Source organism: Nelumbo nucifera, chromosome 1 (genome assembly GCF_055504915.1).
Source record: "Nelumbo nucifera cultivar China Antique chromosome 1, China Antique-T2T, whole genome shotgun sequence".
In the NCBI taxonomy this organism is placed as follows: Eukaryota; Viridiplantae; Streptophyta; class Magnoliopsida; order Proteales; family Nelumbonaceae; genus Nelumbo; species Nelumbo nucifera.
In genome coordinates this window covers 52,025,132-52,097,220 of record NC_142649.1, presented here as the reverse complement: position 1 = coordinate 52,097,220, position 72,089 = coordinate 52,025,132, and the positions used below count along the sequence as shown (strand labels likewise).

General features: G+C 37.9%; 1 protein-coding gene and 1 pseudogene across 8 annotated transcripts; both read left to right on the top strand.

Annotated features, from left to right (window-relative positions):
* Positions 1-12,788: 12,788 nt before the first annotated feature.
* Positions 12,789-25,704, top strand: LOC104586979 (uncharacterized; annotated as a pseudogene).
* A 2,171-nt stretch (positions 25,705-27,875) lies between these two features.
* On the top strand, positions 27,876-66,978 carry LOC148803264 (ubiquitin C-terminal hydrolase 12-like). Of its 8 annotated transcripts, XM_088896741.1 has the most exons (14): positions 27,878-28,233; positions 28,356-28,529; positions 28,676-28,917; positions 29,020-30,119; positions 30,215-30,330; positions 35,685-35,794; positions 35,972-36,046; positions 38,173-38,248; positions 38,391-38,536; positions 38,631-38,711; positions 38,794-38,913; positions 48,911-49,033; positions 62,000-62,086; positions 66,807-66,978. In XM_088896741.1, the coding sequence occupies exons 4-9, from the start codon at positions 30,059-30,061 to the stop codon at positions 38,493-38,495; spliced, it is 543 nt and encodes a 180-aa protein (XP_088752867.1). In that variant the 5' UTR covers positions 27,878-28,233; positions 28,356-28,529; positions 28,676-28,917; positions 29,020-30,058; the 3' UTR covers positions 38,496-38,536; positions 38,631-38,711; positions 38,794-38,913; positions 48,911-49,033; positions 62,000-62,086; positions 66,807-66,978. The 8 variants fall into 8 exon arrangements, with proteins under 8 accessions (XP_088752872.1, XP_088752871.1, XP_088752867.1 ...); XM_088896742.1 differs by lacking the exon at positions 62,000-62,086 and having other exon boundaries at positions 66,807-66,974; XM_088896740.1 differs by lacking the exons at positions 62,000-62,086; positions 66,807-66,978 and adding an exon at positions 50,144-50,980.
* The last annotated feature ends 5,111 nt before the right edge of the window (positions 66,979-72,089 follow it).

Sequence of the window (72,089 nt, the reverse complement as noted above, 5' to 3'; positions counted from 1 at the left end):
AACACTGACATTCAGCTTATTCATATTGTAGTTCATGATGAACGGATTGAACGAAGGAGGTAAAGATTTTAAGATGGCGTCTATCTTGGTCACATGGTGCAGCCCGGATCCAAGAGCCTCAAGTTCGTTGATGTAACCCATCATCCGAAGTCAATGGTCATGAACTTGCTGCACCTTGGACATCTGTAAGGTCATGAACTACTTCAAGACCTTCTGGCGAGTAGAACGGTTCTGCTCTTCATACATTGTCTTTAAACTATCCAATATGTCCTTGGCAAGCTCGATTTGATCGAACTGCCTCTCTATCGGATTGTCCAGTGAGGCAATGACGTAACACCGGGCAAGGGAGTTTTTCTCCTCCCATTCTTGATAGTCCCTTCTTCAGGCCTTAGAAGCCCTTTCACCCGGATGCTCCGGAGCAGGATTTTTAGCCACTTTGTCTAACTTCTCAAAAGTCAGGACCAACATAAGGTTTCGATACCAGTCAGCATAGTTTGGGCCCTTAAGTTTGTTGTCCTCCAACATCTTTGCAAATTGTCTATTTGCCATTTCTGATAAAAAGAAAACATTAGTCTACAACCTAATTTGATTCATGTTCATTACATAGATATGGCTTTTAATCTATGTTCCATTCCCGTTTATTCATCTTTGAGATTTTCCTCCTATCTCAATGACGGAGAGAGCGACTTATGTCTCTGGAAATGTGGGAAATAACATAGAGTGCATGGAGCCAACTATTTCAGCTGCATAACCCCACCACCTTTCTATGAATAATCATATCCACTCATCATATGAGATTTTCCTTTAGCCTCTGTTAAACAAGGTTCATTGCCATTTTAGGTTAAACCTTTCTGTCCAGTGAGTGCTCACCCATCATATTCGTGAACGCCAAGGTACCGTGAGAGAGTCTTCCATTTTCTGGTAAGCCCCTCACACGTCGGTCTATGACGCCTCTATCATCTTATGAAACATTCCAATAGATTTAGCAGCAAATGGATAACCCAATTTTATGGTGTGTTTCCTCATTACTGAAGGACCCAACTTCATGCTAATGATGGAAGGCCTTTAGAGAGTTCATCATATGAATCTCCATATCACATGCACTCATATTGCAGGAGGGAACAAAGTTACGCCCTAGTTTAATTAAGGTCAAACCAGAGTGGCTCCCACTGACTTTCATAAAGCCAGATTTTGGTGGGCCCTAATCGGCTAGGGTTTCGTACGGATCCTCTTCAGGAGGTGTGGGGCCCACCACTGAGGGAGATCATCCAATGATCTTTAGGGACACCATGGCAATGATGTCCCAATAAAGGTATTCACGCCCAAAGAAAATCACCAAAGACTACTCCCATTGAACATGACACAGTGTAGGGTGGAGGCTTTAGCAAGAATTCGATGGAGGCTATGAGCATGACTTCAGATCAGTCTTTCTCCAAAGACTGATATCAAGAACTATTCTTGATCGCTCCTACTTGAGTAGAGCTCGAGCTAGCAGCTGGCAGCAATAGGAAGAGAACGCAGGGAGAGAAGGCGCGGTCACACTGTTGTTGTCTTCTCTCTGGGTGATCTAGGATCTAATGTTTGAGATGTTGGGATTTTGGATATTTTGGGATGAACTGAATGGTTCACCCCCTCCTTTTTTTTATAGACTTAAAGAGATCAACTCTTAATCCCACTAGGAGTTTCCTGATTCAAATCCTTATTTGAATCTGGACTCTCATGAAGTGATAAGGATAAACCCTTATCTTATCTACAGATTAGATCAGCTCTCTCCTAATCTCATTAGGAGGTTTCTAGATCCAAATCTCTATTTGGATCTGGACTCTCTGAGTGGATAGGGATAAGACCCAATCCTATCTGCTAATCCAAATCTCAGATCCGCCCTTATTTAATTAGTCTTACTAAACCAGTTCGAAATGGGCTTTAGGCCCAATAAGTCTTATGTGCTCAGTAGCCTTCCAAACTACTGCCCAGTTGGGCTTCTTTGATTGGCGTGGGACCCAAACATTGATCTACACATCAGCCACATGGGTTCAGCCCAGCCTCTATTACAAGGCCTGGCTGAATACATTGTTATGGATAGTGAACCCCCTGAGCCCATCACAAGGGCTCCTAATGGGCCCAACACATACACTAAGTGGTCCTTGGGCCAAGCCACCTTATAAAAACTCAGGGACTATGGGCAGATGCGAGATTTGCCCATCGGGTATTACCCTCAATGGTCTTACACTTAACCTCTCAGCCCATAATGATCAAACACTGCCTGATAAGAGAGGACCTCTCCCTCGGCTGTAAGGAACAATGTTGCACTCTCTACTCACATGGATCCCGGGAATTAAAGCCTTTTGCAAACATTTTAAAACCATAAAATATATATGTATCTTTGTATATATATATATATATATTTGCAAAAAAAAATTCAACGATTGAAATCGGTTGCCGACAGTCTTGGTTTCCATCAGAGAGAGTGCATCCCCGATCATTACCTTTGTCCGACAAAGGGGCTGATCCTATCACTATGATCACCCACTGAGATGAATTCTCAGACTGTCCCAACATACCCAGGTTTTGACCCCCTCTAAAGATCTCACTGATTGGCATATCAAAGACAACCCAATCTGACACCTAGTGCAATATCATAATCGAATCTAGGGGTCAGGTGTAACTTTTCAGTTTTGCCCAACAATCTCCAAGGTCCAAGGAAATACTGGAAATGTGGTCCAGTTCAAGGTTTCAAGTAAACCTGCTTGTGCCTTGGGTCTCACCCTGGCAGCTGAGACAAGCCGTCCCAACTGACTTGGCGGCACATTAGTGTCAGCCATGGCTGGATAAATCTCCCCAGACATATCCAACGGCTATGAAGATTCTAAACTAACACGAGTCTCATATGTGTCCAGTTTAAGGGTATTACACAGAAATACACCACAAGAACATGAATCAAATATGTACTTTATTCATTTACAATAAATGTCATAATGTACATCATTCAGATTGGAGGTAAGGGCATACATTGTCTAACACTATCGTGAGCAAAGGACCCCCGGATGCCTTCAAATTTGCTTACATGCTCTTGCAGTCTCCCCTTCTGCTCATCATATTGCGACCAATGCTGTGGAGGGACATCCATCTGGGTAAGGCTTATATTGTTAGACAGTTTTGTATGCCCTTAGCTTCAATCAGAATGATGTACTTTATGAGTTTATTGTAAATGAATAAAAGTGCATGTTTGATTCATGTTCCCTTGTTATGTTTCTGTGTAATACGCTTAAACTGGACACTTAATGAGACTAGTGTTAGTTTAGAATGTTCACAGCCAGTGGATCGGTCTGGGGAGACCTGACAAGGCTGACACTATGGTGCCACCAAGTCGGTTGGGGTGGACTGTCTCAGCTGCCAGGGTGATACCCTAGTCACATACAGTGTAGGATTAATTGAATCTATGAACTGGACCAGATCTCCAGTATTGCCCAGGACCTTGGAGATTGATGGGCAAAACTGGAAAGTTACACCCAACCCCTAGACTCGATTATGGTACTGCGCTAGGTATCGGATTGGGCTGTCCATGATGTACCAATCAGTGAGATCCTTAGCAGGGGTCAAAACCTGGGTATGCTGGGACATTCCGAGAATTCATTTGAGTGGGTGATCATAATGACAGGATCAGCCCCTTTGTCGGACAAAGGTAATGATCAGGGATGCACTCTCACTGATGGAAACCAAGACTGCCAACAGCCGATTTCAACCGTTAAGATTTGTTTTGCAAAGTATATTTTATATGAGATATAAAAGTATATATATTATGGTTTCTAAAATGTTTGCAAGAAGGTTTTAATTCCCGAGATCCATATAAGCAGAGAGTGCAACATTGTTCCTAGTAGCCGAGGGAGAGGTCCTCTCTTGTCGGGCAGTGTATGATCATTATGGGCTGAGAGGTTAAGTGTAAGACCATTGAGGATAATACCTAATGGGTTAATCTTGCATCTGACCACAGTCCCTATGTGTTACAAGGTGGCTTGGCCCAGGGTCCACTTAGGGTAAGTGTTGGGCCCATAGAGCCCATTTGATGGGTTTCAGGGGTGCACTGTCCTTAACAGTGTATTCAGCCAGGCCTTGTAACAAAGGCTGGGCCGAACCCATGTGGCTGATGTGTAGATCAATGCTTGGGTCCCACGCCATACAAGGAAGCCCAACTGGGCAGCAGTTAGGAAGGTTAACCGAGCACATAAGCTTAATGGGCCTAAAGCCCATTTCAATTTGGGCTATTTAATTAGTTGATTATGGGGCGAATTCTGAGATGGATTAGCAGATAAGATAGGGTCTTGACCCTATCCACTCAGAGAGTCCAGATCTGAATGTGATTCAGATCTAGAAACCTCCTAATGAGATTAGGAGAAAGCTAATCTAATTTGCAGATAAGATAAGGGTTTATCCTTATCACCTAAAGAGAGGGCTGATCCAAATATGTTTTGGATAAGCAGCTCCTAATTGGATTAGGAGCTGATCTTTTAGGTTAACAAAAGAATGAGGGGGCGGCAGCCTTTAGATTAATGAAATATTCACATCCTCTTGAGTGTTGAAATCACAGAAGAAAGAATTAAGCATCCCTGCAGAATTCTTTCTTGCCGCCTCCCTGTTCTTGCCGCCCCTGTTTGCCAGTTCAATCTCCAGTTGTGGGAGAAGTCAAGATTCGATCTTGACATCAGTTCTTTCAGAAAGAATTGATAGAAAGTTGTGCTCACGTGCCATCTTGCTGATTCTTGTGAAGGACAGAGTTCTTGGAGAAGAACACTGCTGATTCTGCTCTATCCTACACTGCGCCATTTTCATTAGGAGCAGTCTTTGGATCCTTCCTTGGGCGTGAACACCTTCGTTGGGGGATACTATTTCTCCGTATCAGGTATAATCCTCTCCTACTCTTTTTGGTTTAGATCTGGTTCAATTTTTGGTTCAAGAATGATCATTGAAAATATGATTTTCTAAATAGGGAATGCGATTCCCAGTTGAAGGGAGAGAAACATTTTTGAAATTCGCCCCTTATTCCGCAATCTTTGTGCGTCCATGGGATGGATCTCTCATCCCCTTTAGTGGTAACAGAGCCAGGTTCAAATCTTGAACCAATTTGTTTCAGATCTGAACCTACGCAAATGGGCAGAAGGTGTTCTACCCGATTTGCGCAGATATGGGTTTTGGGAAAATTGTTCCCAAAATTAATGGGCGAATAATCTGAAATTAGTTTTGCATAAATCTGATTACTATTTAAAACTGTTCTTTATGATTTTCTTGATTTATGGGCTGTTCGTACAAAAGGAGATCGAAATCTTGATTTGCATAGGGAACCTGCGATTTTGCAGTTCTTGAATTATTTTTGGTCTGTAAATAATTTTTTTTTTTATTTTCTAGACTCAATGTATAGGTATTCGATCTGATGTAATTATTAATAGAAATAGGATTTCTATTTATTTTATTTTGGATCGAAGATGGCAGCGCAGAAAAGGAGATTTCGTAGAGAAGGAGATTTCGCAGATGGGAGAATCGCTATCTGCGATTTGCAGTTTGTGAAACTGCATTCTGTGATCTAACCTCTGTTTTGCAGGATGGATTGTGCGAACAGCCCTGATTGACTGATTCTTGATTTTCTTTTATCAGTATTTAATTTCAGATAATTTTCTTGAATTAAGAATTTAATTAAAGATCAAACCCTAGACCCATTCGAACCAAGATTGGTTCAAATTGTACCTTTCGCCAGCTCTAGAGGTGCGTGGACAGGACAGCGCGAACCATCAAGAACACCTCTCTATACAATAAAAACGAGGCATATGCAGTTGACATAAAGCCTAGAAACAATGGAGGAGCCAAATAGGGGCCATACCAGCGCAATAACACCCAAGGAAGAAGGAGTTCCTCTCCCCTCTCCCCTCTCCCCTACACATGGGAAGAAGTTATAATGATATTAAACAAGTCAGTTGAAGACAGGGCCATCAGCTTGCTGCCACCACCACTAGGAGTGGACCCAGAAGAGTACACAGGTGACGCCCTATTCTTTGGTGTATGGTCAAGAAGCAGTACACCCAGCAGAGATATGAGCTGTATCCACCAAAGTAGCTTTTGCGATGGGCAAGAAAATCAGGCCAAAGGAAATGGAGCAGTTACTTGCAAACAAGCTTGAGGTAAACGATGAGGTCAGAAACATAGTCTCATGAAAACAGAGCAAGTATAAACAGGCCTTAGCTACAAACTTCAATAGACACCTGAGACCAAGAAGCTTCAAAGAGGGAGATAAAGTACTAAAGACAGTGCTCAATGTTAGGCAAGGCAAGTTTATAGGAAAATTCTCCCCAACAAGGGAGGGGTCATACCTGATAAAAGAAGCCCATACTTTGGGCTATTATGTATTAAAAACTATAGACATAGAAGAAGAGGATGAAACAATCAATAGTTACTGGTTGAAACCCTACTTCGAGTAACTCTTTATTTCTATAATTCCACCATCACATATACACATTCTATAAATAAATGTGCAATGTTTCAGTATAGTTGCTCCTTTATTAAACTCTACTACTAATGGATGTATCAATAATCCGCATATTTGCAATAAAGTTTATTTCCTTTCATACGCTTCTGATTGTGATGAAGTTTCTTTTCGTTCACATGTTTTGATTAAGATAAAGTCCACGTGCATAAATATATACTATGATATTAATCACATGAGCAGCATACTATAATTTTTTTAAATATGCTCTCCATACTTGTTCTCACCCCAGGCAAGCCCTGGCAGTCCCAGGCAATTTCAAAGCCCTGGCAGCCCCGAACACTCTCAAAGCCCTGACAGTCCCAAGCACTCACAAAGCCTTGGCAGTCCCATACACTTTCAAAGCCCTGGCAGCCCCAGGCACTCTCAAAGCCCTGGTAGTCCCAGGCACTCAGCAGTACTAAGCACTCTCAAGGCCCTGGCAGTCCCAGGCACTCACAAGGCCCTAGCACTCCCAAGCATTATCAAAGCCTTGGTAGTCCTAGGCACTTTCAAAGTCCCAGCCACCCTGGGCACTCTCAAAGCCCTGGCAGCCCTGGGCACTCACGAAGCCCTGGCAGACCTAGGCACTCTCAAAGCCCTATCAGTCCCAAGCACTTTCAAAGCCCTGGCAGCCCCGGGCACTCTCAAATCCCTAGTAGTCCCAGGCACTCACAAAGCCATGGTAGTCCTAGGCACTTTCAAAGCCCTGGCGGTCCCAGGAACTATCAAAGCCCCAGCGGCCTCGGGCACTCTCAAAGCCCTGGCAATCCCAGGCACTCACAAAGCCTTCATAGTCCCAAGTACTCTCAAAGCCCTAGCAGCCCCAGGCATAGTCAAAGCCCTAGCAGCCCCATATACAGCTGAAGCCCTGGCTGTCCCAAGCATTCTCATGCTATGGCTAGTTTCACGATGCCGCAACCACACCTCCATGTAACCACTGGGGGCTTCACCGACAACAAATATGATCTCTATCAAATTTGTAATGACAGACACCCTGCATAATCCATGAATACATTGCTCGAAAGGGAGTAATAGCACCCTACATAATTCTACATGACCCAACAACACTTCAGCACATCGTAATAGCACAACTCAATTTCTCTTATGAACTGCGATAAAGCTGACCACAACTGCTGATACTTGACTGCAATAAAGGTGAACAAGCCCATCCACCAAAAATAGTCTGACAATACCGTCCGTAAAATGTTCCCTATAATATGCATGCAACATTGCGCAACTTTTAAAACCGTCTCACCTTGCGACATCCAACACACTCACACAAGCAGCCCGACATTATGGGATACACGCAATTCTCTTCTATTTGACCCCACCTATGATGTTACTAAATTGTGATTAATTGCAGAAGGAATAATGATAAGTTTTTTTCTCTTTTCAAAGCACTATACACCACAAGATTTAAAATCCATATTAGACTCAAATTATTTTTGCGAAAAACCAACCTGCCTTCGCAGCAAAAAGAGACTCTGCTACAAATGAAAATGAATAAACAAGGAATTGAACTGACAATTACATCAAAACTAAAGTTGCAACATCAGAATAGTCATACATTCACATTCTAAAGTTGCAACATCAGAATAAAAGGCCCTCATTGGGTTGAGCTTCATCGCAATCCACCCACTTCAAAATAAAAGACAGATTAACAATTAGTCCTCATAATATGTGATGAGAACGAAAAATATCATATTTTTCTCACTTAATATTTAATCTTTTATATTTATTTTATGTCCAAATGCACTCATTATTCTCATATTTTGGTTTAAGGCACGGAAGGAGGCGTTAGGTGAGAAACAAGGCTAATCGGGTCATTTTACACAGTTTCGGTGCTGTGTGTTAGATTGAGCATAACTCTTTCATCCGGTCTTCGATTGCAATGATTCAAGATGCGTTGGAAAGATAAGGAAACGTTCTACAATTTTTATGTTTTGAGTTTTGATAGATTCGAACTGAATCAAGGTAAAAAGCGGGCCCTAATTCTCTGTGACTGCACTGATGACATGTTGAAGACAATCCTTAGCCTTGAAGCTTTCATCCGCAATTTCATCACTATTCCACTCACACAAGAATATTGTTTTATCTTAGTTTTGAGTCTTTTCTGGATAAGGGAGACTTGTAGATTGACCTAGAGAAATTTTAGGAGATTGAGGTAGGCTTCTTTTGGGGGGGAAGTAGATAAGAGGAAAAAACCCTAAAGAGAAGGGGAGGAGATTGGCGGAAAGAAAATCAAGAAAAGCAATCAGACTTGGGGGCCAAACCTCACTTCTTCCTCTCTCTTCTCCTCTCTTCTCCATTATCAGATTTTCTTGGAGTTTAAACCATGACTATGCGTGGCTAAGCTCTTGTACTTGGTCGAAGGAAGTAGAAACCTCAGGATTCACCAAACTGTGAGATCTAATTTAGTTTTTATTGTTTAATTCATGCTTTGGGTATCAAATGTTCTATGTTTATATCTATGGTTGTTTCGTTTGATTGCTAGGAAGGCCTACTAGCTTATTATTCGTTACAATCTATTGCTAGATTAGATATCAAATCCATAATTGTTTGATCCCTCTAATCTACGAAGCAACTAGGGTTTAATGATTTGTTGCGTCAGAAATTGTTAGATCCTAGGAAGAACAGTCGACTAAATTAAATGCAACCGCTTGTGCTTGTGTTGTTTAGATTCATCGATCTCTAATGCTTAATGTTATTGCTGGATTAAATCCTTAACGCTTGTTTAGGGGTTGTTCAGTAGTAAGGGTTAAGAGGATCGTTTGTTTTCCGATTAACTAATAGTAGAAAGATGCAGGAAAATAATTCCTACGATGAATATTCAAAGTCTGAATTGATTTATCATTGCATCGATGAGCAGTAGTGTAATTCTGATGGTAGATGTTATCCTAGACCAAGATTCGTTTCTTGATTTCTCATTTAAATTTCGTTCTCTTTTAATTCTGATTTTCCTTATTATAAATCTGATTTTTGTTACATACACCCCCCCTCCATCTTTGATTCACGTAACACATAATTAAGGTTAGATACTCTCTGTGGGAACGATCCCTACTCGCACTACTACATTTCATTTTTACGAGTAGAGGTTTATTTTTGGGTGCCTACGACAGCATGCCAAATTTTAGCACCATTGCTGGGGAGTATTCTAATCAGTTTTTGTGCTTCTCGTGAACATTGTTTAATTCTTGAAATTTTTGAAAAAAAAAAATTTAGTATTGTTTGTGTTTTAGCGTAGATTGTTTTCTGTTTTGTTTATTTATTTGTTTCTATTCATCATTCTAGGTTTTCTTTTATTATTTTTTTTATTATTATTATTTTTTTATGGTATGTCGTTTATGGTTTATTAGGGTTTCCCTTAATTTATAGTTGTAACTCGATTATCTAAACAAGGTGAATTGCAGTATGATCCAGAAATAGAGTGGACTTTGCACAGGTTAAGGAAGGAAGCTCGGAGTCATTCCGAGGAGAATGATCCAGCCTTTGATTCTCTATCTGTTAGCAGATCTGATTTGAGAGAAGAGGACATCATGGCCGGAAACCGAACCTTGAAAGAGCTTGCTGCACCGGATTTAAATCAGCAACCCTTGCAGGTGAGGATCCTCACAAGCACTTGAAGGAGCTGCATGTGGTATGAATGAGTATGAAATCCATGGGGGTAACTGAAGAGCAAATCAAATTGAGAGCCTTCCCATTTTCTCTAAAGGATTCGGCTAAGGATTGGCCCTATTATCTACCCTCCTAGAGTATTACCACATGGAACGAGATGAAGAGGCTATTCCTAGAAAAGTACTTCTTAGCTTCAATCAAGACAAAGTGAAATTAAAGACACCAACGTTGAAATTAGATGCAGACAATTTTTGAGGACTCACTTTCAAACCAACCGATACAGATACAAATGGAACCAATTCAACATAGAGAAACCCATCTGGTAAACATCGATTGTTGCTAAGGTTAATCAAACCATTCAACGAAATCCCCCAAAACTAAGTATGGCCAAACCTAATAGATCCAATTAAACTTTATCGAAAACTAACCAAGCCCTCGCCAACCACTAATCATCAAACAACTCTATACCCCCTAACAATCCTTATTAGAACATGAAACTCCCTTTACTAACTTAACTGAATCCAACATACCTTGATAAAATAGCAAAAAAACTCAATCCTTTTGAAAATGAAACCCAGACCCACTCAAACAAACCAGTAAATAATGGAGATCGAGGGGCTGGCCAAATGGCTCAAGCTAATATTCCCAAATATTCTCAAGACCCTTTACAAGGAATCGGTGGTCCAATGACTAGGGCAAGGACAAAGAGGATGAAAGAGGCTTTACAAGGCTTAATCCGGGAAGTGCATGACAAAGGGCCTGTTCTAGAAGATTTTAAGACTGTTCTAGAGGTGTCCAAAGCTTCACCATGGATAATCACCTATCTTTATGTGCAAGACAATGAGAAAGGCTTGGATCTTGAAGAACAAAGGTTGGAATCCGTGACATAAGATATATTGATGGGCTTGGCGCATGGACATGATAAGAAAATGCCCAATTCGTATGCTAAGATGTATTGATGGGCTTGATGGGCTTGTTGGGCTTGTTTTGTCTTGTTTTGGTTTACTTTGAATTTTCTATGCTTAGTTGTCATTAGTTGTAGCCTTTTAGAAGGATTTCTATTTCAAAGAAGTTTTGTTTACCTAAATGAAAGGGATCTTCATTAGTTAAGAGTTTTCTTATAAGATTAGGAGTTTCTTTATAAGCTAATGATGTTTACTTGCCTATATAAAGGCCACAACTATGTAACACGAAAATCAATCAATAATATAGAGGTATTTTCAGCAAGTTTAGCTTTGCCTTCTTGTGTTCTTAGTAGAATACAATATCTTGACTTATCAAGGGAGTGATCAACCTTTGTGGCGTCTTCAAGATTGGGGTCTTTAAGGACTTGGTTTACTTAAGGTTCTAATCTGATCAACTACAGTTTGTTTTCTAGCTTCTGGGTGTGCATAACAACTTGATTCAAGAGTTCCTAGAGCAGGTCGTCTAGTGGGTTCTTATCATTTGGTATCAGAGCCTTGGTTCTAGAAACAGGTTACTTATCTTTTGCTTATCCTTGTTTTGTATTTTTCTTTGATCTTTGTGCGTTTCTTGTGTTGTCCCTGCATAGTTTCTTTGAATTATTCCATTCGACTTTTTTGTGTTTTTGAATAGAGTCAATTCTATTTTGTGTGTGTTTAGTTTGACAAAAAAAAAGAGACAAAAAAGAACATCCAATTCGAAAAAAAAGAAAAGAATAAGAGAAGAAAAAAAGAAAGAAAAAAAAAAGAAAAGAACATCCAATTCGAAAAAAAAAAAGGAAGGAGGAAGAGTTAGATTGCTTATCTAATTTTTTTTTCATTTTCCCAGCATGAATGGGATTTCTTGAATTGCAAGATCATATTTCTTTTTTTTTTTGGGTTTGACTAGTTGACTAACAATCCTTTTTTTTTTTTGAGTTGGGATTTCTTTTCCATAAACAACTGTCTTACTATATTCATTAGTACTAATCCTTATCAAATAAGGATTCTTGTGTCTAAATTAATTTAATTTCGTGCTCCATATTCTAGTGATTTCTTTTGCATGTCTTTTGCTTCCTTTTGAAGTTTTCTTATTTTTTTTTTGGCTCCTATAATTGATTTTTCCTTCCTTATTTCTACCGTTTGCCTCAACTAAGTTTTTAAAGTTCTGATTTTGAGATTTGCCACTATCTAACTGATTGCTCCTTGAGATTTGTTGATCTTGATTCTGTTTAGAACATAAAGGGGGCTGGCTTGAGTGAAAAAAAAATGAAAAGAGAGGTAAGATCGTGATAACCATCTGATTTGAGTGCAAACACGTGAGGGAGTGTGTGAGGAACAAAAAAAAATGCAAAGGTAATGAGATCGTGATAACCATCTGATTTGAGTGCAAACATGTGAGAGAGTGTGTGAGGAACAAAAAAAAATAAAAAGAGAAGCAAAGAGAGGTGAGTAACAAAATTCTTTTATTTCAAACGAGTTTTTGCAAGTTATAACCATGAGTATTGAAGGAAAACCACAAGAGATTGGCATGAAATTATTCATAAGGGCTGTTAATGAACAATTTAGAAAGTTGAATGCAAGGCTGAATGATTTGCAATACCCATCTATTTCTAAGTCCACTAAAAAACGTGTGTGAAGAGGAAGATGATTTAGATTTGGAGGAATCAAGTTTTAGACGAGGCAATAAGGCAATTTCCAAAAGAGATAGCAATTTGGGCAGCATAAAGATGAAGATTCCGATCTTTCAAGGAAAGAATGATCCCAAACTATACTTGGAGTGGGAAAGAAAGATTGAGCACGTATTTGATTGTCATGATTACTCCGAGGAGAAGAAAGTAAAACTAGCAGCTGTGGAGTTCACAAATTATGCAAGCATATGGTGGGATCAATTGGTGATCAATAGGCATAGGAATAGAGAGATGCCAATTCAGTCATGGGAAGAGATGAAATTGGTATGCGCAAGAGACTTATACCTAGCCATTACTATAGAGATCTGCATAGAAAATTACAAGGACTGGTTCAAGGTTCCATGAGTGTAGAGGACTATTACAAAGAGATGGAAATAGTCATGATTAGAGAAAACATAAAGGAGGACCAAGAAGCAACAATGGCTAGATTAATTGGCGGCTTGAACAAGGAGATTGCTGATATGGTGGATTTACAACACTATGTGGAGATGGAGGAGCTGTTGCACAAAGTCATTAAAGTGGATAAGCAAATCAAATCAAAAGGATTCAGATCTGGTTCTTCATGGAGACCTAATTAGAAGGACAACAAAGCTACCTCAAAAACAAAAGAGGAAGTAAAGCAAAAGGATCCGGTTGTTGTTCATAAAGGTAAAACCGAAACAAAAACTTCTTCTAAGTCACGTGATGTTAAGTGTTTTAGGTGCCAAGGATTCGGGCATATTGCTTCTTAATGCCCAAACAAAAGAGTTATGATTGTGTTGGAAAATGGAGAAATAGAAAGTGCTAGATCAAGTGAGAATGAGATGCCACCATTGGAGGATTGTTCTGATGTTGAAGTTGTAGAACCCGTGCATGGTGATTTGCTGGTTACAAGGAGAGCCCTAAGTATACAGCCTAAGGATGATGGGGATGAGGAGGAACGTGATCATATTTTTCACACAAGATGCCATGTGAGGGATAAGGTATGTACTATGATTATTGATAGTGGAAGTTGTACCAATGTTGCTAGTACGTTGTTGGTAGATAAGCTGAATTTGCATACCATAAAGCATCCTAAACCGTACAAATTGTAATGGCTGAATGAATGTGGAGAAGTGAGGGTAACTAAGAAAGTTCTTGTTTCCTTTTCAATTGGCAAATATGAGGATGAGGTTCTATGTGATGTGGCACTAATGCATGTTGGTCATATATTGCTTGGCCGACCATGGCAGTTTGATAGGAAGGTTACACATGATGGGTATAAACACCGTTATTCTTTTATAATGAATAACTGGATTGTTGTACTGACCCCTCTCAAACCTTTGCAAGCTTATGCACATAAAATTAGAATAGCAAGAGAGTGCAAAGTGAGAGAAGAACAAAAGTGTGAGCGAGAGGAAAAGAAAAAGAAAGAAAGTGAACAAGCAAAAGCAAAGAAAGCAAGTGAGACCGAGGGGAAAGGGGCAAGTGGAAAGAATGAGGCTGAGAGAAAAATTGAGGAGAAAAGTGTACAAAAAGGAGAGGAAAGCAAGGGAATGAGTGAAAAAAATGAGGTTAAGAGAGTCATGATTGCAAGGCAGCAACTACTTGTATTTATGTACAAGGATGTTTACTTTTCTACTAATGACCTAAACCCCTCTTTGCCTAGTGTTGTTGTGTCTTTATTGCAGGAGTTTGAGGACCTATTTTCCGAGGAGATTCCCCATGGATTACCTCTCTTAAGAGGTATTGATCATCAAATAGACTTCATACCTGGTTTCGCCATACCAAATCGACCTACTTATAGAGCTAATCTCGAGGAAATAAAGGAGATACAAAGGCAAGTGGATGAGTTGGTGCAAAAGGGTTTTGTAAGGGAGAGTTTTTTAGCCCATGTTCAATTCCTGTCATCTTAGTCCCAAAGAATGATGGAACATGGCGTATGTGTGTGGACTGTCGAGCCATTAACAAATTAACAGTTAAGTATAGACATCCTATCCCTAGATTAGATGATATGCTTGATGAATTTCATGGCTCTTGTTTGTTTTCTAAAATTGATTTAAAGAATGGCTATCATCAAATTCGCATGAAAGAGGGAGATGAATGGAAGACAGCATTTAAAACTAAATATGGATTGTATGAGTGGTTAGTAATGCCTTTTGGTTTAACTAATGCACCTAGTACATTCATGAGGTTAATGAATCGTGTTTTGCATGCTTTCATAGGGAAATTTGTGGTAGTTTACTTTGATGATATTTTAGTTTATAGCAAAAATTTGGATGAACATGTGAAACACTTGCATGCTATTTTTAGTGTGTTAAGAAAGCACCAATTGTATGCTAATTTTAAGAAGTGCATGTTTTGCATGGAATCTGTTGTGTTTCTTGGATTTGTTGTCAGTTTGCAGGGTATTAGTGTTGATGAAGAGAAGGTAAAGGCAAGAAGGAACTGGCCTACACCTAGGAATGTGAACGAGGTAAGAAGTTTTCATGGTTTAGCAAGTTTTTATCGAAGGTTTGTTAAGGATTTTAGTTCTATTGCTGCACCGCTGAATGAACTTGTTAAAAAGAATGTTGTTTTTAAGTGGGATGAAGTGCATGATCGAGCTTTCGAAACTTTGAAAAATAAGCTAACTAATGCACCTTTGTTGTGTTTGCCTAACTTTGATAAAGCTTTTGAGGTAGAATGTGACGCATCTGGAATTGGAATAGGGGCTGTTTTGATGCAAGATTTCAAACCAATTGCTTATTTTAGTGAAAAGCTAAGTGGGGCAGCCTTGAATTATCCTACTTACGACAAGGAATTTTATGCATTAGTTAGGACTCTTCAAACATGACAGCATTACTTGTGGCCAAGGGAATTCATCATTCTTTCTGATCATGAGAATTTAAGGTTTTTGAAATCCCAAGGTAAGCTTAATAAAAGGCATGCTAAGTGGCTGGAGTTCATAGAAACATTTCCTTATGTAATCAGGTACAAACATGGAAAAGAAAATGTTGTTGTTGATGCATTATCTCGGAGGTATGCATTACTTACATCTTTGCAAACTAAGTTACTTGGGTTTGAATTGCTTAAGAACTTGTATGCTAATGATTCTGATTTCGGCCAAGTATGGAATGCATGTTATAAGTGTGTGTTTAATGATTTCTATAGGCATGAAGGATTTCTGTTTAAAAAAGATAAATTGTGTGTGCCTAACAACGCCCTCGTAAGGGGCCTCTGGGGCCTCCGCACCAGGCTACACACTTTCTGCCTCCACGCGCTTCAGAACAAAAGATTGTAAATATATTAGCAAAAGAAATAGAAAAACAACTTAATTGATCGCAAATAACATTTCATAATTACACAGGTGTATCAGTTCTTACCTAGTCAACCTTCTCAGGCTCCTTTCTCCGAGAGCGAGGAGCCATTTTCTTTAAACGCCCGCCTGAGAGGCAGACGGTAGTAACCTTCTCGATAGGTACAAGGTTGCTGATTGCGTTGACTCTATGTTAGGATCTGGTATGTGATACACCCTCGCCGACTTAGGCTTCTTGGTTATTGGAGGGCAGCTACTCTCCCCCTCCTCAAAAAATTATGTGTTTCCCCTCTCACCTTGTGCTCACCTTCCTTGGAGAATGCGGTGGAGGAGTGGCTGGACTCTGACCCTAGTTGGCTGCATGACCCTCGAGTGGAGCCAAGACATGGCGCAGGCGAGGGTTTGATGTCATTATCATTTGAAAACCCCCGAGCAATGCACAAAGATGAGCAAAGTGGAGGGAATTACAGTTCTACACCCTCAAATACCTTGTGATAAGGAATTGCGAACACCTTAGAAATGCAAGGTCATGGTGTCAAACCTAGAACACATCTTCTCCTGAGGACCACAAGAATTGGGCACCCATGTCATCATAACCAAACTGTCAAAGTACCCGATCCAGGTGGTAAACAGTCAGTTGATCCTCGTCGGTGCGATCAAGGTACGCAATGACACTAGGCTAGGTTATTAGTTGTGTTATGCCAGCAGCAGGACTCTTGACCCCCACAGTGCAATGCTAATCACCGCCTTTTGGAACCGAAATGCCAATACATAACGGCATTGCGTGATGCACAGCTTGAGCATACGGCCTCCATACAAACCCATCGAGGGAAGCCATCTTCTAGTCAATTTCACTTATTTTGAATTGGTTATGCCTATCAGCATGAAGCCAGTGTTTCCCCCTGTAGACCTCGATCACTTTATTTTCAGACTCATCTCCCTCCATGGTGGAAACAACAACATGCATCGGGGAAAGAGTGCAAGATGTAACGCTGAGGTCAAAGCGCTCACACAAAAACATCCACAGGAAGGGGGCACAGATGTAGCTAATATGCCTCTTGCAACTTGGGTCCATTATCTGCTAGATGGTGTCGTCCATTTGCTCATACAAATAACCCAGGAACATAGAAGCAAAGGGCAGTTGGTGGCCACTGGCAACAAGGACGGTGAGGGGCACCAAAATGGTGCACGATCCAAAATCTGGTAACCCCGAGAAGAGGAAATGGGAGACTACATAGAGAATGAAAGTGGAGAGGTGACACTGACTATCGGGTCCCCGCACCATTACATCCATCCTACCGTGGGACTCGAACCAATATTCCAACCACGCTTCCGATGGCATTTTACCACAGGCAAACGATTGGTCCACTAGTGCTTTAAACACGGCAATCTCATCGAAGAGCTCATCGCAGAGCTGCCTACTTTTTGCAAGAATAGACTTTAGGTGTTGGAGATGCTGAGCAGACATAGACCCACCTATGGGAAACGCCAGCAAGGCAATCCTCCACGATGACGGTGAACTCACCGAACACACCCACGAATGTGTGAGTATGACAACACCAGTGTTCCAAAAGGGGTTTTACATACTTTACCCCTTCTCTACTGCAAAGACCCGTGTAGCAGTCCATGAACCGAAGAAGACCAGAGTCTTGTAGCATTTGACAATACATTGGATTTTCCAAGATGTGTTGTGTCCATGCGGTACAACTGTTAGGGGACTTCGATTTGTCAGTCCTAGGTTCCTAACATTTATACGAAACTAACTGATCTGGTCGGCCATAAAGACAGATCAACTCGGTGCCATCGACAACGTCGAATACACCACCTTTACCCCTAGTCACAAGCATCAGAGGCCAGAAACCCCGTCCTCCATCGGCTTCTATGGCCAATTCGTGCACTGACAATAACTCTATTTTATTGACCTCTCTGACAAAGTAGATGAAGGGACACTTAGTCTTCCTTTGGCAAGGAGCCATAGTTGATAGACAATAGCTAGACTGGAAAACAAGAATGAAAGCACAAAGAGGGTTGTACGACAGACAAAGCAGACACAGAGAGTGAACAGAAAGATGATAGCAACAAGATGAAGTAGAAATTTGAAGGGGGCACGTTGTCTTTTTATACATGCCTCTCACATGTCGGGAATGACCAACAGCGCAAGGGAAGATGAGTAGGCATGAGTACAGGTCTTCAGACGACGCTTAACAAGAAAGCAACATAATGAAATTTACAAATATGCCCTCCAAAAGGCGGGACAAAACAACACATTAATTTAAACACAGTGCTATGACATCAACCGCCACTTTAAATATCAGATATCATGTTAGGGCCACACGTGCGAATGGGTCGCATTTAATAAGATACGACGGTTAAAAGAGGCGCTAATGATAGCTGCCACATCATCAGCGCCTGATTATCCTTCCCATCCCTCGATGGTGACGGCATATGAAAGGACACCGAGCACTCGAATAGGAGTAAACCGGGTATAGAAACAGTGCCCCTATACACAAGGGGCTGAATGCCCACACCTAAAGAGCACCTTGTTTGTCTTTTGATAATTCCCTTCCTGCCAGTGGGCAGGAGGCTGAGATTCACAAATTCGATGACGGTTTACCCACTGGAGGAAAACAAATTATCAAAAGACAAGGGGGAAAAATCATACAATGGGTAAAAACTAATAGAGAAGAAACATCCAACTCTTGCCCAAAATCCATTAATAGGCCATACACATGGCTGCCAAACTGATCAACTCTCAGCTTGTCAACAAGTAGGGGGCTGACTAAGATCTAAACAGACTTCTCTTCCCACCCAACCAAGACCCAAAAAGACAAACCAACAATTAGGGTCAATCTCCTGACCCAATAGACCAATTCACACATCAATTCATATCAACCTCAAGGCAAATCTTAGGATAAAAATGCTTATCGATAAGATTCCACTTACTGATAGCAAGGGGCTAATGTAGGTACATAGTTCTCGCTCAATCCTTTAGAGCAAAGAAGACACTAAATTGATACCATATGAATGCTTGTCATTAGTTCATAGTTCATCGGTCATCTGCGATGAACTTATAATGCATTGCAAACTCACGATGAATACATAGTAAATCACACATACGCGATGGACTTTGTGTCTGATATGAACCCAAAAACAGGTTTTAGTTGAACCCGCGATGAATTTTATATGCACGCGTTTCAGCGGTGAACCTTGGTCGTGCATGACTTTAAGACAAACCTCATATACAGGCGGTTCTGCGATGAACTTTGAATGAGCGTGGTCTTGCGATAAACCCGAGACCATTACAGAGTTGCGAATCGCTAAGAACCGAACTCAAACATCGACTGCACGTGCGGCCTCAAGTTACACACATGGTGAAGTGCCATTTAGGATTAGTAAAGGGGCCACCCGCTGTGCAATGACGTCATTGACACCATGTTAGTTAAGTAGGATGCGAAAGGAAGTAGCACGCGTGGATTATGAGGATCCTCGGGTGAAAGGAAAGTCAACCTTTGAGAGATCTCATAAGACATGTGGCAAAACCCTAGTAGTGCTCCTTAATGACCGACAACGAATCTAATATTCTCTTTCCTGTTAGGAATCAAGCACTTTTGGCTCCTCCCTTCTAGGACCTTGAGATCCCTTCTTATAAATAGAGATTCTCCCCATAATGGAGATGATTCATTCGACCATTGATTCACTCAATCATTGGACTCCCTGTTCAGCTGTCTCGTCACTCCCCTTTCTTGCCCTAGCCTTCCCGGTTGATCCTCTACTCCCGGTCTTCCTTTGTCCTTCAAGGAGACCACCCCCCATCTAGCTTGACCACCTCCTACTTACACTTATGCTAGATAGTTCTAGGATGTTGTGGCTAGTTCCATGATGCTGCATGCTCCATGCAAAGGCCATAGCAACCCCAAGCGCACACATACTTACCCTGGCAATTTCAAGATGTCATGGCCGGTTCCACAATGTCGCATGCTCCATGCGAAGGCCCTAGCAACCCCAGGCACAGATATACTTACCCTAGCCAATTTCAGGATGTCATAGCCAGTTCTACGATGTCGTATGCACCATGCGAAGGCCCTGGCAACCCCAGTCGCACATATACTTACCCTGGATGGTTCTAGGATCTTGTGGTTGGTTACACAATGTTGCATGCTCTATGCGAAGGCCCAAACAAACCTAGGTGCACACTCATGTACCCTAGCAAATGCAGGAGCAATGGCAAAGAAAGATAGGTACATTACACCTTGTGATGAGTCACCCTGGCAGTCCTAAGAAAAAGCATGTCAGACACAGGTATGATGATAAGTTTTGAGTATATTACCCTTGTGAATACATATGATTACCCTGAAAATAGGAGAAATCTAACCGCATTGCACATGATAAGGCATCTTAACAATACAACTTTCTTATGTGCAACAGACTACCCTGGAAAATCCAAACCAACCCGCTCAGACTCCCTCCTACGAGGACGGGGAGCAAGCTTCTTTACCCACCCACTGGCGATAGGAACAAAAACAACTTTTCCAGGAGGAACATGCATTGCAGACTGCACCGATTCTGCATTAACTACTTCCCTTGACTCAGAAGCTGGGGCTAGAGGATCTTGTACAACCTCCTCAAGGTGGTCCCATGGAGAACCCCTAAATTGGTGCTCCTCAGCCCAAGATGATGCAAGTCGGACTTGGTTTCACGAACCTCCCCTGGTATTGATAGCCAGAAAAAGCGAGGCACCCTTGTCGTCCTAAACTACTTAGATGCAAGGGGTCGGCTGCCTTCACCCTCCTCGATGGCAAGACTCTTACCTTTCCAAACAACGCCCAGAAACTCGCGCTCCTCTGCTATCACCAGTGAAGAACCTAGCTGGGAAGGGACCTCTTCTCGCCTCTGCTCCGCTGCCTGACCCGATCGGAGGAAGAGCCATGACGTGACGGGATGGGGATTTGCAGCCATAAACTTCTACATCCTACCGAACAATGAGCACATATATGTTAAGTGCAAAGACTCGCACTGCTTGACCCTCTCGAAACCTGCGATAGGGAATCGGGAGACATTTGGAAACGCCAACACATTCCGACATCTCCAAAACACATCCTCACCAACATATCTCAGAAACTGCGAGCCCATACCATCATATCCGATCTATCGGAGAAGCTGGTCAGGACGGTAAGCTGCCACTTGCGCCTCGCCGACTCGATCAAGATACACAACGACACCAGGCCATACATAGCACAAGACGAGCCACAAGGAAAAGAGGGCTATTAGCTTCCACAGTGCATTGTTGGTCGTCGTCCTCAAGAACATTGACACCAATGTAGAATGGCATTGAATTGCGGACTCCTCGTACAAGCCCCCCCTCTAGAGTAGCGATGGCAACAATCATTGGGGACAAATGGCGAGGGGTAACACTTAGTTGTAGACGCTCGCAGGAGAACATGAACAAAAAGGGGGCAAAAACATAGTTTCAGCGCTGCTTGTAGCTAGGATCCATCATCTGATGGACAATGTCATCCATCTGGTAAAATAGATAACCCAAAAACATGGAGTCCAGTGATAGTTGATGATTGCCAGCAGCAATAACAATAAGGGGAATCAGCACTATGCGTAAGCCATAATCCGGGGTACTTGGAAACAAAAAATGAAATGCCACATAAAGAATAAAAGCTGCAAGGTGACACAGTTTGTCTCCCCTTCAGACCATAATGCCACCTTGGCTATTGGCATCTTCCCACGGGCAATCGATTCGTCCACCTAAGATATGAAATCTTGGACTTCCTTCATCAAGTCTGCACAAAGATTAGACGGGTTGGAAAGGACGAACTCCGTAAACTGCAAATGATGGGCAGACACTGCCCTACCAACCGGAAGTGACAAAAGCGCAGCAATGCCTATAGGTACATAGTGGTCACTCAGACCAATAGAGCACAAAGGGTGTCGAATTAATACCACATAGATTCCTGTGATGAGTCCATAACTCATCACACATAACTCATCGCATGATTGCGATAAAATCATACCTGAAATGGGTCATGATGATCTTTGGCCCGCATAAACCTGCGAATATAGACTTGTGATGAGCTTTGCACATGTGCAGATCTATGATGAGCTTCAAAGTTATTACAAAACCACGATAAGCACATAACTACTGTGAACTAGGAATAAATGCTAGAAACATGTGTGTGATGGGACGCTCTGTGGGCCTAATAAGGGCGCGCCAGGTAAATAATGATGTCATTCACACCACATCGGTTAAAATGGTCACAAAATGAAGTAGCACACGCAAATTATGAGAATCCTTGAACGAAAGAAAAGTTCATCCTTGAGATATCTTGTGAAACACGTAGTGAAACCCTAGTAGTGTTCCCTGACAATCTAGCAACAAATCCAATATTCCCTTTCCCAGTGGGAATCAAATGCTTTTGGCTCCTTCCTTTCGTGACCTCGGGATCTCTCCCGATAAATAGGGGTCCATTTCATAACAAAATCATCATCTTATCATTCTTATTTACTATGCCTTTTGCCTACCTCCTGCACCTAGTCTTCCTTTGTCCTTCAAGGAGACCCTCGTACGTAGCCTCACCACCACACTTACATTAAAATCTTTGGTTAGTTCCTTAATCACAGAGGATGGTTGCTTATAGGATTAACCTCTCTCCCATTCCTGAAGAGCATGGCAACACTAAGGAGATTGTTAACCCAAAAGTTAAGGACCAATATGGTGTGCAGTCAACCGAATAGGTTGACGTCGAAATACTCTCAAACAAGGTCTACGAGTTTGAGACCCATTTTGATCGCTTAGAGCAGATGCAACAAGAGATGAGGGCCACTCTGCAACTTCTCCTCCAGCAAACGGCCAGAGCTGAACAGTCCCCTTTCACCCTAGCCACTCCTCCTGCATCTGTCCCCACCAGCCACCATTCCACCAATTTAAACCCCGCCGTGTTGAGCAACCCACCAGAATCAACCCTGTACCCATACAGACCAGTCAACCCACCATCAGACAGTCTCGGGTCGCTCTTCAGATTGACCCAGTAACAGAGTCACCACTTAGTCGCGACGAATTAAAGGAGTATGTCCAAGGACTGGTGGCGGAGAGTCAAACCCGAGCCCAGTCCTCACTTGTCCTACAAAAGCCCTACTCTAACAGGATCCTCTATAAACTTTATTTCCTATTGGTTATGTCCCTCCCCAACAGTGGCCACAGTATGGCGGGCATAAAGGAAGCCCACCAAAGCATGTGAACAAATTTGAGGATGTCTTTGGGTTCTTTGCTTTCGACGAATACTTGAAAGTTAGAGAGTTCTCTAAGCCCTTGACAGGGCATACACCTGGTTCATTAACCTCACCGTGGATAGCATTGACTTGTGGGTGGAGTTGGCCAAAAGGTTTTTGTCAAAATGGTTCACCTTGGAGTGGAGGCTAACGATGGCTGACCTACACAACATGGAGCAACATATGGGAGAAGATCTTCTAACTTACGTGATGCGATTTCAAAAATTGACCCACTCTGTTTTCGATGAACATGTTACCGGTAAGAGTTTTGTCAAACAATGTGTGCAATGCATGCAACCCGCCTACAAGATAGGCATAGAGAACATGAAGATTAAAACCTTCAGCTAGTTATGGAAGTGCGAAGAAAGGACGATGCACACTGTTGAGAGAACTACACCCCAATCTACACCAACCTTGGGGAAGTATGGAAAGTGTAGGTGAGGTGGCTAGGCTATGTACGAGTGGTCTCCTTAAAAGACAAAGGAATACCGAAGGCAAGAAGTAGGTTTGAGGCTAGAGCAAATGGGAATGATAAGAGAGGGTAGGATTGAATGAGTGATGGAATGAAGATCTTGTTATGAATAAGGAGGGATCTCGAGGTCCCGAAAGGAAGGAGCCAAAAGTATTTGATTCACTTTAGGAAAGGGAATATTGGATTTGTTGTCAGTTATTAAGGAGCACTGCTAGGGTTTCGCCACGTGTCTTATGAGATCTCTTAAGGACGAACTTTCCTTTTGTCCGAGGATTCTCATAATCCGTGTATGCTACTTCCTTTCATGACCCATTTAACCAACATGGCATTGGTGACATCAACATTTAGTGGGCGCACTTTTATTAGATCCACATGGTGCCTTATCACGTGTGTAACTTAAAAACGCACGTGTAACCGATATTTATTCCCTATCTACAGTGATCCCGTAGTTCTGTAATGGTCTCAAATTCATTACAACTCCTTGCACGTCCGAATATCATCGTAGAATCGCACACGTTTAAAGTTCATCGCCGGTTCATGCTAGCCGTAGTTCATCATAACCCATCTCAAGTACGAATTTGTCGCAATCGTGCGATGTCATATATTATTCATCGCAAATGTCCGATGAGTTAAAAGCTCATCGCAAGACACTGATGAGTTATGAACTCATCGCAAGCGTCCATGTGGTATCAATTTGGTATCCTTTGTACTTTGATGGTCTGAGCGATCACTATGTACCTACATTAACCCCCTACTTATCATAAGTAAGTGGAATCTTACTGATAAGCATTTTGCCTTGAGATTTTCCTTAAGGTTTTGTGATGGATCAATGTAGAGAGGGGTTAGTGGCATGCTAATTTTTTGTGCGTTGGGCCTGGTGATTGTTCCTGTTTTGATTGGATCTTTTGCAGGTAAGGGAAAATTCGTTTGGATCTTTTGTTAGCCCCCTGCTTTTGACAAACTGCGAGCTAGTCAACAAGCAGTCATGCATTTGGCTTATTGATAACTTCGGATGGGGATTTTGGGTGTTCATTTTGGGTTAGTTTTTCATCCATTCTATGATTCAGCCCCCCTATCTTTTGACAATTTTCTTTCTATCGGTAGGCAATTCTATGCTTGGTTTGTTAGCGAAGTTCTAAGCCCCCTGCCTAATGACAGGAAGGAAATTGTCAAAAGACAAGCAAAAATAGTAAAGTATAGGCATTCAACCCCCTGTGTTTGTCGAAGTGGTGTTTGTTGTGGATATACAGTGTGAATTGGTAATTTTTCACTTTGTGACTTTTTGCATTCAATTACCGTTGAATGGGACGGGAAAGATGTTATGTGTCGATGACGTGGTAGTCATCATTAGAACGTTTCCTAACTGTCGTATCTTCATAAATGCAAACTGTCCGCGCGTGTGGCTCAAATAAGAGATTAAACATTTAAAGTAGCAGTTTCTGACGTTGTGCCTCCTTTAAATTAATGTGTTGTTTTGTCCCGCCCTTTTGAGGGTATAGTCATAAATTTATATACCTTGCTTCTTCATTAAGCATTGGCTGAAAGATTGTAATCATGTCTATTAGTCTTCCCCTGCGCCGTTTGGCATTCCCTACACTTGTGAGGGTTTTATAAAAGGGTGATACACATTCTATAGTTCCCCTTTATATTCTCAGTTATTTTCGGTCATTTCGCTTTCTCTGTTTCTTCTGTCTTTAGCTTTCTTTCTCTATTAGTTTCCTTCCTTATTCTACTCCTTGCTCATTCATCCTTTGACCATGGCTCCTCACCAGAAGAACACTGAGTGCCCGTTCGTGGAATTCGTTAGAGTTGTTGATACAACGGAGATGCTATTCGAGCGAGAGGCGGCCAGGGTGGCCGACGGTGGGAAGGGTTTTTGGCCCCCTATGCCAGTAGCAAGGGGTGTGGGTGGGGTTTTTGATGCCGTTGACGGTAGTGACTGATGTGCCTTTACAGATGCTTGGATCGGTCGATGTCATTCAAGTGTCAGGAACCAAGGACCAATACCTCAAAGTCCTTGGTGAGTTATTCGGATTGGGCGCGCTATGTGTTGGAAAATCCAATATACTGTCGTCTGCTGCAAGATGCCGAGCTCCTCTGTTTTGTGGATTGCTACATGGATCTTTCCGGCAAAGAGGGGGTAAAGTATGTGAGACCCCTTCTCGAGTATTGGTGTTGTCAGACCCATACATTCGTGGGGGCATCTAGTGAATTCACTATCACCGTAGAAGACGTTGTTGCCTTGTTGGCATTACCCGTTGGTGGGTTGGTGTCTGCCCACCACCTACAGTTTCCCACGTTCAAAGCCCAAGTCGATTAGTCAACCGCCCGGGGTAAGATGCCACTCGAGGCATGGGTGGAGTTTGGTTTGAGACCCATGGTAGGGGGGATGTGATGGTACAGGGGGTAGATAGCCAGTGTCATCTTGTTGCTTTCATTTTGTACATTGCATCCTGTTTTCTCTTCCCCGAGTTGCCCGATTATGGCCTGTGCACGACATTGGTTTCACTTGCCATGCTCCCTGCCCTTCCGTTGGCATCTATATTCTTGGGGTATTTATACGAACAAATGGATGATACAGTCCAACAAATGATGGATTTGAGTTGTAAGAGACGGATCAGCTACATTTTTGCTCATTTCCTATTCATATACATGTGCGAGCGCCTTGACCTTTCCTATTCATAGTATGGGCTGATTTAGCAACATGAGTTTGGTCTTGGCTTAAGCCCAACCTAAGTGCATCAACTTCCAATCTGGTTGGATTTGGGTTTGACAAATTAGGCTTAGGGGTTGGGCTTGCGTTGAATTTAAATCCAACCCAAACCCACCCAACTTGCACCCCTAATGATTCAACTATTTGGTTAAAATGGGTCAACCAATGGTGTCATATTTAAATAATAACTATTAAAATATATAAATTTATTACATTAAACAAAAGATAAGTGTTATAAACAATAACTATTTTTTTAAATAAATTACAAGAATATAATAAAAATTTTAAAGTTGCACAAAAATGAGATATTTTTTCTTTCAAATCAAATGGTTAACAAATGATGTCATTATTATACAATAAAAACTAAACAAATTGATAAAAACAAAAGAATAGAAAATACAAAAAATTGTGCACATATCCAATACCATACATTTATCATATTAAACACTAATAGACATGTATTAACAATGAAAATGAAAATAAAAAATTTAAATATACAAACACATAATACTTTGGTTATTTATATTTTTATAATGAGTTTAGATAAAAATACTGAAATTATCATTTTTTTAACTATTAATGAAATTATGCACAATTACCGGTTCATTGGGATGGCGCAAACATTGATGAATTAAGTCATGAAGCATTTCTGCAGAAAAAGAAAACGAAAGTCATGAAGCATAATGTACAAGGAATCTCGTGTAGACCCAAATTTGAGACCCACATGACGTCCATACACGTCGATCATGTGCGTTTTTTTTTTCTAATTTCTCATCGTTCCAAAGAAAAAAGAAGAGCTCCCCATATTATTGCATGATTACGTTACCGTTGGATAATCCGGATTTTTTGGACAGATAATCGGATACTGATAAAACCGTGCATCTTAATTACACCGAAACACAAAATCATTCTTTTCCGAAAACCCGGCTGGACCAGATTGTCAATCTGCTAAGCTGAGCCTCCTCGTGGGTGTTGAAAGCGCCAACACTGTACTTGCTTGACCAGTGGGCAAGACCAGACTGGTCCAGCTGACACTTTCAGTTCTTTTGTTTAATCGGGTTATACTGGACCGATCAAATCGAACCGGACCGGTATCTTTGAAGAGTGAAGACCTTCGATCGGGTAGTGTGGGCTTCCCCAGTCCCCACTTTAACGTGGATAGTTCCGAAGACGGTAGACCGTCTGTTGGGTCTACCATTGAGGGTAGTCAATGAGATCTGCTCCTGGCATGAATGGGAAGTAGTGAAGTATTAGCATGTGCAATAGACCTTCTCTGAGTTTTATTGTCAAGAAATACCCAAACTACCCCTCCTCGAAATAAAACCCATAGTCTTTTCGTGGGTGGTTGAACCAGATTTGTTCAGCTAACAGCTGAACACCCGTAAATATTAGTGTTTTTTTTTTTCGAAATGCCGATGTGGTAATTGCCGAAGGCCACCACCGCTCATTTCTTTCTGTTAGAATTTTAAACATAGCGTTGTAAGAATCGTGGTAGTTATTCTGCAACCTTTGTTACGCTTTGCCCTGTCTTTTAAATTGATTTTGTAACGGTCTAAATCCCTATCAATCGACGTGATCATCTAGTAATTACTATAAAAGAGTTGGTGTTTTCCATTCAGAGAAGAGGTCGATATCATGCTTCTAGAAAAGAGAAAATAGAGAACAAAACCACTCGATTTCCTCAGACTTACCTGCGAATGGCGATCCATGGCTCCAGAGCCAGTTCACTCAGGTGGAGCTTCGCAGCTTGAATTCCTATGTGAGTAATCCTCAAAAACCCTAAAACCCAAGTAGCTTTCTTGTTTGTGGGTTACTTCGATGTTTTGTCTGTTTTCTTGGTCTTGTATTTGAACCTGCAACGTTGGCGACTGGTTTCTGCAGCTCCTCTCAATGAGGAGGGAGCTCGGGCGAGTGACAATTAGACACTTGCCTTCCAGGACGCCGAAGCTGAAAACCGTTGGAGAGTCTTTGACTGAGGAAGAGAGGGCTGCGTGTTTGCTTGAATCGTATCGGGACATGGACGAGGAGGCAGAGGATTTTTAAGTCTTCCTTCGGGTGAGTACTATTATAGGATCTGCAGCTTGAATGCGTAACTGTTGAATTTGAATTCATTTTTTTTTATGCAGTTTATGGTTTTGGGTTGAGAAATTGGTACTGGGGTTAAGGATTTTAAGTAGAGTGAGCAAATCATATCGTTACAGGTCTATTTGAAACTGCAATCGCATGTGAATGCTGGAATTGGTAGCGGAGCAAAGAATTCGACTGCATTTCTGAAGGCTGCTACGATGACATTGCTTCACACCATCAGTGGATCTGAGAAAACGTCCTATGTTGCTCTTATAAACAACTACCTAGCAGAAGATCAGTTCTTGAAGAGATACCTTCCTATAGATCCTTCCACTAATGATCTCTTTGAGATTGTAAAAGATGGCGTTCTTCTATGGTGATTTCCCTGTTAAGCCCTTTGCTTTAATTTGAATTTGGAGATGGTTTTTCTTTCTTGGTTTTGGGGCTTTGTAATCTGAAGGCATATTCTTTGATGTAGTAAACTTATCAATGTGGCAGTCCCTGGGACCACCGATGAACGGGCAATCAATACAAAGAGGGTGCTGAACCCTTGGGAAAGGAATGAAAATCTTACACTATCCCTCATTTCTGCTAAGGCTATTGGGTGTACAGTAGTCAATATTGGGTGTACAGTATACATGTTGTTTCAGTTGTTAGTTCTTTTCAGTTTTCAAGAATATTTTGGTCCTGTCACTAGTTTTTTGATAGTTTTCTCAATATTCTGTTCCATGCCAAAGTACAAAGAAGTAAAACCTATTAACCTAATATTCTATTAGGTTCTTTTCATATGAACCCTGAAGATTATCTAAAAAGTGCATGATAGAAAGCCTGTAAACTTCAAACAAGATTGGAGTTTGCTATCTATGTTTATTTCATTATTCTGCCCTTGCTTGTACAATAGTCGATACCATATGCTTGTTAAGTACAATGTTAAGTTACATGTTTGGTGCTGTTGTAGTGCACATTCTTTTTTCTTTATTTGGTCCTTCTGATGACTTTGGTTGGATTTTTGTTTTTTTCTTCCTCTATAATTACGTTGACATATTGCAATCTATGAACAATGTATATTTGAGATGGATTTTTGTTGCATCTTGTTGATTTTTATTAAATTTATTTTTTCCCTCTACTAAGTTATGGAAGCTAGTAGGGTGCTCCTTACTTGCTAGCAGTTTCTGGTCAGTACGAATATTAGTATTCTCTGTGGTTTTTATTTTCACTGTCATCTAGTACTTGGGTTGATATCTCAAATCATTAAGGTATGCTCTGGTTGTCATCTATAAGTCACTATTATATGAATGAAGTTTGAGCTTTGTTTAGACTTTAGAGTGTTAAGTCTTGATTCTAGATTGTAATTATTTGAAAACCATTGCCAGGACATAATCTTTTTGGTGAACATAATCTTTTTTTTTTAGAAATTTTCATCTCATTGCCAGGACTATTTTGATTTTGATTTTTTGTTTGGGTGTTCAGGGGACTGTTGTAGGGGTACAATACAGCAATTATTTGAAGGGCACCATATGAACTACATTGAATGCATCAATGTAGATTACAAGTCTACAAGGAAGGAGTCATTTTATGGTATTTTTGTTTTAATTTCAATCTGAATTGTAGAATGAATTTTATTGCCCTTGCCAATCTCCTGTGGTGCTGAAGTGCCCATGTATAAATGACAGATCTTCAGCTTGATGTCAAAGGCTGTAAAGATGTTTATGCTTCTTTTGATAAGTATGTAGAAGTTGAACGTCTTGAAGGTGATAACAAGTATCATGCTGAGCAACATGGGCTACAGGTATAAAGGCTGGATAACAATTTATGTTAAAAGCTTATAGAACTTCTGTGTCTAAATACTTGAATAAAAAGTGGCTCAAGGCAATTAGTTGTTTTTTTGATAAATCTTAAGGCAATTAGTTGTTTTTTATTTTTGATGACCTTTTTCCCATCCCCTCCAAAATGCAGCATTTTATTTTTTCCCCAAGCAAATGGTATGTTAAATGCTAACATACCATTGATAGCATATTAATTTATCTTATTCATTTGATAGGTAACTGTTAAATTTTATTAAACATGAAACAAAAAATGTCACATATAATACGTGCCATATATTCCTTTAGCTTTAGACTAGTATTTTCCACCTAGTCCTTTCCTTTTCTCATTACATTCAACATTCAGACAATTGACTGCAAAATAGTTGAATCCCATTTGCCCCTTGTTTTGCCATTGCACCAGCTATACAGTTTATTAATAAGCTCTTTCCATTCTCATTAGGTCATGGTATTCCTCCCTTGTGCTTTGCCTTCTTTGAGTGGATTACTCTGATTTGAAAGATAGAAATAGTTTCAAATGAAATAGTTTTCCTTTGTTGCAGAAATTGAACAAGAGGATAAAGGGAGAACATTGTTATAGTTGTTGTAGTCATCATTATCTAAGCCTTGTTTCAAGTTTCAACCATATGGGGTTGGCTACATGAATCCTGTTTCATTATTCCGTTTTCTTCAGTTTCATACATGTTGTTAAATTATGAGCCCTTAAATCATTTCTTACTCGTTACTACTACAATCCATGTTCTTCTAGCCTTTTCAAATTATGGGCCCTTAAATTGTGAGTCCTTAAAACATTTCTTGGGCATCTATTTTCTTTTCTATTTTTCTTCCATTTGGTAGCTTTCCTTTTGGAATAACAAGTCTTTACACCTGATTTATTTTAGTCTTGTAGTAAGGAAAAATCTATTTGACTTGAGTTTGACCCACTTTTAAATGCTATTTAGTGTTCATTCATGTGAAATTGTAACTTTTTTTATATTTAATGAAAGCCTTATTTTATTCTTCTTATTATTAAAAAATGTTATTAAATGTTCATTTATCAAAAAAATGTTGTTAAATGTTCATTCTTTTTAAAATGTCTTTAGTATTGTCATATTATTAGCTGTTACAGATTTTAAAACTAGGCGCCCCAGTGTCGCCTAGAATTGCCTAGATGCCTTGAAAACTATGCCTAGTAGTGGAAAGGTTTGAGAGAAGGCTAGCAAGCTGCAAAGGGAATTATATTTCGTTGGGAGGGGGAATTACATTGATCAACTCCACCCTAGCAAATCTCTTGTGTACTACAGGTCAGTTTTTAGGATGCCCCAAGCAGTGGTAAGGACTGAAAAGATTATGAGAGATTTCATTTGGGAACATGGGGAAGGGAAGAAAGATCACTTGGTTAGATGGGACAAGGTGGTGTAGTTGAAGGAGGAAGGGGGACTGGGCATTGGAAATGTTAAGTTGAAATATATGGCTTTGTTGAGTAAATGGCTTAGGAGTTTTCCCTAAAGAAAATGAGAAGTCCATGGGCTACCAAACAATGGGTGGGATGCAGGTTGCTTGCATAGAGCTACTTTGGCTGCTCCTTGGAAGGCTATCCACAACATTCTTCCTGTGTTCCTCACTCACATAAGGTATGACTTGTCTTTGGGTCAGAGAATTAGGTTTAACAATGGGTGGGATGCGGGCTACTTTGGCTGCTCCTTGGAAGGCTATCCACAACATTCTTCCTGTGTTCCTCACTCACATAAGGTATGACTTGTCTTTGGGTCAGAGAATTAGGTTTTGGGAGGATATCTGGGTCGGGGGTTTCTGTCTTTCATTCTCTCTTTGATCTCCCTAGATTTAAAGGAAAACTTGTGTGTGATTTTATCAGCTCATCCTCATCCTAATCAGGCTTGAATTGGAATCCAGTTTTTACTAGAAACCTTAGATAATCTTAAATATCTAGAGTTTCTGCTTTGCTTAGCCTGTTGAATTCAGTGGTCTTGGGGGATGGTGGTTCAGATTCTAGAGTGTGGGCCCTTAATCAAACATGGGCATTTTCTTGCAAGTCTTTTCTGAACTCTCTTGTAGCCACCTCTCTTTCTCCTTTCCCTGTTAAGGAGATTTGGTCTCAGCCTATTCCTCCAGGAGTCAATGCTTTCTGTTGGGAAGTGTATCATGGCTCCATTAACACATGATTTGTTTTAGAGGAAAAGACCAAATTACTGTTGGTCCCCAAGTTGGTGCTTCTTATGTAAGTTGTATGGTCTGCTTTTCATCTATTAATATCCTATCCTTTTGCTATCTTTATTTGGGAGTGGTTTTCATCTCTTTTTTGTTTGCAGATGGCTTTCCCCTGATAGTTTGGAAAGATTGTTTAGCTCTCATATTTTTAGTTGCTCTAAAAGAAGAGGCAGGATAATGGGGAGATGCACTAGACGGTGGCACATTGGATGAAAACTTTAATTCTCTTTGCTGACTTTAAGGTTGAAGATTTCTTCAGCTCGTGGGGACTAATAGTTTACTCTTCTTCTCGAAGACAAAAAGTACATGAGGCCTGGTCACCTCCATTTGTTGGATGGAAGAAATTGAACTTTGATGGTATTTGCATGGGTAATCCTGGACCATTAGGTATTGGTGGGGTAATCAGGGAAGAAGATGGAAACATTCTAGTCATATTCAGGTCCTATTCAACATGGAGATGTGGTAAGATCAGAACTGATGGCAACAGTGTATGGAGTAGAGAAAGCTAAAGAAATGGGGATTGATAGGCTGATTATTGAAGGTGATTGGAAAATAGTTGTGGGTTGACTGAAAAAGGGGAAGGAGTAATATGGCAGCTAAGGAATGAGTTCAGGCACGTCAAATAGATATCTAAAGACATGATGATCCAAATAAGTGGATTAGGAGATCTGCAAACAGTATGGCTGATGGTTTAGCTAAACAAGGAATTCAGAGACAATCTGTATTTTGGGCTGTTTTGTAAATATTGGGAGAGTTCTTCTTGGGCTTGTTGTCTCTGCCCACAACTTCTTGTTGTATTTCTTTATTATAAAATTAATGAATCAATTTGTGTTGCTGATAAAAAAAAGGGTTGCCTAGGTCCACAGATGAAGCTCAGCTGAACCTAAATGTGCCTTATTTGGCTTATTGTTATGTTCTGATGAGTTAACCTTAGGTTTGATGTTTCAGTAGGTAATTTCTGTATTTAGTTATTATGCTTATAATTTAAACCAGTGTTTTAAAAGGCATGGGGCGCGCCTCTAGGCGAGGCGCTCCCAAAACGCCCTGAGGTGTATGCCAGAGGTGCTGACACCTCTGAGCCATATACCTCATGCACACCTCATATAAAAAGACAGAAAAAAAAGGAAAAAAGAAAAAAAGGGAAAGGAAAAGAAAAGAAAGGGAAGGGAAGGGAAAGAAAAAGAAAGAAGGAGAAAAGGAAAGGGAAGGGAAGAGAAGAGGAAAGAAAGTGGTTCGCCCTCGGCCCCTTTGGTTGGGGGGCGAAAGGGACAGGAAGGGAAAGAAAAAGAAAGAAAGAGAAGAAGAAAATAGAAAAAGGGAAGGGAAGGGAAGAAAAGATAAGAGGAAAGAAAGTGGTTCGCCCTCGACCCCTTTGGCTGGGGGGCTTCGGCCCCTAGGCCCCGCCCCCCTTTTCAAGGAGGCTTCAGAGGTGTTACCTATTTCTTTCCTTTATTTTTCCTCTTAAGGAGGCTTAAGAGGTGTTACCTCTTAAGGAGCCTTTTCTTTCCTTTATTTTTCCTCTCATTGCCTAACCCTCTAATCTTTTTTTAAGTAGCCAATTTGTTTGCCTAAATTAGGTGTACCATAGGTGTTACCTATTTCTTATTTTTCATTTCTGCTGTATGATTTATACAGTTCCTTCCACCCACTCTTGACCTATTTGCCTTTCCATTGCATTTGTCCATATTGGCTTGTCCTTTTGTGTTTCTTTCTTCCTTTTTCTGGTCTAGATTTTCCCTGTTTTGTTTTTACATCTACTAACTTCAAAGTAATTTCTCCTTTCTCTTTCATTTTCACGCTTATTTGATATATACTGGTTCCTTGTGTCCGAGATGACCAAGAGTATTAAGGTTTTGCTTACAAGAAGGAGGTATTCCCTTATCTATTTTCTAGATTGATGACTGTCAAGAGGTGGATGTTTATCTTGAACCTGCAGGTTTTTCTCTTATGGGTGAAATTGATTAATAAAGACACATATTGTGTCTTGATTTTGTAGAGATTTATTTTTGGTTTGAAATAAGTATTGACTTGCCCTGCACCTGAGTGTTGGTTGAAGGAGATTTTGCTATCTCTGATTATATTTTTTAACAATTCTTTTCGTAGTTGCTATCCCATAATATTCTTCACTATTTTCTAGAAGTTTTGACTTATGGGCGTGCACATGCATGTCTATGCTTTATATACAAAAACGTGTACATGTGCATCAGATGTTCTTTTTTAGATTTAATCTCAGTTCTTGTGATGAAAACTGAAAGAGAACTTTACTGAAAGATAAAAAGGCGATGTGATTTAATCTTTCCTTGAAATTAGTGTAGCCAATGCATCTTGCTAACATAATTATAAAAAAAAAAAAATGCATCTTGCTAACACCTAGGTGCTTTTTCACTGTCAAGGTGATCCATCTACAAGGCGGCCAGAATTCAACTTCTTGTAGGAGAAGGTTGCCTCTCTGAGGTCTACACCTAGAACTATGGCTTCCGCCTTTGATCTTTCTGTTGTTGTTGCATTTAATAAATTCTTTTTGTTTTTGATGAAGAAAGATTTTTTCCTAATAGAATATAATATAGTCAAAATTCTGGAGAGTTGGCTGCCTAAAGGAATCACATTGCTAGAAACTTGAATAGAATCTAAATTCCTCTTTTACTTGACTTAGAAAGTTACCTTAACTTTGACCTTACAGTGTCATGGATGCTTATGGGAGTCCATCGAATGGTGGCTGCTCTGTGATAGAAATAACAGGAAAGCCCAAAACTTGATTTTCTGCAATCTTTTTACCCAAAAGATGTTTGTTTTCTCTCTGTTTTCTGTATTTCTGCTTTGAATGCTACAACTGTTTTCATCATCTTTCCTGGTGAGATAAATTACACAATCTCTTGATTTTTAATCAATTTCTACTTGTTATTCTCTGTTTTGTATTTGATTTCTACTTGTATTTAGTGACAGGTTTTATTTTTCTTTCATTTTCTCTGATTATATCATTCCTTTCTTTGTAGTTTGGGGTGTAAGATGATTTTTCCCTTAAGCAAAAGCACTTTCACAATTATACTTTTTGTATAGTATATGATTCTGTTGAGAATAGGTTTAATTCCCGGAATTGCTTTGTTTGGTTTAGATAAATGACCGTTATGAGTTCCCTCTGGAACTAGACCTCGATAGAGAGAATGGAAAATACCTGTCACCTGAAGCCGATCGAAGAGTTCGCAACCTTTACACGCTCCACAGGTACCTTCATGATGCTTCCCCTACAATACTAGTTCTCAGAGGAGTAATTTATATAATTTAAGTTGGGATGGGTTGGTGAAGTATGATACCTTTGACTAAGAGAGGAATATATATATTTGTGTATATGTCAATTTTTTATTTTGTTATGTTCAGGTTCTTACTTTAGTTTGTTTGCAGTGTTTTGGTTCACAGTGGTGGGGTGCATGGTGGACATTATTATGCTTTTACCAGGCCCACTCTCTCTGATCAGTGGTAGGTATAGCTAGAGCTTATTCACTGAATATTTTTGTTTGGCTGTTGTTAACTTTGGGAAAATTTGCTGGTTAATCAAATGCATTCAACCGTAGCAATAAAAAAAGCATTTTTCCGTAGCTGCACTATTTTAGGTGGTAAAAATGGGCTATTAAGTGCAGACACCTGCAATGGAAGTATCCTACTATACACATGATTTTAAGAACTCTGTTTTCCTCATTTAGATTGAGGAATTTGATATTCCTCATCTCTAGCAATTGTTTCGATGCTGATTGAACTATAAGCTGTTTTTGATTGATCATCTGTACTATATTTATGGTTTTTTTCCCAAACATCCCCCTCTATCGTTTGGTCTCTTTTTCTTTACTATTTTCCAATTGTATTGTTCACCTCGGAGTTTTAAATGTTTAAAGTAGCTATTTTGCTTCCATATATTTATTGTTATGCATACTTTTAATACACTTTTGTTATTGAGGGCCATTGAATGGTGTAATGGTAAATTTGAGGTTGACAATCACGAGAACATGGTTTTGTGCTTGAGAGCGGCCACTTTATGCAAAAAATGTCAAAAGCAAGGATTAAAGTATCGGATACGGATACAGATACACTTTGGAAACACATCGATACGGACGAAAATATGGTAACACTTGGATATGTTCGGAAAATGCATACAAATTCCATAAGTATATTAACATTAACATCACTAAATCTAATGCCAAAATAATCACAAAATAGTGTATAAATACATGGATACAAACGAAAATATGGAAACACTTGGATACGTTAGGAAAATGCATACAAATTCCATAAGTATTGTTAACATCACTAAATCTAATGTCAAAATAATCCCAAATAGTGTATAAATACATAGGAAATGTATATTTTTATGGTATATATGAAAAAATACATTACAATTATTATACTAGGATGCATAAATATCATACAACTTTATTGATATTACATACATTAATCAAGAGTCCAAGACATATATTATATAGTTTTTTACAAATTAATACATACACAACTGTTATTATTTTATTTCATATTAAAGTCCAAGGCAAAAAAACATATGCAACTATTATTATATTAATCATTTTATATTTATTTTTTTAATTTTAACATTAATAAAAAAGGTCAACTAAAAATTTAATTCTCAAATTTTTGGTAAATAATATTTTTTTTTATTTTTGTAAACAAAAAATGTCATTATAAAATGTAAATTAAAATATCAATTAATAATTTACAAAAATATATAATCTTAAAATATATCAAATTTATTAAAACTTCGAACATACATATCATATGTAAATTAATATTTTTTAATTACGAAAATAATTATTCCATTATTAATATTTTAATTTCTTTAAATTTTTAATTTTTTGATATAAATGTAGATTCATTTATATTATATTCTCAAATAATTTGTAATTTGTAAATAATAAATACATTGTTATTTAATACAAATTAAAATTTTAATTAATAATTTCTAAATTTTTTAAGATGCATATCATGTGCAAATTTATAATTTTAAGTACTAAAATAGTTATTTTATTTATATAAATTTCTTGAGGTTAAAAATCATTTTTTGATATAAATTTGGATTTGATAGATTATATGTTCTATTAGTTTATAAAATATTAAAGGTGTGTTTAATTATTGGGCGTAGGTGTCTTGGGTTCGAATCACGCCACCCTCTAATTTTTATAGCGCGTTTTATTACAGGCCCTCGATACACCTCCATATCGCTGAGTATCAGACCGTATTGGATGATACTATACGATACACACAGATACGGTGGCGTATCGGGCTGATATGCACGGTTGAAAGGATACACTTCCAGTCATAGCGTATCCAGTATCTGTGCCTTCTGATACCCATATGATATACACTCTGTATCGGGCGTATCGTACCAATACCTTAATCCTTGGTCAAAAGTTATGTCTGTATCCAGCCCACCCCTCCCAAAACATCAGAGATATATTGAATCATTATTTGATAATGATCTTTATCTTAATTTCACTATTTAGGATCTCTATCTGTCATGTTTGGTCCTGTATCACTGTGACTGTGTTAGCACTCTTTAGTGTTGTAAAATCTGATAGCGATTGAGTGATTGATGCTTTTAGGTTCAAATTTGATGATGAGCTAACAAAAGAAGATATGAAGAGGGCACTAGAGGAGCAGTATGGCGGTGAGGAAGAGGTGACACATTTTTAATCAAACTTACAAGTGCTTTTTGCATATAAAAATGCATCTCTATCTAGATAAGAAAAATTTGCGCTTCTCAATGGTAACCTTGATTACTGTTTTATTTTATTCTGCCTTTTCTCTTTTTGCTCGACAGTTGCCACAAACGAATCCTGGCTTCAACAATACTCCATTTAAGTTCACGAAGTATTCAAATGCATATATGCTTGTATATATACGGAAAGTGACAAGGAGAAAATAATTTGCAATGTGGATGAGAAGGATATTGCTGAACACCTTAGGGTAAGATACTTCTTCTATGTATCGTAGATTTGAATTTGTAACTTGACTGTTTCTGTGAAGATTTTAATAGAGGGTCTTCAATAACATATTTCAGATAAGGTTGAAGAAAGAACAAGAAGAAAAGGAGCACAAGAAAAAGGAAAAAGCAGAGGCACACCTTTATACTATTATAAAGGTTATGGCTTCCAAGATTGTCTTTCTTTGTTATTAGCTATCATTGAACACTCTATGCTAAAGCATTTGATTATTACCTCTAGGTTGCTCGAAATGAGGATCTTGTAGAACAGATTGCAAGGGATATATATTTTGATCTAGTGGATCATGACAAAGTTCACAGCTTCCGTATTCAGAAGCAGATGCCTTTCAACATTTTCAAGGTACTTGCTTAATGTTTCATTTGCATCTGATTTCAGAAAGTTTAATTTGTAGGTATTTTGTCAATCAAGAAATTAATTGTTTCCATTGATCTGTTATTGATAAAAAACGTTTCCATTGATAGTGGTTCACTAAATATCAAATTATTTTTCATATCTTTTGTATGAGGGATGTGGGCAATGAAGTGGGTTTGTAAACTGAGGATGGTCCCATAAGGATGAGTTTTTTTTTTTTTTTGATAAATGAGTGCAATTTTATTAACCATAGAAAGAGTGTATTGTGTACAATCAGCTTAAGAGGGGGCGCGAGATGTTACCTCCCCCTGGAACTTAGCATTAAGCAAATAAACACACACTAGCTTGAATTACAATTATAAGGTAGCCCAAAACAGGTCAACCCTTGATACCCCTTGTTTTGCCAAAGAATCAGCGGTTGCATTGGCAGATCTGCTAATCCACTGAAACCTAACTGCCATATTTCTTGTACGCCAGTTAACATTCTTCAAAAGATCCCTTTTACCCCGCAAAACTATTTCTGGATTTGTCAGCCAGCCCACTACCACCTTGCTGTCTTTATCTCTTAGAATCCCTCCTATGCCCGAGGGCCCTGGATTTCCTTGACTGCTTCCGTCAAAATTCTATTTTACCATTCCCTATGGAGGGCGTTCTGATTCTACTTGTAGTTTGTTCTTTGTGGAGGCTATGGATGCCACTACTATGCAATTTCTCCTTAAATCGTCAAAAGAGAAATCCACAAACAAGTTTGAAGTTTTTAGCCAAGAGGTTGCCCTTGTATTATAAACTCCTCTACTTCAGCAAGGCTTCTTTCCTTTTCTTGAAAAATTCTAACATTTCCCTCCTCTCATAAAGTCCACAAGCTAGCTGCTTTAATGCACTTCCACATTAGCTTCCCTCTCTATCAATTTCCCAAAGGCTGATGGAACAAAAGACAGGCAAGTTCCACCTGCACCCAAATAATAATGAAACCCAGTTCCAAATATTGGCAACAAAAGAGCAAGATATTAGCAAATGGTGATATTCCTCGCTCTTCACTTTACACAATGCACCAATTTGCGGACAAGCACATATAGGGTTTTTGCTTTTGCAAGTTTTCCATACCCAACAGAACACAACTATTTTTAGAGGAATTGGCCTTGACCAGATTTCTTTAATAGGAAAGATTGGAGACTGGAGAGGAGAGGGTAGAGTAGAGAGAGGCACAAGTGAAGGAGCCATCGGGTCATTGTGCTTGTGTTTAAGGATGATGAATTTGCTTGTGTTTCAGAGCTCTTGTTCCTTCTAGGGATGAGTATTAGTAACTTTCATTGTGCTTTGCTTGCCATTATTAATTTGGATGGAAATATTAAACATTTTGTCATTTATTTATGTTATGGGAAGTGATTTAAAAGGCACGCCTCAAGCGCACCTAGGCACACAGGCGAGGTGCATTTTTAGGGTAGGTGCCTCGCACAAGTCCTAGGTGCAGCACTTTCAAAAGGCATACAAGGGGTGTGGCACAAAGGTGACTCGTAGAATCACGAATGTAATATGTTTTGCATCACATTAGCTACTTGAAATAATGCAATTGAGGAAAAAAGAAACTGTGGGCTTTACATGCTTGAAAATGTTTTATATGTTTGATTTTATTTTTAAATTTTCATTTGAATATGCTTCACTTGTTATGCTAATGTATTTTACTTTTATATAATAAGTTTTTTAAACCATTAATTTTAAAATTAAGTTTATATTTCTTATTAATACTATGTTTAATATTTTTTATTTTTTTGCATTTCTTTTGATTTTTTTGGCATTTTTTGAATTTTATGACATTTTTTTTTTATTTTTAGCATTTTTTTAATATTTTTTTTGCCTTGCGCCTTGGGTGCAAATTGGCCCTTGTTCCTTGCGCTTTTAAAACACTGGTTATGGTTTGAAAATTCCTAGCATGGGAGAATAGATTCTATGTTCAACTGTCACTTGGGTTTTTTTTTTCTTCAGACTTTATTCATTTAATGGACTTCTGTCATCAATGACTGCATTGCACCATTTTTTGTTATATTGCTATAATACTCCTTTCATGTTCTTTCTGTCATATGATCTGACTTGCATGTTTTCTTACAAAGACCTTGTTACATCTTGGAAGGTCCAAGAAGGGCTTCGCCTTGCGCCTTGACTGCATTGGAAGAGTTCCTCCTAACCACCAAGAAGGGCTTGAACTTATGTCATGAACATTAAATTATTGTTGTATAACAAGAATCTGGCTGAAATTATGGGATCGGTGGTTCAGAGTTAAGCTGTTTAACTGTTGGGTTTTTGGCTTGACATACGTTGATTTTATAAATATACTAGTAGTACATTAATAAACGTCATTGGGTTGCTATGTAATTTTATTTCTGTTTATTTCTGCTTATCCAGTTCTTAATTGATGTAATACTTTGTTAGAAGAGGTAACACCTCGTGCCTCTTCATGGGTTTCCTGTATTCCCTTATATTCTGATTTAATAAATTATTTTTATTCATAAAAAAAATTAATAAACATCATTTCCAAGAGTTCCACCCCATCCCTTGTGGTAATGGTTTTTGAGTTTACATGTCAAATGCAATTATTGGAACAAAGGCGGCTCATAGAATCAGGAAAGTAATATGTTTTACATTACATTAGCTACTTGAAGTAATGCAATTGAGTGAAAAAAGAGATTAGAGGTTTTACATGCTTGAAAATGTTTTATATGTTTGATTTTATTTTTAAAATCTCATTTGAATATGTTTTACATCTTATGTTTATGTATTTTAATTTTAAATAATAGGTTTTTTAAAACATTTATTTTAAAATTTAAGTTTATATTTTTTATTAATATTATGTTTAATTTTTTTGATTTTTTTGAATTTTCTGACATTTTTTTTTATTTTTAGAATTTTTTTGTATTTTTGCGCCTTGCTTCAAAAAGGCGTGCGCCTCGCCTTGCGCCTTGTGCCTCAGGTGCAAATTGACCCTTGCACCTTTTTTGAGCCTTGCGCTTTTAAAACATTGGGATTTGCCAACTTGTTGCTATTGTATTGATTTGAGAGTGAGGAATGGAGGGGGGAATGTGGAACCCTTGATCTCAGCCTTGGCCATAGGAGAAATCCATAGTTGTACTCTGTTTCTGATCCAAATTTCCAGTGACACCAAACTTCGTTTCTGTATAAGCTGTCAGTTGGTCCTAGGAGGTGTCAAAGATGGGTATGCTACTCAGAGTTACCGTATTAGCATTTACTTCTAACAGCCTGTGGTATGGGTGAAACTTCCAATGAACTACAGTTAAGCAAGTGTAAGTGCCTCTATGCCTGTGTTGAAACTACTGTTTAGCATTGAGAATCAAAACTTGAGATTTGTCTTTATGATTAATTTTTAATAATTAGATTCCTTTACAAGGATTGGGACGATATTATTAGGATCTATTAGTATATATTAAAACAAAGATGGTCTCTCCCTTATCTCCTTACCCAATTGAGGCTTCTCCTTGCTCCTTAAAATACCATTCCTTACACTCTCAACTTGCCACTACAGCACCCCTGTTTTCCTAAAATCTCTCTCACTCTCACGTTTCCAATCACCTAAATCATCTCCTCTCCTAAAAATTTTCCTAAACCATCTCCCTACCTAATTTCTATTTATTTCCATCTCTATCTCTATCCACCTTGCAAAATACATGCACTTAATTTCTCATCAATATATTAAATTATTAACGTTTATGTTAAAACTTTTTTGGAAGAAAGTTTAAGGAAAGTTTGAGTTAAAATTTAAATATTGAAATAAGATGAGTAAAACATATCTAAAATAATAATAAGGGAAAAATATATAATGCAATAAGACAAATAATAAAAGTAAGGTAAAAAATTAATAATTAATTAAAAATCTTATCATAATTATAAAAAATACAATTTCAAAATTAAATACAGTCAATTAATTAATTAGAATTGATAATTTATTACTTAATTAATTAATGTTAAAAAAATACTTTTAATATAAGTAATTATAGTTAATTAATTACTAAACTTTCCGAAAAAGTACTTTAGTTTTAAATTACCATATTTAATGAATTACTTAAATTATAACTATTGTTATTTTTATTAATGTAAAATAATTTTACAGCGATTAAAATAATAGTAATTATAACTAAATTATTACTGATAACTAACTTAAATTATTAATTAAGTATAAATGTAATTAATAATTATGATAATTATTATTGAAAATTACCATAATTTTTGTAAATTTTGATACTTAATTAGTTCTGAACTGTTTGAAAAAGTAATTTAATACTTAATAGTATAAATATAATTAAATATCTCCAATAGTAGCACTCAACTTGTAATTAGGACCAATTGGGGTTTTAGTAGGCTTGCACCTTAATTTTTCAACTCATGGAGTAAATCTAGATTATAATTTCTTTGAGAAATGAAAATTCCTTTCTTTGATCTTGCAACTTCATTCCCAAGGAAACATTTAAGATCTCACCAAGATCCTTAATTTCAAATTCAAAAGCAAGGATCACTAATATCCATTTTTTTTATCCTTAATTTCAACTCCAATCCCAATAGAAATAATATCATCAACATGCAGGATAAACATAGAGACACGTGCATTGACTCTTCCTATGAATAGAGTACGATCAGCTTGAGATTGTGAAATTTCAAAATAGCCCTTTTAAATCTATCAAACCAGACTCAAGGAGACTATTTGTGTCCATATAAAGCCTTCCGTAGATGACAAACTTTCCCTTCACTGTTAGTGAGGTATATAAACTGCTTCTTGTAGGTCCTCATTGAGGAAGACATTCTTTACATCTATCTGACATAGAGGCCAAGAGTAGTGGGTAGATAGAGACGTAATCACCTTGATAGAATGTCTTAACCATAGGAGCAAATATCTCCTGTTAGTCTATGCCATAATTTTGGGTATACCCCTTCGCCACCAAACAAGCATTGTATCTATCAATTGAACTATCAACCTTGTGTTTAACAGTGTATACCCCCATCTGCACCCAATAGGAATCTTGTCCTTGGGAACGTAAACAATCTCCCAAGCTTGGTTGTTTATGAGAGCCTCCATCTCCTGGTTCATAGCCTCCTTCCACTAAGGTAAATGCATTGCATCCACAACAAAACGAGTAGAAATAGAATAAATAACGGAAATATAGACACAATAGGAGGGTGAGAGAGCATCATAGGAAATAATAATGGGGTAATTGGTTTTGTATTACCGTTTTCCTTTCCGGATGGCATAGGAAGAACAAGATCAGATTTTGAGACATTAGGTTCAATAGTAGATGTGTTTAGATTGTGTTGGACACTCAACATGAAGGGTCGCCTTCTTACTGTGCTTGATAAAAAACTACTGCCAAGTAGGAGAAGTAGATGGATAGGTAGAAATTGGAGCAGGAACAAGGAAGCAAAAGGGAGTCTGGTATTCACTAATACTCTCCCCTTGAAGAGAAGGATGCGATGATTGGAAGAAAGGCAAGGACTCAAGGAAGGTAACATCCTTAGATACATATATCGTTTCAAAATGAGGTTTCTCATTCTAGAATGTGGACTGAAACATCTTTTATCCCTTATGAACATTAGAATAACCAAGGAAGATACACTTGATGGACTTAGATCAAACTTATGTCTAGAAGGATTAATATCATGAACAAAGCGACGAATACAATCAAAGACCTTTAGGGGTAAATTAAACATTGATTCATCAGGGAAAAGGAGTTAGTGAGGATACTGAAGATTTGATGTTCTTGATGGAAGTCATTTATAAGATACATTGCAGTCTCAACATCTCTCGATAAATGAGTGGGAATATGCATCTGGAATAATAGTCCTTGCGCCACCTCAACCACATGTCTGTTCTTCCATTTAGCAACCCCATTGTGTTGAGGGGTATGGAGCACATGATCTTTGATGAATAATTCCCTTCTCGTCAAGAAACACTCATAAATGTTTTTCAAAATACTCTTGAGCATTGCCAGATCTAATGATTTTAATTCTTTTCTCAAACTGTTTCTGCCCCATATTCAGAAAATTCTGAAAATTGTACCTCATCCCAACTCTTAATCAAATACAACCACATATGCCAAAAAAACTCATCAATGATTATCAAGAAATGCTTATATTCACCCATGCAGTATGTAGTATCAAAGAAAATGCAACATTACTTCTGTTACTCATGGAATATGTGGTTGTATATTTCTTTGACAAATTATAGACTTCACATTGGAAATTCAAGTTTGACACAATTAAACAATTTTGGAAACAAAAGTTTCATGGAACCAAAAGACATAGGGCAAGACAACAATGCCATAATTCTAAAAGACCCAAAATTTCATTAGGATGGGACTCAATCTGGCACAACAATCCTTGTTCAGATGTGTGATAAAAAGGATAGACTCCATCAGCCTCATGTCCACTTCCAATCATCCTCCCTGTGTTCAGGTCCCTAGAAGATACAATGAGTAGGAAAGGTCATAGAACAATTATGGGATTTTGTAAAGGAACAAATAGATAATAGGTTTTTATGTAACTGAGGTACATTAAGGATAGAGTCCAAGGTGAGGTTGTTGGTAAGTGTGGCTTCACCTAGACCGGAAATTGGAGTTTGAGATCCATTAGCTACCGTAATTTTACTCTTCCTTGGAACTATATGAGGTGAAGGAAGAAAACATACCAGTCATGTGGACACTTAGCCCTAGGGTCTACAATCCAAGAGTTGTTAGAGGAAAAACAAGCAAGTGCAGTACCTGTCTTAGCACTAGAATGACTGGTATGTTGGGATGAGGAAAAGAGAATTCACTTGGTCAGTTGGGACCAAGTATGTTCCCAAAGGAAAAAGGAGGTTTGGGGGATTAGAAAGCTGAAATTATTTAATGAAGCCCTCCTAGGTAAATGGATCTGGACTCCATTATCCCTTGCTGAGTAGAGGTCTGATAGAGGGGACCGGTAGCAGCTAAATATGACACTGGTAGAGGGGACTGGGTAATCAGTTCTAATGTCACTTCCTTAGGGTTCTCTCTTTGGAAGAAGATCATGGACATTTATGCCTTGCTGAGTAGAGGTCTGGCTCTGAAGTTGGGAATGGGCAGCGATTAAGCTTTTGGAAGGACAAGTGGTGTACTGAAAGGCCATTGGCAGAGATGTTCTCCCAATTGTTTCTTCTTGCAGACAATCAGGAAGCATTTGAGGGAGCTGTTTGAGCTGATATTCAATCAGGCCATAAACTTGCTTGAAGAAGACAGCTGGAGCTGGAACTGGAGTGCAGATGGAATATTTTCAGTGAGGTCCTTTGCAGAAACTTGTTAGAGGGAGACGGACCTGAACTTCCTGCTGCTATTATTTGGAAGTCGATAGCCCCCACCAAAAGTAAATGCTTTAGTTTGGGTGGCTGTCTTGGATAGTAGATGCCTAACCACGAAGAGCCTGGTGAGAAGATGAATGCAGTTCAAGAGTTACATTGTGTTATGTGGTCAACAGGATGAGGAAAGTAACCATTTGTTTTTACACTGTTTTGTTTCTGTTTGTTTATGGAGACACTTCTTAACTTCTGTGGGTTTATCCTGGGCCATGCCAAGTACAATGTTGGATCTGCTATGGTGTTGGAATCTCAAAGTTCTATCCAAGTTGGCTAAAAGTGTACGGAGAACTTTTCCTGCAGCTGTGATCAGCACCATCTGGGCGGAAAGAAGCAACAGATTATTCCAGAACAAGGCAAAAGATGTAGATAGTCATATTTCCATTTCCTTTGGCAAGTTGGTGTCTTGGATTGCATCTGTAAAAGGTCTCCAAACCAGGGTGTTTGGAGCCCTTCTGAGCTCTAGAAGCCTTCTTGAGTTGTAATGTATATTGGGCCCCATGCCTAGCTTTGGCTCTTGTGTGGGGCCTCTTTGTATTCTTTTTTTATGATTTTAATAAATTTACCTTACCTTTTTCAAAGAAAAAATCAGTACTAGTGAATGTAGATGTCCCCCACTCTTTTGTAGGTGTAGCAAGAGACTCCGAAGTTTATCCATCAAATCAGAGTGGTCTAGGGAAGAAGATGAAGCAGAAATGGGCTGAACGCCACTGCCAACAGTGGCCAAATGAGCATTACCTTTCCTCCTTGTCTTCAACATTGGTTTCAAATAAGGATTTAATTTCCAACATCTGTCCTTGTTATGTCTAGGCTTCTTACATTACTCACACACCACATCTTTAGGCTTTTCATTGACAGTGTGCTTGTTTGTGCTTTACTTGAGTTTAGATGAAATAAAGGTTGAGTGCTCAGTCACCAGAGGTTGCATCATTAGTAGCTCTTCTACTCTCCTTCCCCTGCAGCAGGGAGTAGGTAGCTGAAAGAGCGACAATATCTGCACTAAGAATGTGTTGCCTTGTAAAGTTAAACACAGGATTCAATCAACCAGAAAGTCAAATACTCTATTCTCCTTAATATACCTCTGGTACTGCTCATTGTCTATAGGGTCTTTTACAAAACCTTCAAGTGTTCTATTTCTTCCCAAAGTGATTGTAGGGAAAAAACACATGGGCACTGATCTCTCCCCTTGACACATACTACAACTTCTCTTTGAATTTGATGCACTCTAGTTGTATTCTTAGTTTGGGAGTAGGTAGCAACAACTCTATCCCAAGTATCTTTGGTAGTGGATAGGAACATATAGATACTGGCAATATGAGGTTGAATTGAGCAAACCAACCATGACATTACCAACAAGTTGTCTTTCTCCCATTTAGCAAACTTTGGATCTTCAGGCTTCAACTTCACTTCCTTGCCTGTAATAAATCCCAACTTACCTCTTCCTGTGATGGTAAGTTAAGTTGATTGAGACCACTCCAGAATGTTTGTCCCATTGAGTTTCACTATTGTTATCATGCTATTGGAGGTCTCCACATTTCCAACTTGCATTGGAAGTACTCGACACATCCTTGGTCAAAACACGGTTGAAAGCAAAAAATTAAAATTGGCTAGTGGCAAAATAGGAGAGAAAAATCTCCCCAAAATTTTCTAGGGTTTAGAAAAATATGAGGCATCTTCCCATTAATCTAGAAACTTAAAATGAGCCAAGTGAACTAGGTTTCATGCTGAAAAACTCCTTCAATATTATAGAGAAAGGCCCAACGTTGAATCTAGATTTTTAACCGATTTTTGCTGGGAACCACAGTATCTTATAGAAGCTTCAAATGACTACAAGAGTCGTACAAAAATGTTTCTAAAATCAGTGGTCTGACGCCAGCTGGTCTCCCTTGTAGACGGAGTCAGTAAAAAATGTCTGCCCATGACCAAGAGGTGCTCAGATACCAAGTTGATACCTAGGAGCTCTGATACCAAGAAGAAGAGGATTTGTTTGATTGTGGTGTATTGGCTACTATTTACACCCACAGACATAATATTTCTAATCTGAGAACAAATTAAAATAGTGCCCTTATTTGGTGGACCGACTACAAATGAGTTTAAAGACAAAAAAACCGTTACGATGCTATTTATTCTGAACATATTTGATACTTATGCACTCTAGCATCTGAGGGCAGTTACTTTGTGCAAAAGAAATGCCAAAGTTTAGGACCATATCCAGTCTATCTCTCCCAAGACCCCATATAGCAGGTGCCTGGGACCAACATTGAGTAATGGCCTTCCTTTAGGCATTGTAGCAACAAAATTATCTGGCAATGCTTCTATATGTATTGTTAGTTATGCTTTTGCATCACAGATTTCTGTTGCAAAGAGTTGATCTGTGAACATTAATTTGAGGAGCCATATGTCTTTTAGTCACTACTTGTCTGTTCATATGAGTACCACTAGTCTGATCATTTTCATTCTTGTTAACGTTATTTGTCATCATCATCTTTGACTATCATTTAATGTGTTAATATGAAGCTAATTCTGTTAAAGAAGATATAAAAAAAAAGCTTATTCTGTTAGAGTTGTGGTCTTTCCTTGATGATTTGGTGGTTGTCAACCTAATATAACTGTCAACAGGAGGAGGTTGCAAAAGAGTTTGGTATACCAGTGCAGTTCCAGCGTTTTTGGCTTTGGGCAAAGCGTCAAAACCATACTTATCGCCCCAATCAGCCATTGACGCATCAAGAAGAAGCACAATCTGTGAGTACTTTCTGCTGTTATCTATTGTCTATGTATGATATTCTACTCTTATGTTCTATGAGTTATTATGAAGCAGAAACAAATATGACCTATAACTTTGTGTGGGGGGGGGTTTAGGCCTGACCCCACGACCTAAACCTTAAATCTAGGCCTAGTACAATCAAAGTCAATGCCCAAGTTTACCAACCCAAGCTTAGTTCAAGCTAATCCTATCACCACTTTCAGCTTATGTGAGCTTGGTCTGGTCTAGGCAAATTGGTTGGGCTTGAAAACCTTCCTGGAACTTATGTTTTGCATTTTAACTTTTTATTTAGGTTTTAGTCTTTTATTTTTAATTTTTGGTATTGGGCTTGGGCTTCTATGAGCTAGGTATGACCTAGGGAAATTGGCGGGCATGGTTTTCAAAACCGGACAATCAAACTGGAAAAACTAGGAACTAGTCAGGTGACCGGTTCTGTTTTACCCCAGAACCATTATTTCCCCAAAAAATGTTGATTTGGTCAGCAAACCACTGACCCAAGTGGTCGAACCGTCCAACGGTTTGTCTGTTATTTATTTATTTTTTTAATTTTTTATTTTTTGTCAAAACGGGCCATCCATTCAGTTCGAAATGGTCGAACCTTGACTTGGCAATCGGACCCCCGATCTGTTCATTGTCCGGTTCAATTTTAAAAACATTGTTGGTGGTGGTTTGAAAGCCTTCTTGGAACTCATGTTTTGCAAAAGCCCAAGCCGAGCTTGCCCAAGTTGCACCCCTACCATCGTTCTAATAATTTTTAGGTTCCATAAGAAGAGGGAAAGACCATATATATGTAGCCACAGGAACCTATTGTCTTCCACCTCTTGCAGCCCTATTACAATGTCCCTTCAGGTGTGTGACTTGCAGCCCTATTACAATGTCCCACTTCTTCCACAAAGCAGCCCACTAAACAGCACTTGAAGCATTTTCTTTCCTCCACCACCTTAGAACTAGTGACAATGCACATGGTAACCATGGCTAGATCCTAACTCACTGTTTCAACAAAGGATTATTTAGATGAACCCTGCAACCATTATAGCCTGGCCCACTGTTTTGGGCAATCCTTTGACAACACCGGCTGCCAATTGTAGGCAACCATGGCACAACCATTGAATCCTAAGTCAGGGCTACTGCATCAAAACTGTTTAGATACAAACAAGATACAAGAAGTGAATGCCATGACCTTTGTATCCGTTCAGTGTGAACTGTTGGTTGCTGTTTTTTCTGAATTAGCCATTATCATCTTGAGGATATTAGTAGAAGTGGTTGCAAATATTGTAACTCTAAAAGTGATATTTAATGTTACAATTTTCTTATATTGGTAAATAGCTTTAAAGTATGTATGGAGCACATGTTTTATTGCTCATATAACTTCTATAGCTCTGTATTTTTAATATTGTTGAGCAAAGCAACTACTACAATCACAGGAGACCATGTAAGGAGAAATTTACATTCTTTATGATGACTTTTTTTCCCCTTTTTCTTGGTAAGCCTTAATTAGCTTATAGTTTTGGTTGGATTACAAGTTTTCAGCCAGCAACGTATTTCCATTAATGCCTTTACCAAAACATATTTCTAGCATTGCTTTTGATCAGTAAAACCGTCTGTATTGATGGTATGATTTTTAATCAATGTTTTAGCTTTTGTTATATATACTTTTAATTTTAATTGGTTTGAACATTGTACATACATGGAAAGCAGGTGTAGTAGACTATTCTGTTATCAATTTCTTTACCTGTTTATTATATCCCCAATTTGATTAATTTTATATATGTCAAAAGTTCTCAAGGATACAATCTTTTAGTATAAGCCTTTGATAATCTTAGATCCAGGTAAGTTTTGCATGCTTGCAGAGGGGGTGTCATTATATATCTATTATTGATTTATATATCTGTTGATTTTTTCTTTAATTGAATGAGTTTTATGTAAATCTCCTTATGACTATTATTTGGAATTCACAGCTAGGTGATTTTGTCTGTTTTGCAATCATATATATTTTGTTTTGGTCAATAACCGAGATTTCATTAAATGATTAAAAAAGGAGTACATGGAAGGGGAGCTAAAATATCTTAACTCCCCACAACTGTCACCCAAAATACAACAACAGTTACAATGAGATTTCATTAAATGATTAAAAAAGGAGTACATGGAAGGGGAGCTAAAATATCTTAACTCCCCACAACTGTCACCCAAAATACAACAGTTACAATTGAGCCCAAAAAATAGAATTCCTATTCACCCCTTGTCTAGATAATCCATAAAAGAATTAACACTTCTTTTTATCCACGTGCATCGAACTTCCATGTCCTTGGTCAACCATTTATATTTCCTTTTTTCATTGCTGTAACTCCAGAGTCTTGAATTGTCTTAGTAGGAATCTTCTGAACTAAAAAATAATATGAAAGAAAGTAGTTTCTTGAAGAGAGAAGGAGAAGAAGAGAAGAAGAGAAGTTGAAAAGAAAAGAGAGCAATAATCTCTCCGCCCCCTTCACTTGTTATTTATACTAAAATAATAGAACAGTACAAAGACAACTATGCCCTTATAGGGCGGCAAAACATAAAACAACATATATAACACTCAAAAACATAATAAAATTTGGACTCACATAACTACTGTGGTCCCCACCTCCTATCTAACAACTAACATAAAACATCTACTCAGAAAAACATCATAAAACTAATTAATCTTCAACACTCCCCCTCAAGTTGGAAGTAAATGTCACACATTCCCAACTTGCGTAGATCATGTTCAAGCTTGTTTTTTGCCACCCCTTTAGTGAGAATATGAGCCAGCTGCAACTCTGAAGAGACATAAGGCAAACAAACTTCTCCAGTTGTTAGCCTTTCTCTTATAAAGTGTTTATCAACTTCAATGTGTTTTGTCCTATCATGTTGATCTGGATTGTGGGCAATATTGATTGCAGCCTGATTGTCATAGTATAACATTATAGGTTCCTCTACTTTCACCCTAATCTCACTCAAAAGAGATCTAGCCCAAATAAGTTCCGATTTATTGTTGCTCTCTAACACTAGGAACATTGAGGACAATGTTCATCTCAAGTGTGGGGGAGTTAGACTGTGGCTATGCACAATCAGCCCAACACTTATATACATGCATTGACAGTGAAAATCCCCTCGAGATCATTGATGTTTATTAGGTGAATTCAAAGAGGGAATACAATGAGTTGAGGGAGACCACTGTATGTGTTAGTTTTTATTATTGTGAATGATCCAACTGAGCACAATGCATGAAGTTAAGGGAGCTGAATATGACTTTCATCATGACCAGCCCTAACTACCTTCATGTGTATGATGCACTTGATTGATTTATTAATGATCACTCAAGCTAGTCCATATCTGAATTGCTAATGCATGAGGTTTGTTAGTGGTGTTAGTGAAGGGGTATTTCAGTCTTTGTACTTGTTGAGAATGCTGATGTGTACTGTTATGTTAGTTCGAGTGCCTCTTACTTAAAGAAGGGCACTCAAGTCTTTTTCAATAAGTCAATAATATAATAATAGGTCTGGCCGAATCAAGGGATTAACTTTTTTCCCTAATTCGAACCAGCCTTTCTCTCTTTTCTCTCTTCTCTCTTTTCTTCTTTCCTCTCCTACTTCTTGCTGTCTACTTTACTCTACAGTCAACGAACAAGACAGAATTCTATGGCAGGTCAAACTTCAACATGGTATCAGAGCTAGGTTCACCAAATCAGACTTGCTAGAATTCTGCCTTCTGCGCATTCGAATTAGGGTTTCACTTGGGGTTCTCAGTTGTGAGTTGGAGACTGGGAAAAGGGCTGAAAAGGAGTGATCGCCCTCTTCCCTAGGAGGTCTCTATGCCTCCGATTGTGTCGTTGGTGATTGGTTGCTGTGGTTTCTAAGCCCTAGTTAGGGCTGGTACGTGTGGTGCAGTGGTGTCTCAGCCCTTCGTATGGTTGGCCTTCAGGCGATGAGGTAAAGTTTTTTTATATATTTTTTTTTGTTATGGAATACATGAGAGGTGTAGTACAGTTCGCATGATGGGTTCTCAGATTGCAGTATGCTAGGGTTTATGCTAGGGTTTATTCTGGTTTGTGTGTGATTCGAATGGCAATAGTGTCTACTTAATGGTGAAGCTTCCTATAGTTGTGGATTAATGTTGGTGGTGTTACAAGTGTGGTTTTCAGCTTTTGATATCGCTGAAATCAGTGTGTAGACCTCGGTGAGTAGGGGTTGTGGTGTTGTAGTTTTCAACATTTAATACTGCTGAAATCAGTGTACAGACTTCGGTGAGTAGGGTTTGTGGTGTTGCAGTTCTCAGCTGTTGAAATCAGTGTGCAGATTTCGATGAAGTGTCTGTGTGTAGTGTGCAGTGTGTAGTGCTCCTAATTCAGTGCTCAGAATTAAGGGAGTTCGGCAATGGCAGATAACAGTGATAGTAAACCTAGTGTCATGATATCTACTGACTACCTGAATGTCCAAATGACCTCCATTAAACTGAATGGAGAGAATTATGTCCCTTGGGCCAAGTCTGTAGAGGTTTTTCTGAAGGCGAAGAAGAAAGTGAAGCATATAAGAGAGGAGAAACCCCCCGCTAATTCTCAGGAGTATGAAGACTGGGAACAGGAAGATGCACAGATCATTACATGGTTGTGGAACAGTATGGAACCCAAAATCAGTGTGAACTTCATGTTTCTTGACACAGCCAAAGAGGTGTGGGATCATGCCAAGAAACTGTATTCAGGTCAGGATAATACCACTAGGGTATATCAACTGTATCAGGATTACTTCAATCTGCAACAGGGAAATCAGAGCCTTGAGGAGTACTATGCCAATGTGAGGAATATCCGTAATGAGTTAAATGTCTATCATCCTCTCACTTCAGATGTCAAAGTTCAACAGCAACAGCGAGAGCAGCTTGATGTAACACGGTTTCTGGTGGGGCTGAAGTCTGAGTATGAACCAGTACGAGCCCAGATACTAGGGGGATCTGCTCTTCCATCTTTAGAGGAGGTGTTTGCTCGTCTTCGGAGGGCTTCCATTGGATCTATGGACTCCAATGTCTCCGATAAATCAGCATTTGCAGTGTCAAGAGGCCGAGGTGGCAGAAGTGGGACTCGAGGAACCCAGCCTGGCAGGAGTGGTAGTGGTGGATCTACACACATCCGTGGTGGTGGTCGTACTGGAGGCAGAGATTCAGGGGGAGCTCGTGGTAGAGGACGTGGCTCGGGTCCACGGAAGTGTACTCACTGTGGTTTGGATGGACATACCATTAACTACTGCTATGACTTACATGGTCCTCCCTCGACGTGGGCCAACCATGCCATGACTAGTGACACCAGTTTCAGCCCTACACAGGAGAAACGGTCAGCTGACCCGATGCCTTCTACTCCCTCAGATGGTCCAGGCAAGGAGATGGTGAGTGTTCCTCGTGATGAGTATGAGAGGTTTGTTCAATCCAAGTCGCAGCAGAACACAGCTTCCTTTGCACACTCAGGTATGGCTTGTTTGGCATCCACACCCAACCCCTGGATTATTGACTCTGGAGCCTCCGATCACATGACGGGAACTCCAGGTGTGTTTTCATCTCTCACTCATTGCTCAACATCACAATCTGTTACCCTTGCTAATGGCTCCACGTCATCTATCTGTGGTGTTGGTAATGTTGACCTAGACCCTGTATCCCTATCCTCTGTTTTATATGTACCTAAGCTTCCATTTAATCTTATGTCTGTTAGTAAGCTGACCAAGTCACTTAAGTGCTCCATCACTTTTTACCCTTCTATGTGTGTTTTTCAGGATCTCAAGACGGGGATGAAGATTGGTGGAGGGCATGAAGCCGGTGGACTGTATTATCTTGATGGTGGTGGACGAACGTCAACGGCTCTTCAGTCATCCATTTCTCCTCTCCAGTGGCACTGTAGATTTGGTCATCCTTCGCTGAAAGTGTTGCAGTCCTTAGTCCCTTCATTGAGTCAACTTTCTGTTTTAGATTGTGAGTCTTGTCAATTTGGGAAACACCATCGTGTTCCCTTTCGTTCTAGGGTCGATAACCGTGTGTCGAGTCTTTTTTCTTTAATTCATTCAGATGTTTGGGGTCCTTATAAAGTGATGTCATATAATGGATACCGATATTTTGTTATTTTTGTTGATGACTGTTCAAGAATGACGTGGCTCTATTTAATGAAAGAAAGAAGTGAATTATTTTCCATCTTCCAGAAATTTTATGCTGAGATCCGCAATCAATTTGGTGTTCACATCAAAATTTTCCGTTCTGATAATGGTCGTGAATACTTGTCCTCATCTTTTCGAGAATACTTGGACCACCATGGGATTATACACCAAACTTCATGTACCTATACTCCGCAACAAAATGGGGTTGCTGAGAGAAAGAACCGCCATCTTGTAGAAACGGCACGCTCCCTCATGCACCACATGAATGTTCCCAAAACTTTTTGGAGCGATGCAATGCTCACCTCTTGTTTCTTAATTAATCGGATGCCCACGTCTATCCTTGATGGTCGTTCTCCTTTTAGTGTCTTATTCCCCAACATGTCTCCGTTTCCGCTTTCTCCTCGGGTATTTGGGTGTGTCTGCTTCGTTCATAATCTGAGTCCCGGGACTGACAAGTTAGATGCACGTTTCCTGAAGTGTATCTTCCTTGGTTATTCCCGAACTCAGAAAGGGTACAAGTGTTATCATCCTAGTTCTCGTCGTTCCTTGGTATGTGCTGATGTTACATTCTTTGAGTCTACTCCGTTCTTCGTGGGGTCCGGTGCTGCTGCTTCCCCCACATCACCACCTCCTCTTCCTCTTCCTGTGGCTGATCCACCTCCTTTGGTTCCAGTCATGCCTACGTCCTTGCCTCCGGTGCCACCATTGGTTGACCGTCCACCCATCCGTCACGTGTATACACATCGCCCACGTGTACCGGCTGCAGCTCCTCCAGCTTCATCACCGTCGACAGATCCAGCTCCAGCTTCGACACCAGCCTCCGACCTAGATCTTCCTATTGCCTTACGGAAAGGTAAGCGTACTTGCACCCTTCACCCTATTTCCAATTTTGTTTCACTTACCCACCTCTCCGCTTCCCATCGCCAGTTCATATCTTTGTTATCCTCCGTGGTTGTTCCTAAGGATGTCCAGGAAGCCCTTACCTCTCCAGAGTGGTGCCGTGCTATGGAAGAAGAGCTCTCTGCTTTGCATCATAATCACACTTGGGATCTCACCGCTCTTCCTCCTGGGAAGCAGGCTGTCGGTTGTAAGTGGGTGTATAGTGTTAAGTACTTGCCAGATGGTCGTGTTGAGCGCCTGAAGGCGCGGCTGGTTGCCAAAGGGTACTCCCAAACCTATGGCATTGACTACACGGAGACGTTCTCCCCGGTTGCTAAGATAGGATCAGTTCGTGTCGTCATCTCCCTTGCAGCTATGTCTGGTTGGCCTCTCCATCAGCTCGATATCAAAAATGCCTTTTTGCATGGGGATTTGCTCGAGGAGGTCTACATGGAGCAACCACCTGGGTTTGTTGCTCAGGGGGAGGATGGTAAGGTATGTAGACTTAAGAAGGCTATTTATGGACTTAAACAGTCCCCTCGAGCATGGTTTGGTAGGTTCAGTGAGGTGGTCAAGAAGTTTGGTCTGAAACAGTGCCAAGTTGATCACTCTGTCTTCAGTCTTGACTCTTCGGCAGGTAAAATAATATTGGTGGTGTATGTGGATGATATCGTTGTGACTGGGAATGATAAAATGGGCATTGACAGATTGAAGGCATTCCTACAGGAACACTTTCAGACAAAGGACCTTGGCAAGTTGAAATACTTTTTGGGCATAGAGGTAGCAAGATCTAAGCATGGCATTAATTTGTGCCAGAGGAAATATGTGCTTGATTTACTGGAAGAAACAGGATTGTTGGGTACTAAACCGGCTGAGACACCTATGGAAACAAATACGAGGCTGAGCAGTGATATAGGTGAAGTGTTTGAAGAGCCTGGCAGATACCGACGACTTGTAGGCAAACTAAACTATCTAACCATTACTCGGCCAGATATTTCATTTGCGGTTAGTGTGGTGAGTCAGTTCATGCAGAAACCTTTGGTCCCACATTGGAATGCAGTGCTAAGGATTGTGAGGTATCTGAAAGGAGCTCCTGGTCGTGGTTTGCTGTACAGAAGTGGTGGAAAACTGGTAGTAGAAGGATACACCGATGCTGATTGGGCAGGTTCTATGTCTGATAGACGATCTACCACAGGCTATTGCACCTTTCTGGGGGGTAACCTGGTAACATGGAAAAGTAAGAAGCAAACAGTTGTGGCAAGAAGCAGTGCAGAAGCGGAATATAGGGCCATGGCACATACTGCTTGTGAACTAGTGTGGCTGAGGAACCTTCTACAGGAGATAGGATATGACATCAGTACTCCAATGAAGCTCTACTGTGACAATCAGGCAGCGGTTCATATCTCTTCCAATCCAGTGTTTCATGAAAGAACCAAGCACATCGAAGTTGACTGTCATTTTGTGAGAGAGAAGGTGCTGAATGGGGTGATAGAAACTGCATATGTTAGTACGGGAAACCAGTGGGCAGACTTGTTTACAAAAGGCTTGAGTCGGGGGAGAGTGGACTACATATGTAACAAGCTGGGATTATATGATATATACTCACCAGCTTGAGGGGGAGTGTTAGTGGTGTTAGTGAAGGGGTATTTCAGTCTTTGTACTTGTTGAGAATGCTGATGTGTACTGTTATGTTAGTTCGAGTGCCTCTTACTTAAAGAAGGGCACTCAAGTCTTTTTCAATAAGTCAATAATATAATAATAGGTCTGGCCGAATCAAGGGATTAACTTTTTTCCCTAATTCGAACCAGCCTTTCTCTCTTTTCTCTCTTCTCTCTTTTCTTCTTTCCTCTCCTACTTCTTGCTGTCTACTTTACTCTACAGTCAACGAACAAGACAGAATTCTATGGCAGGTCAAACTTCAACAAGGTTCAACAATTGAAAAAGGCAAAAGAAAAAAAAAAAAGAAAAAGGACAAAGTCCAATTGACTCCGCTGTCATTAACTGAATAGTAAAACTAGCGGTTTATGATATGAGTTTAGTCCCAACTCCGCTATTCCGAGCTGAATAGTAAAACTAGCAACTTGGAATACGAGTATTGTTATCTGCCTCAAGCTTGTGACCAGTGTGAGATGGAGCATAAAATGCACTCACACCAAAAAAAAAAAAAAAAGAGAAAGAAAAAGAAGAAAGAAGAAAATACCCCGTGTGAGATGGAGCATAAAATGCACTCACACCAAAAAAAAAGGGGAAAGAAAAGAAAAAAAAATTCGGTGATGGCTGAGGTTCAAAGGGACAAAAGTTAGTTGAACATTCAATGAGGTGTAGTGACAGATTTGAGACCTAGCAAAGTGATGGTTAATTTTGGCGGTCAAGGAGCTGATTTACATATTGAATGGAAGTGAATGTTGGAACTTGAAGAATCTCATATTCTCCCCTTCCTTGGCTCTTACGTATGTGATAAGAATGGTAGTTCATAGGAATTGATCAGAATACTTACACAAGTTTCCCGACTACTCAATGCATTCTCCTCCTAAAAATTCATCCGGTAAATGGTGAGAATAAGGGGGGATGATCAGTTTATGGTTGATGTTTTTGCTTGAGGACAAGCAAAAGCTTAAGTGTGGGGGTGTTTGATGTGTGCACAATTTACATATAAGTTCTGATGTTTTATGCATGGTTTTGGTGCTGATTTGTGTAAAGTTTTACCCCAATTCAGCTTAATTTCAGGAAATTAGCAAGGGAGACCAGCTTAGAGAAAAAAAAAAGCACAAAACCAAGAAAAATGAGCTAAATTGGAGGTGATTCAGCCCAGCTGGACCAAAAGCCTAGCTGAGAGATCAAAGGAGGGCCATTCGGCCCATGAAACCCATGCTACACTCTTTGGAAGAACCCAAAGAGAGAGCCTAGCCGCAGCCTTCCAAGGGAGCTTATTCGGCTCAGCAAGGAGAGAGCCCAGCCGCAGCCTTCCATTAATATAAACATCTATTATTTTATTAAGTTAAAAAAATATTAATCTAATTTAGGCCAGGTTCAGGCTGGGCTTTGTCAGGGCTGGGATTTTGTCAAAATTTCAATAGGCCCAACCTGAAGCCTGAGCCCGAAACAATGTAAACTGTTAACTCGGGACAACTTGACTTAAACCCCTAAAATTTCCCCTCCCCCACTCTCCACCCCAATGGGGTGTCCCTCCTTTAACCATCCATATTTATTCCCCCCAGCCCCCAAAATTCCACCTTAGGTTTTGGCCCCCTCATGAAAATTTCCTAGCTCCACCCCTGCAAAAGAACATATTCAAGCCCAAGTACAAGCCCAACCCTACCATTGGCCCTAAATATTGAGTCGAGCCTGGCCAAGGAGATTATTATTCTTGTTGGTGATGATGGAATCAGGTTACCAGGTAATGCTTTTGATTCTCAATTTTATTTTGATAGGCAAGTACTCTCTTTCTTTGTAATCTGAGTTGGTTCAGATTGATGTGTTTTGCCTAAATTTAATAAATCTTTTATAATACCTTTTTTAGCTTTTTTTTCCTAATTAGACAAAGAACTGTTGTTGGTTGTATTTTGCAATAATTAATAGATGTTTGAGATAGTTTTAGGGACTTGTTAGATGCTTGAATATCATGGTTTTTTTTCTTTTTTATTTTCCTTTTGAATTTTGGTTCATTCGTGCAATCTCTCTCTTTCTCTCCCTGGGCAGATTTTTAGGGACTTGTTAGATGCTTGAATATTGTGGTTTTTTTCTTTTATTTTCCCTTTGAATTTTGGTTCATTCGTGCAATCTCTCTCTCTCTTCCTCTCCCTGGGCAGATTTTTAACTTTCTAGCTCCCTTTTGAGTACAAATCAGTATGTCCAATTTTCTCACCGGTGCTTCTTAATTTTTATTGGTCATTTAATTGTTCAGAAGGAAAAGGTTTGCGGTTTGCCAACAATCATGAATTTTTAGCAATAATAGCCCTGTCCAAAACTTTATTCACATCTCTCTGACAAATCAATATTGGACACATTACTCTAACTCCTCAAAAAATTACCAATTGAAACAGAAATATTTTCTATTGGGTTTTTGGATGAGATTGAATGCAATTAGTTATTAATTGGAGATATGCTCAGCTTGGATGTTAGCTTGTAAAAGACCAAGAAAATGCAATCTGTCATGAATTTGTGCCCACATGCTGGTTTTGACGAAGTACTAGAATTTTAATCCATACCAACACCAGCAAAGAAACATTTGAAAGTTTACCACATGCTTTGAAATGGATTTATTCTTGTTTAATGTTGTGTGAATGAATATCTTCTTGTCAATATGGGCACTCAATCTGTTGTTGCAAGTGTAAATATCTTCTAATGCTGTTATTATTTGATTACTTTAAATGGATTTATTTCGTTTAAGACTCATCTTTATAATTCAACATCAGGCGTAGTATGCATTGCTTTTCTTGTCAATATGGGTGCCCAATCTCTTGCAAGTGTGAACTTTGATAGCAATTCATATACTTTACCCATATGATCTGCAAGCATTTTTCCAGATTGCAAGAATGTGGTGTATCTTTATTATAAAAATTTGATTCAACAACTTATGGTTGTCTGTACTCACTAGATGATTCCCGCAATTTTTCCTTGTGGAATTATGGTGGACTAATCCAAAATAGTTAACACGAGATTACCCTTTCCCATGGCAATAAAATAAGTGGATCTTTCAATTCCAGCAGTTTCTCCACCTCTTCAGCTCTTCCAACTCCCAGTTGTTTGCGTTCCTTCTGAATTTGGTAGCTCCAACTACATTATTTCCAATCTATTCATAGCAGTCATTGATGAAACAATGTTCCTTGGCAGCCTTTACCAAGAATGACTTTTGATCATTGGCCAATCTCATTGTCCAAGGACAATTTAAGGGGAAGGGGTCCATCTCCTTTCCAGTTTGAGAATATGTGGCTTTATCACCGAGGATTCAAAGAAAAAGTTAGGGAGTGCTAGACAAAGAATAACCCAAGGGTTAACTGGGAGGGTATGAAGTTCCATCTGAAGATAAAACAGTTGAGATTGGACAAAGAATAACCCAAGGGTTAACTGGGAGGGTATGAAGTTCCATCTAAAGATAAAACAGTTGAGAACAATATGAGTGAGACGCATGGGGTTCTCTCCGATTCTTTATACTGCCTTTTGGGGAAAACCTTGCACTTTAAGTCATTGAGACCTGGTGCTGGTAAGCTGTTTGGCAAGCTTTTGCGGATATTTAATATTTTTCCTGAATATTCATCATTGCTGAGAGGTTTGAGAGATTAGAAAGGACTCCTATGGAGAGGGAGAGTGCTCCACCTCATGAAAGTGAAATGGAGTTTGTGGGCCTGAAAATCACCATTTAGCATTTGACTATATAGAGCTGAAAAAAAGTAGGAAGGTGTTATGGAGGAAGTTATTATAGATAAATATGGGTTGGTGGTCAATAATGCTTGTAACTTAAAAAATAAATAATAGACACTTCAACACTCCCCTTCAAGTTGGAGCACAAATATCATAGAACTCCAACTTGTTACTATATGTTTTGGTCTATAGCCATCTTTTCTTCTTTATATGTCAATTATTGGCTATTTTAACTTTTTTCTCTTTATTGTTACTAATTTGCTTTAATACATCTCTATAGCTCCACACTGCTGCTTTCTCATCTTTTAGCCACCCTATCAACACTTGAGAGTTCCCTTCAACGATTACTCTGCTTTCTCATCTTTTGCTTTTTTCTAACCTGGAATATTCATATGACCTGTAACTTATGGAGGAAGTTATTATAGATAAATATGGGTTGGTGGTCAATAATGCCTGTAACTTAAGAATATTCATATGACCTGTGGTTTCATAGAGTAATTATTTGTGTTCCTGAATTACTGGTGTGGTAGAAACTGATGTTGGAAATGGTGACAGGGCGACTTTTAGATTACTGCCATGTGAGGGAATTCGCCCAAGTCCTTATAAGTAATATAGTGATCAGCCAATTTTCTGAAATCAAAGGTATATTATGCAGTGTCCAACTTTTGGACAACCCGTCTTTTATTGCCAGTAGGAATACATTATATTCTCACAATTAAGGGTGTCACAGATTGTTGTTGGAGCCAAGGATTTGCAGGTATGGGAAAGATAAAAGGGTTGTGGATTTGTCTTGGCTGGTTGGGTTTGGTTGTTTCTTGTGGCTGTTTTCTTTGATGTATGTGGTGCTTTTTTATCTTGTTTGGTTGGTGTTTGGTCTGGAGTTGTGATTCAAAGGATTGTTTTTTCCTTTTCTCTTGGCTTACTTCTAGTCACCTTTCTTGCAATCTTCTTTTTTTCTCTTAATAAATTTTATTCCTAAAAAGAAAGCAGTAGAGACCGAGAGTCGGTTTGTCTCTCTAACTGCTGCCTCTTTTATTGAATTACTAATGAAATGACAAATTACACCTTTGCTCTTAACTAAGAAAATAGATTACCCCTGTTGAAGATAAATAGAAAAGAAATAAATAATAGACACTTCAACACTCCCCTTCAAGTTGGAGCACAAATATCATAGAACTCCAACTTGTTACTATATGTTTTGGTCTATTATTGGCTATTTTAACTTTTTCCTCTTTATTGTTACTAATTTGCTTTAATACATCTCTATAGCTTCACACTGCTGCTTTCTCATCTTTTAGCCACCCTATCAACACTTGCGAATTCCCTTCAACGATTACTCTTCTTTCTCATCTTTTGCTTTTTCCCACTTATCCATCTTGTGCTTTTTCTAACCTGGAACCACCTCCCATGCCTGGAGGTCCTGGGTTGCCTGAGCTACTTCCATCAAAATTTAATATTATGTAATAGCCAATCTCGTTGTCCAAGGACGATTTAAGGGGAAGGGGTCCATCTCCTTTCCAGTTTGAGAATATGTGGCTTTATCACCTAGGATTCAAAGAAAAAGTTAGGGAGTGCTGGACAAAGAAAAATGGTTAACTGGGAGGGTATGAAGTTCCATCTGAAGATAAAACAGTTGAGAACAAAAATGATCTTCTGTACTGGTAGATCTTATTTATGGTGAATATATTGATGGATTTTATTTATGAGTGAGACGCATGGGGTTCTCTCCGATTCTTTATACTGCCTTTTGGGGAAAACTTTGCACTTTAAGTCATTGAGACCTGATGCTGGTAAGCTATTTTTTGGCAAGCTTTTGCGGATATTTAATATTTTTCCTGAATATTCATCATTGTTGAGAGGTTTGAGAGATTAGAAAGGACTCCTATGGAGAGGGAGAGTGCTCCACCTCATGAAAGTGAAATGGAGTTTGTGGGCCTGAAAGTGGTCAATAATGCCTGTAACTTAAGAATATTCATATGACATGTAACTATTTGTGTTCCAGAGAGAGATATGAGAAGAACTAGGGCCGAAAGTAGTAGAGATCGAGAGTCAGTTTGTCTCTCTAACTGCTGCCTCTTTTATTGATTTACTAATGAAATGACAAATTACACCTTTGCTCTTAACTAAGAAAACAGATAAATTATATAACATAATATAAGTAAAATACCAACTATACCCCCGTTGAAAATAAATAGAAAAGAAATAAATAATAGACACTTCAACACTCCCCTTCAAGTTGGAGCACAAATATCATAGAACTCCAACTTGTTACTATATGTTTTGGTCTATAGACATCTTTTCTTCTTTATATGTCAATTATTGGCTATTTTAACTTTTTTCTCTTTATTGTTACTAATTTGCTTTAATACATCTCTATAGCTCCACTGTTGTTTCTCATCTTTTAGCCACCCTATCAACACTTGAGAGTTCCCTTCAACGACTACTCTGCATTCTCATCTTTCCACTTATCCATCTTGTGCTTTTTCTCATCTTTTGCATTTTCTAACTTGGAACCACCTCCCATGCCTGGCTGGGTTGCTTGAGCTACTTCCATCAAAATTTACTTTTCTGTGAAATGGATAAAGCCACCTCCCTCCAATTCCTTCTAATATCATCATGGGAATATGACAAGAAAATATCCAAGTATTTTTACCCAGTGAATCACCCTTCCTATGATGCCTTCAAAGACATCATTACTGAAATTTTATTTACGGATTAGTTCTTGTGTCGGATTAGTTTTTGTTTTAATAGATTAAATAAATTATTCTCCATAATTTTTTTTATTTAATTCAATCCGTGACCAATATTTACGGTTGTCAATGGTGTGGGTTTGGATTTGGATAGCTTGGATGTCTTGCACCAATCACAAGTGAATATTTATTTATTTTTTGCTAAAGTTAATTATTGATTTATCTATTTTACAAAATTAAGTAAATTATTATCCATAGATTTCTATTTACTTAATTTACTAAATTCTTAATTAATGAATTATTTTCCTAACAAATTATTTCTCTCTTTCTCTCTCTCCCCCCCCCCCAACCTGAGCCCAATATTTAGGGTTATCAATAGGATAGGTATCGATTGGTTGGGCCATGTTTAGTTTGGGCTTTGCCTTAATATCAACATAACTTATTGAAGCCCAAGTCTAAGCCTAGGCCAACCATCAAGCTGAGATTTTGAGCATGCTTGATCATATAAAGCTCGGGTTGCGATAAGGAAAGTTTTATTCTTTGTTTCTCTCATTTCCTAGAAATCTCTCTTCCATATGTGTTGCTAACTTGTAACTATTTACATGCCATTAATGAAGAGCTAACTATTCTCTCTTATTTTCTTGCCTAATTATTTATATACTTATTTTAAAAAGTTAAAAGATTTTGTTGATTTAATTACTAGATTATTTAATTATTTCCCTCTCTTTATTACCGCTCTGTGTCCAACATTTAAAGGTTGTCAATGCGTGGGGTTTGTTCTACGTAGCATGGATATTTTATTTATTTTATTCTATTAAATTAGTCATTTATATATTTTATAAAATTATGTAAATTATTATCCATAGATTTCTATTTATTTAATTTATTAATTTATTTCATTAATTATTAATTTATGAACAGGTTAGGGTCTGAGTTGGGATTAAACCTATTCACAGGTAGTGGCATATTCGGGAAGGGCTTTGTCTTTATATCAATAGAATATATTGAAGCCCAATTTCAAGCCCAACCCAACCATCAGGTCTATCTCTTGAGTCAAGCCCAGCGAGGAAATTGTTATTCTTTAGTACTCTCTCTCCCTCTCCCCCTCCCTTTGCGAGTTTCATATTTGAGGTTGTCAATTGATTGGATTTACATCTAGATAGCTTGGATATTTATTTATTTTACCAAAAGTTAGTAAATTATTATCCTTAGATTTTATTTATTTACTTAACTAAATTATTAAACTAATTAATGATTTAATTTATGAAGAAAGTATTCTCTTTCTCTCTCCCTTTTTAAGACTATCAACGGATTAGTTCTTGTGTCGGATAGGCTATACATGTCTTGTCCCAATAATAACTGAAATTTTATTTATTTATTTTACTAAATTAAATTATTCATTATTTGTTTTAATAGAATAAATAAATTAATCTCCATAATTTTTTTATTTAATTCAATCCGTGACCAATATTTACGGTTGTCAATGGTGTGGGTTTGGATTTGGATAGCTTGGATCAGTCTTGCACCAATCACAAGTGAATATTTATTTGTATTTTGCAAATTGATTTATCTATTTTACAAAATTAAGTAAATTATTATCCATAGATTTCTATTTACTTAATTTACTAAATTCTTAATTAATGAATTATTTTCCTAACAAATTATTTTTCTCTTATCCTGGAACCTATTTTTAGGGCAATCAACATGTTTGGTCAGGTGTGTGATAGGTTGTAGTTGTCCTGTCCCAATAACAAATGAAATTTTATTAATTTATTTTACTAAAACAAATTAATCATTAATTTTTGTACAAAATTAAGTAAATTGTTATCCATAGATTCCTATTTATTTAATTTATTAAACTATTAATGTAATTAATAATTCATTTAACTAATAAGTTATTTCTCTCTTTCTCTTTCTCTCCCCCCCCCCCCCCCCCAACTTGAGCCCAATATTTAGGGTTATCAATTGGATAGGTATCGATTGGTTGGGCCACGTTTAGTTTGGGCTTTGCCTTAATATCAACATAACTTATTGATGCCCAAGTCTAAGCCTACATCAAGCTGAGATTTTGAGCGTGGTTGATCGTATAAAGCCTAGGCCAACCATCAAGTCTAGCCCAACCATCTATTAAGTTAAAAAAATTATTTATGGAATTTAGTAAATTATTTACTTTATAAACAAATTCTCTCTCTCTCTCTCTCTTTGAATCCGGATCGAACTTCGGGCCTAGATCTTGAGCTTGAGCCCGACATTCATATAGAGCCCAAAGCACGGTGAGGAAATTCTTTGTTTCTCTCTCATTTTGTCATCAAATTATTTATATTGTTATTTTTTTAAGTTAAAAAAATTATTTATTAAATTAACTAAATTATTTACTTTATAAATATATTCTCTCTCTTATCTCGCTCTCTCTCTTTGCGAGTTACATATTTAGGGTTGTCAATGGATTGGGGTTAGATCTAGATAGCTTGGATATTTATTTATTTTACCAAAAGTTAGTAAATTATTATCCATAGATTTTATTTATTTACTTAACCAAATTATTCAACTAATTAATGATTTAATTTATGAACAAAGAATTATTTGCTTTAATAGATTAAATAAATTATTTTCCATAATCTTTTTATTTTAATTCAATCTGTGACTAATATTTACGGTTGTCAATGGTGCAGGTTTGGATTTGGATAGCTTGGACCAGCCTTGCACCAATCACAAGTGAATATTTTTTATTTTTTGCTAAAGTTAATTATTGATTTATCTATTTTACAAATTTAAGTAAATTATTATCCATAGATCTCTATTTACCTAATTTACTAAATTCTTAATTAATGAATTATTTTCCTAACAAATTATTTTTCTTTCATCCCGAAGCCCTTTTTTAGGGCAATCAATATGTTTGGTCAGGTGTGTGATTGGTTGTACCTGTCCTGTCCCAATAATAAATGGATATTTATTAATTTATTTTAGTAAAACAAATTAATCTTTAATTTTTGTACAAAATTAAGTAAATTGTTATCAATAGATTCTTATTTAATTAATTTATTAAACTATTCAAGTAATTAATAATATATTTAACTAATAAGTTATTTCTCTCTTTCTATATCTCTCTCTCCCCCCCAACCTCAGCCTAATATTTAGGGTTATCAATAGGATAGGTATCGGTTGGTCGGGCCACGCTTAATTTGGGCTCTTCCTTTATATCAACATAACTTATTAAAGCTCAAGTTTAAGCCTAGGCCAACCATCAAGCTGAGATTTTGAGCGTGCCTGATCATATAAAGCTCGGATTGCGATAAGGAAAGTTTTATTCTTTGTTTCTCTCATTTCCAAGAAATCTCTCTTCCATATTTGTTGCTAACTTGTAACTATTTACAATGATGCCATTAATGAAGAGCTAACAATTCTCTCTTATTTTCTTGCCTAATTATTTATATACTTATTTTAAAATGTTAAAAGATTTTGTTGATTTAATTACTAGATTTTTTAATTATTTCCCTCTCTTTTTTACCGCTCTGTGTCCAACATTTAAAGGATGTCAATGGGAGGGGTTTGTTTTATATATAGCTTGGATGTTTTATTTATTTTATTAAATTAAATTATTCATTTATATATTTTACAAAATAATGTAAATTATTATCCATAGATTTCTATTTATTTAATTTACTAATTTATTCCATTAATTAATAATTTAGGAACAAATTAGGGTCTGAGTTGTGATTAAACCTTATCACAAGTAGTGGCATGTTAGGGAAGGGCTTTGCCTTTATATCAATAGAATATATTGTAGCCCAACTTCAAACCCAACCCAACCATCAGGTCTATCTCTTGAGTCGAGCCCAACGAGGAAATTGTTATTCTTTAGTAGTGTCTCATTTCCTCATCAGTTAATTTATATATTTAATTTAGTAATTTAAAAATTTTATTTATTTAATTTGCTAAACGATTTAATTTTCATCAACAAATTATTTTGCTATATCTCTCCCTGCCCGAGTCTAATATCAATGGGCCGGGATAGGTTTTAGATAGATTGGATTTTTATTTATTATTTTACTAAATGAATTGAGTCATTATATATAGATTTTATTATTTAGTTTAATAAATTAATTAATAATTCATTTTTCTATCTCTTGATCCTTATTTTTTGGGTTATCAACGAGTTAGGTCTAGTGTGGTATAGCATGTACCTATCCCGTCCCAATAATTAATGAAATTTTATTTATTTATTTATTTTACTAAACCAAATTATTCATTTATATATTTTAATACGTTAGATACACTATTATGTATAAACTTTTATTTATTCGATTAAACCTGGCACCAATAATAAGAGAATATTTAGTTATTTTATTAAATTCAATTATTGATTATTTATTTTACAAAATTAAGGTATTATCCATATATTTATATTTTTTGAAATTTCCAAATAATAATTTATTTAACTATGAAGTTATTTCAATCTCTCTCTCTGAGCCAAATATTTAGGGTTCTCAATAGGTTAGGTCTCATTTTGGATTAAAATTTCTAATTGGTTGGGCTAGGGTTGGATTGTGATTTGCGTTTCTATATTTGTTGCTAACTTGTAACTATTTACAACGATGCCATTAATGAAGAGCTATCTATTCTCTCTTATTTTCTTGCCTAATTATTTATATACTTATTTTAAAAAGTTAAAAGATTTTGTTTGTTTAATTTACTAGATTATTGAATTATTTCCCTATCTTTGTTACCGCTCTGTGTCCAATATTTAAAGGTTGTCAATGGGTCGGGTGGATATTTTATTTATTTTATTAAATTAAATTATTCATTTCTATATTTTACAAAATTATGTAAATTATTATCCATATATTTCTATTTATTTAATTTACTAATTTATTCTATTAATTAATAATTTATGAACATGTTAGGGTCTGAGTTGTGATTAAACCGATTCACAGGTAGTGGCATGTTCGGGAAGGGCTTTGTCTTGAGTCGAGCCCAGCGAGGAAGGGCTTTTCCTCTCTCTTGATCGTTATTTTTTTGGTTATCAACGAGTTAGGTCTAGTGTGGTATAGCATGTATTTGTTCCGTCCCAATATTTAATGAAATTTTATTTATTTATTTATTTTAATAAACCAAATTATTCATTTATATATTTTAATACATTAAATACACTATTATGTATAAACTTTTATTTATTCGATTCAACCCGACACCAATAATAAATGAATATTTAGTTATTTTATTTAATTCAATTATTGATTTTTTTATTTTAGAAAATTAAGTAAGGTATTATCCATATATTTATATTTATTGAATTTATTAAGTAAGGTATTATCCATAATTTATTTAACTATGAAGTTATTTCAATCTCTCTCCCTGAGCCAAATATTTAGGGCTCTCAATAGGTTTGGTCTCATTTGGGATTAAAATTATTAACTAGTCGGACTAGTTTTTGATTGGGATTTGCGTTTATATCAATATAACATATTTATGCCCAAGTCTGAGTTTGGATCGAACTTCGGTCCTAGATCTTGAGCATGAGCCCGATGTTCAAATAGAGCCCAAAGCACGGTGAGGAAATTCTTTGTTTCTCTCTCATTTTGTCCCCTAATTATTTTTATTGTTATTCTATTAAGTTAAAAAAATTATTTATTGAATTTACTAAATTATTTACTTTATAAATAAATTCTCTCTCTCTCTCTCTCTCTCTCTCTCTTCCTTTGCGAGATACATATTTAGGGTTGTAAATGGATTGGGTTTAGATATAGATAGATTGGATATTTATTTATTTTACCAAAAGTTAGTAAATTATTATCCATATATTTTATTTATTTATTTAACTAAATTATTAAACTAATTAATGATTTAATTTATGAACAAAGTATTTCTCTTTATCAATCCCTTTTTAAGACTATCAACGGATTAGTTCTTGTGTCGGAGAGGCTATACATGTCTTGTCCCAATAATAACTGAAATTTTATTTATTTATTTTACTAAATTAAATTATTCATTACTTGTTTTAATAGATTAAATAAATTATTCTCCATAATTTTTTTATTTAATTCAATCCGTGACCAATATTTACGGTTGTCAATGGTGTGGGTTTAGATTTGGATAGCTTGGACCAGTCTTGCACCAATCACAAGTGGATATTTATTTATTTTTTGCTAAAGTTAATTTTTTATTTATCTATTTTACAAAATTAAGCAAATTATTATCCATAGATTTCTATTTACATTATTTACTAAATTCTTTATTTATGAAATATTTTCGTAACAAATTATTTTTCTTTCATCTCGGAGCCTGTTTTTAGGGCAATCAATATGTTTGGTCAGGTGTGTGATAGGCTGTACCTGTACTGTCCCAATAATAAATGAAATTTTATTAATTTATTTTACTAAAACAAATTAATCATTAAATTTTGTACAAAATTAAGTAAGTTGTTATGCATAGATTCCTATTTATTTAATTTATTAAACTTTTAAAGTAATTAATAATTAACTTAACTAATAAGTTATTTCCCTCTTTCTCTCTCTCTCTCTCTCTCCCCCCCAACCTGAGCCTAATATTTAGGGTTATCAATAGGATAGGTATCGGTTGGTCGGGCCACATTTAGTTTGGGCTCTGCCTTTTAATCAACATAACTTATTAAAGCCCAAATCGAAGCCTAGGCCAACCATCAAGCTGAGATTTTGAGCGTGCTTGATCATATAAAACTCGGACTGTGATAATGAAAGTTTTATTCTTTGTTTCTCTCATTTTCTAAAAATCTCTCTTCCACATTTGTTGCTAACTTGTAACTATTTACAATGATGCCATTAATGAAGAGCTATCTATTCTCTCTTATTTTCTTGCCTAATTATTTATATACTTATTTTAAAAAGTTAAAAGATTTTGTTTGTTTAATTTACTAGATTATTGAATTTTTCCCTCTCTTTGTTACCGCTCTGTGTCCAATATTTAAAGGTTGTCAATGGGTGGGGTTTGTTCTACGTAACTTGGATATTTTTTTTATTTTATTAAATTAAATTATTCATTTCTATATTTTACAAAATTATGTAAATTATTATCCATATATTTCTATTTATTTAATTACTAATTTATTCTTCTAATTAATAATTTATGAACAGGTTAGGGTCTGAGTTGTGATTAAACCTATTCACAGGTAGTGGCATGTTCGGGAAGGGCTTTGTCTTTATATCAATAGAATATATTGAAGCCAACTTCAAAACCAACCCAACCATCAAGTCTATCTCTTGAGTCGAGCCCAGCGAGGAAATTACTTATTATTTTACTAAATGAATTGAGTCATTTTAAATATATTTTATTATTTAGTTTAATAAATTAATTAATAATTTATTTTCTCTCTTGATCGTTATTTTTTTGGTTATCAACGAGTTAGGTCTAGTGTGGTATAGCATGTATTTGTTCCGTCCCAATAATTAATGAAATTTTATTTATTTATTTATTTTAATAAACCAAATTATTCATTTATATATTTTAATACATTAGATACACTATTATGTATAAACTTTTATTTATTCGATTCAACCCGACACCAATAATAAATGAATATTTAGTTATTTTATTAAATTCAATTATTGATTTGTTTATTTTACAAAATTAAGTAAGGTATTATCTATATATTTATATTTATTGAATTTACCAAATTATTCATGTAATTGATAATTTATTTAACTATGAAGTTATTTCAATCTCTCTCCCTGAGCCAAATATTTAGGGCTCTTAATAGGTTTGGTCTCATTTGGGATTAAAATTATTAACTAGTCGGGCTAGTTTTTGATTGGGATTTGCGTTTATATCAATATAACATATTTATGCCCAAGTCCGAGTTCGAATCGAACTTCGGCCCTAGATCTTGAGCATGAGCCCGATGTTCAAATAGATCCCAAAGCATGGTGAGGAAATTCTTTGTTTCTCTCTCATTTTGTACCTTAATTATTTATATTGTTATT

Coding starts and splice junctions, on each gene's coding strand:
- LOC148803264 (XM_088896741.1), top strand. CDS start 30,059: ATGAACTACATTGAATGCATCAATGTAGATTACAAGTCTACAAGGAAG. Junction 30,331..35,684: donor CTGAGCAACATGGGCTACAG/GTATAAAGGCTG, acceptor TGTTTGGTTTAG/ATAAATGACCGTTATGAGTT. Junction 35,795..35,971: donor AACCTTTACACGCTCCACAG/GTACCTTCATGA, acceptor GTTTGTTTGCAG/TGTTTTGGTTCACAGTGGTG.